Source organism: Pseudophryne corroboree, chromosome 6 (assembly GCF_028390025.1).
Source record: "Pseudophryne corroboree isolate aPseCor3 chromosome 6, aPseCor3.hap2, whole genome shotgun sequence".
NCBI lineage: Eukaryota > Metazoa > Chordata > Amphibia > Anura > Myobatrachidae > Pseudophryne > Pseudophryne corroboree.
Genome location: NC_086449.1, coordinates 13,579,466 through 13,651,554, shown reverse-complemented (window position 1 = coordinate 13,651,554; position 72,089 = coordinate 13,579,466). Strand labels below are relative to the sequence as shown.

The window sequence follows — 72,089 nt, the reverse complement described above, 5'->3', positions numbered from 1 at the left end:
TTCTAGTCTTTGTGCTGATCAAAGGACTTCAGTAAGTGAAGAAACCTGCTGGAAAACTTTTCAAGGAGACATTCATATAAGACAACTGAAGAGATTGATTCACATACAAAGAACTTTGACAAAAACTCAACGGGCTGCTTTGGAGCCAGAGCTCATCAAATTGTATAGTCAAAGGGATCGGGTACAAATCCAAGATGGGGTACTGATCCGGAACTCTATCTATCCAAAGACCCATCTATTGTGCAATCAAATAATAGTCAATTCAACTAGTGTACTGCAGGTCATGGAAGTCTATCATGACCACTCTGGCTGCATTGGCTGTCATAAAACTAAAAAGACCATACGTCAAAGGTTTTTCTGGATAAGCCTGCGAATCAATGTTGAAGAGTGGTGTAAGAGACATGCGGTCTGCTGTGTCAGGAGAGACTCTGGGCCACAACAAAAGGCACTGCTCCATGCCTCCTCAGTTCTTGACCATTAGAACTTGTGGCGTTAGATCATGTTAAACTCCCACTTAGTATAACAGGTTATCATTTAACTATGATAGACCACTTCTCCAAGTTTACCGTCACGGTTCCACTAAAAGATTTGTCAGCACGGACAACAGCATTTTCTGGGAATCTTTTGTGCAGCCACATGGCTATCCAGAATACATACTGACAGACCAGGGAACGACGTTTGAGTCCCAACTTTTCTCTGAACTGCGCCAAATATATGGCTTCAAAAGCTACGAACGACAGCATATCACCCGCAAGGAATTGTATTCTGCAAAAGGAAAAACAAAACCCTAATTGAAATACTGATAGCCGTACCATCTGCCCAGAGAGCTGAGTGGCCTTTCCTTTTAGCAGAACTTGCCTTCTTGTATAATAACATTATATAACATATAATATTCCTGTGGCCAAGCTGGGCTCTGATTATTGGCCCCATCTCCTCAGACTCTACTACAGAACTTCTTATTAGAAGATGGGACTGTAGCACTAAGGGTCTACTACCGATCCGGTATAGACAATATTTGACTACATAATAAGTTGTACCACAAGTCATGCCCTCATTGTAACAGGTGCTCGGCAGTTTCCATGTTGGTTATTCGCAATGGCGCCATTTGTCCAGTCACGATGCACCTTCACTACAGCAGCACACGAACAGTTCACGAACTGCACTGTGTCAGAAATACTGCCACCCTTGGCCTAAAAGCCAAAAATCATATCTTTTTGCAACTCAGATAAATCGCCTCTTTTACTCATGACAGCAATGAGTGATTTGTGTGCAGACACCTTATCACACACCTTATATACACAACATACAAGCACATGACACGTGATGCTATTCATGGGCTATGCTCTGCCAACATCACTTGTAGGAGATGGTCATAATAATGTGACTCTACCGTAAATGTGCCCCCTACCAAATTCCAGCACGTACCTACTGTTGCTCTCCTTGCATTGTGCTTCAGGGTGGGTCCATCTTAACAGCATTGTGGGTCATGGACAAAGCAATGCACTTGGGCCCTAAACCACCCATTCATGGAAACTAATTTAAAAATATCATTACATACCCCTCCTGCAGTCCTGTACCATCTTTCCAAATGCTTTCATACAGTGAATGGCTGTCAGCACTCTGATTTGTGGATAGCTCCAGTCATCCACTAATCAGCATGCTGACAGCCAATCACTCTCTGGCTGCAGATTGGTAGACAGGAAATGCTGATTTGCTGCCCTGATTGTGTGACCACCACCCATCCTTGCATGGAGGCCCCTAGAATTGTGGGGCCCTGAGCAGCTGCCCAATGTGCCTATGCATAAAGATGGCCCTTGTTCAGGGTGCTCCCTGCATTGTGCTTCATGGCTCGTTGCTTTATCACCAGAATGCTGCTCATTTTAATTAGGTCTTGTGCTGTCTTACTGGTAGCCCCTTAATATTTCTTATAAATGTCATACTTTTATTAAATTATTGTTTGTTTTATAATTTATTTTTAAATTGTATTGAAAGTAATTGTAATTCCATAGCATAAATTAAATTATTATTTTAGCATGTATGAAATAATAGCATCATAAAGACATCAGTTCCAAAATACTTAATTTTTACTCATGTTACACGAGCATAGGGGCACCACTTCTAATAAGAAACTGTCAGTCTCTTTGCCATTGGCGTATCAATAATAGGTGCAGTTGGGCCCCTGGGTCCAGGGGCCCATACCGCACACCATGAACCCATGATTATGCTTACCTCTCCCAAGTTCTGTGTTGGCTGGTGCTGTAGAGCATCAGAAATCACTGGGAAAATAGTGCTGTGTCTATTTCCCCAGGGATTTGTGGGTGCACCATAGAGAAGTCACTGAGAAGGAGGCATGGGCACCATGTTCCTGTAGACCTGTGTCCATCTGTCCCTATGAAGTCTACTGTGCTGCCACAGAGGACGTGGCCTGCACAAATCCTGCACAGGGGGCTTCTCCTCTCTTAAATGGCCACTGCTGTTTGCACAGTACAAATCACCATTAATACATATTAGACAGTGCTATATATAGATATTTAATCATTTACATAATTCAATGCATACAGTTTCCTCAGCAGATCTTACAATTTATATCCCCTCCCATACAAACAGACACACTAGGGTAATATGTTTGTGAGTGTAGGCAGAGACCTGTTTGATTTATTGCATTAATAAAAGCAATGGTGCACTAATAGTGCTGACAGATACACAAGTGTGATGATACTGTAAGTGTGCTGTGCAAGCAACTCTGAAATAAGGCAAATGGTTCTAAGTATACAAAATGGTTCCACATTATCGAGAGTATGTGTAGTAATTCCAGAATTAACTCATTGAGAAATTACAAAAAAATAATAATAGCTGCCTCAAAGTTACATGTAGTGGCTAATAATTCTTCTTTCTTCTTTCTGTCTTCTTCTATTTCTTTCTTCTTCTTTCTTCTTTTTTTTTTCTTTCTTCTTCTTCTTCTTCTTCTTCTTCTTCTTCTTCTTCTTCACTTTTTAGCACTTCATTTGCTTTTAACTTATGTAACACTTTTTAACACCTTAATTACTACCTCTCACCTGTGAAAAAAGTATATCTTTTAGCTCAGCTGCTTTTTAATAATGTAACACTTTCTAATGCAAAAACTGCAACTTCTTACTAGTGTGATGCCTTGTGATGGTTGAGTTGTGCTGGCCCAGTGTATCCCTTGCTCTTGGCTTGAACCTTAGTAATGTTAGGTACCAACCTGATAGGGTCATCTGGTTGTAGTAGGTGGGACTATAGTTTTTAACAAAATTATGCTAAGATCCTCAATTTTACTCTGTGTTAAATTGCAGAGTTTATCAAAAATGTTCTGATTGCCAGTGTTCTTAGTACATACCTTGTTGATTTATTTTCTGTAAGATTTATCCATGGCTGCTGCAGTTACCTGTTTACCTCTGCATTGCATTGGGGAGTTTTGGTATTGACTCTTCAATTGCTTTTGACATTAAAGTCATGCATTTTGGGTAGTTCATGATGTTCTCAGCACCCCCTAGTCCTGGCTAGGTGTGTCTTTCTTATTTTATCATCACAATTGAAAACTATATTGCACAATCAAGTGTTTAATCATTTTATTGGGTTTCCCTTGCAATGTGGATGTCCTGCCCGTATGATGGTTCATTTGATTGGAGACTGATCTATTGACAGAATGGGAAGAACCTTAAGATTTGTGATATGCCCATTTAAGCATAAGTTTCATTAAGTTAAGGACTCCTCACCTTTATTCCAAGATATTTTACCACATATAGACTGTATTTATTATGATTGCTGAACTTACACTGCTAGGATTTTTTTCTTTCTGTACAGTATGTATATTTCCCCCTATTTATAAGGTACTGTTGTACATAGTTTGGGAAATATAGGAGGAAATTAACTATAAAGATAATGAATGTATGAAAAAGGCCATTCCTATATCTTCTTACTGGCTAGGAAACCCTCAACTGGGAATTATTTTTTGTATTAGGGGTGTAATAATGTTAATAGCTTGTGGTCCTGGTATTATGCTAAAATGGTTTAAATTATTGGTTGCTTAGAGATGAGTCACATTTTGGTAGTCCCTGTGAGTTGCTTCTACATCTTGAGGGGAAAGATCTTTGTAAGGACACGTCAGTTAACCAGATTTTGCCATCTAAAAGGGTAAATTTGTTGGTTAGTTGGCTAAAGACTTGGCTCATGTGCTCTGAGACTCTTCCTTACAGAATGTACTGTCATGCACCTGGTTCTGCCAGGAAGAAGTTGACTGGAGGTGTTTAGGTATTTTTATTTTTTTGGGAGGGCGGTGGTGTTTAATGACTGACAAATGCCTTGGTTTGTTTGTTTGTTTGTGGAACAGCTTTTGTGCAGTTTAAGCTCTTTTTGCTGGAGTGTTATTTAAGTTTATTATTTTTTTTAACAAGTTTAATTTTAGGTGTTCTGGGGGTATGTGGCAGTGTTGGATGGCATGGCAAAAAGGGCTAATGTTGCTTGAATTGGAAGTATGTGGTGTGGGAGTGGAGATGTTTCAGAAAACACCAATGTGGATGTTTTGTGGATACTACCTGCATGACCTTTCATTTTTTTTAGTAAGTGGTCAGTGGCCTGAATTTGTATAGCACATGAGGGGTGAGTGCTGTGACTCACCTATTTGACCATGATTGTTATCAAATCGTATGATCCTTGTACACTGTTTGCTTATCCTTGACTGCCACCAAAATGATTGGCTATTTCAAACTTCATTTAAATAAAAAACAATCAACAATTACTGTCTCAGTGTCTTTATTTTATTGTTAAGTTAAGCCTTTAGGGAATTTATCATTTGCCATTTCCTGTACACATCCTGTCAAACATTGCTGGTAAGAAAGGATAAGATGACAGAGACTTCATCAGTCACAAAATCTTTATGACATTTTATTTTTCTCCAGTTAAAAATTTCCCCCAAAAATTATGTTTCCACATTTGTATCACAGTAATTATTTTATGCAAAGATGCGCATTATTGATATACTCTGACATTAATCATCTGCTTAAAAGCGTTTCTGATTTCCTGGCTTCTCAGGCTGTAAATAATAGGGTTAGACAATGGAGTTAGCATTGTGTACAATAACGATAGAAATTTATTTTGGTTACCCGTAGATGGGACTTCATAAACTGCAATTAAAGAGCCATAGAACATGCTTAATACAATCAGGTGTGATGAGCAGGTGGAAAATGCTTTTTCCCGCCCAGTAATTGTAGTGCTTCTGAAGATGCTCACAAGAATGTTTACATAAGTGACACTGATTAGAGTAATAGAGGATAAGGTTATGATAGCAGACAGAATATAATCTTCCAATTTTATCATATAGATGGTTGAACAAGACAACTCCAAGAGGGGGGAAAGATCGCAAAAGATATGATCAATAATCTTTGAGCCACAGAATGGCAACATATATATCTGGAGAACCAAATTTAGGGTGATTAAGAACCCCATAAACCAAGAACAAAGAACTAAAATGTTTAGTAGTTTAGCATTCATGATGGACATGTAATGTAAAGGCTTGCAGATGGCCAAATATCGATCATAAGACATTATTGTGAGAATGAAACACTGAACTGTTTCTGACATGGAAAATGCTAAAAGTTGTACAATGCAGCCTTCCAGGGTAATGATGGATCCCTCTTCTAATAAGACATGCAGCATGTTGGGGACAATAGTTAATGTAATTAATAAATCAGTTGTCGACAGGTGGCTTAGGAAGAAGTACATGGGGGAGTGAAGCTGGTCACTAGCAGCTACCAATATGATGATGAACAAATTTCCAGACAGTGTCAGTATATCAATCACTACAAACATTATGAAGATTGGAAATTTAAATTGAGCAATATTTTGAAATCCTAGGAGAAAGAAATCTGTATTTTTGGTCTGGTTATCGTCGGGCATCTATGAAAAAAGATAACCTGGGTCATAAAAACACTAAATATTGTTATGTTACATACATTTAAATGCACTATTTATATAATTAAATATGAGGATTATATTTAATGTTATTTATTGATTATAGAATATTGATTAAGTGAAACAAAAATGTGTAGATAAACATGATAAACTGATAATACAATTTCACTATTTTGCTGCCCTAAAATAACTCAATAATTGACTTCATGAATTGCATTATTTATTATTACTATTATTGTTATTATTATTAGTAGTAGTAGTAGTAATATTAAACTTTATTTATAGGTTTCCACATGGCGTCCGCAGCTACAAGATATGGTAACACAGTACAATACTTTAAGCAGTACAGTATACAATTAACATATATCAATAAGATACTCAAAACAGCTATTCATGCAAGTGGTGCACGGGGAATATACATTGCAAGCTGAAACCTGTACCCATAGTCTGGTTCCAAACTCTGGTGAAAGAGTGTACCTGGTGTGCAAGAGTAATAGATGACGAGACAGAAGGGAAGAGATCTAGAATGTTTTAGAGACATTCCTGCAAGTCTTATAAGTGTTGCACACTTTTGGATAAGCCCAATTCTCTCTCTTATTACAGTAGATGCCTTCTAGCATTCCCTATTAGCATCATTTATAAGTTTAAATAGACGTGAGTCAATAACATTCAGACAGCAATTCTAGTCACTATAGATTATGGGGCAAATTCAGATTGGATCGCAAATCGTGATCCAACCAGAATTTTTGCGGAGGGGCTGTGGGCGCATGCGCAGCGGGCCATACTGTGCATGTGTCCGCACTTTCAGCGGGGGGCGGCAATGCTCTGATTGACAGGCAGAGGCGGTCGCAGGGCAGGATGGGGAAGGCAATGCTCCATGTCCAGGGAGGAGATGGAGCATTGCAGGGGAGGGGCGTTCCGAACAATGGGCGGTGCGGGACAAATGGGGGGGGTGTCGGAGCATGGTCATGGCGGCTGTGTGGCATCACACACAGCTGCCGCAACAGGTAAGATGGCACTGGAACTCCTGCGCTAGCAGGAGTCATCCTTAGATTCCGCTGACAAGCAGAAATTGCGAGGCGATCTCAATTTCTGCTTGTTGCAGGGGGGTCAGCATGCCGGGCAGCCTTGCCCAGCACTGGGCGGCCCCCAGCATGCGACCAAAAGGATAGCACATTCTGCTGATTAGCAGAATTTGCTATCCTTACTGAATTGGCTGGGTGGTTGAATGTAGTCCTTTATCATAGAGAAGTCAATAGCACTTTACTCTAGGGGGAACTAAGAGCAGTGCTTTAAGTGGTCCTAGAGAGGTGGTGGAACTCACCTCCCATGTAATAAAGGTATTGTGCATGCCATAGGTGCACCCCACAAAAGGGGGCATGGTCTCAAAAAGAAAGGGGTGTGGCCACACAATAGTAACCTCAATTAAAATGATGCCACACAGTAGCACAATCTTATTCACATTACACCACATAGTAATGTCCCTTATTCATGTTATGACACACATTAGTGCCCCTTATACACATACATAATGCCCACAGTAGTAGCACCCCTAATACACATAATGCCCACAGCAGTAGCTCCCCTTATACAATGCCCACAGTAGTAGTGCCCCTTATGCAATGCCCACTGTAGTGATAGTGCCCCTTATGTAGAGCCCATAGTAGTGGAGCCCCTTATACAATGCCACCTTGTACTTTATCCCCTATAGTTTTCCCCAGTAGTTAGCCCCATGTAGTTTTCCCCATTTAGTTTTCCCCATGTAGTTTCCCCCAGTAGAAGCACCACTTACACTCACACATATAAAAAAAATTCACCAAGCCCCACTCCCGCATCCAACTGCTGTGGTCCTTCCGGCGTCCACTCCTCGGCACTATGGGAGAGACATCATGATGTCACAGCTGCACACTAACAGAACCAGAAACCGGAGCTCATGACCCGCCCACATGAATGTGGGCCAGTCATGGCCCCTCTGTCTTGGTTACCTGTGCTATCACTAGAAGGGAATGTAGCTGATGGATACGTTTGATGACTGCCGGATAGTGTAGCAGACAGTAGCTTAGTGAGCTTGTGCCAATGGCTGAAGATATTGGACTTGCACTTATGGCTTATATTGGACTTAAAAGATTGAAAGTGTCTATATAGACAGTCAATAGGATGACAGTGACACTATATAGTCAACATGGTCAAAAGCGCAACAGGATCAAAAGGACAGCACATAAATAGTCTAGATATACTTAGATCAACAGAGTCAAAAGGTTGTTAGTGTAAAAAGGTCAAAAAGCAATGTGTCAACTTTTTAGTTTTGATCATTTGCATGTTGACTTTTTGACGCTGTAGACCTATTGGGGCGGGATGTAATGGAATCTGAGTTCACCTGACTTGCAGGATGCTGACCAAACTCAGGCTTTTTTTAAAGAGGCAGTCATATACAAGGCATAACAATGGCTTGCAAATGATTAACTTTTTATAAAAAATGTGGATTCAGCCAGCATCCCACACATCAGGTGAACTCCGACTCCATTATATACTACTATCTAATAACCCACTATCTATTTACTATTTATCTTCCATCTGGATACCATTCCTCCATAAAACTCAATAATTGGTCAAGAAGCAAGGATACATTTGAGATAACTGCACATGTGAATTCTGCAACCTACACTAAAAAATAAAGGGATTGCCATTGTCCTTAATATGGTGCCCTTCTATCATATTACCATAAAATGATTCGTGAGAGAGCTATTACTCATGATTATGATCTATCCATGGATAAATCTGAGGTCATTGATTCCAATCCAAACATACATTGTATGGTATCTGTCATGGATTCCTGGGTCTACATTTGACTATGGTTCTGGAGAATAAATGAAATAGGCTAATAAAGAAAAACTTTAAATAAAAACATAAGTGCAATGTTCACATACAGATATGGTATCAATATAAGAGGGTTACAGATTGCATAGATAAATATGTTGCAATATAGAAAAGGGAGAAACATGCAGTACACCAAAATAGAGATGAGCGGGTTCGGGTTTTACGCAGTTTTACTCAGATTTACTCAGTTCTCAAAATGACATCTTATTGGTTATCCAAAACATAAAACATCCGTGAGCCAATAAGATGCCGTTTTGAGAACTGAGTAAATCCAAGTAAAAATGCTCATCTCTACATCAAAATTACATGCAGCTTATTCTGGAAATACATGTCCCAACTGTAATTTAGAATTGATTACTCAAGTTTGGCACTGAACAAAAAGGCACCCAAACCTTTAAATAACTGTTGCCCCTTTCCATGAATGATTTTGCCAAGTCTCTCATGACTGACTGGATTGTTAATTAACTCAGAATCCATTCCAGTACTTCCAGTACTTCCTATATAAAAATGAATCTAAGTTCAAATTAATTGTACATTTATTTCCTTTGTGTAATAGCTACATTAGATAGGTATGCTCACATTAATCTCCATTATTTAAGCTTTGATTTAACTGTGAGCAAGAATGCTTTGTGATGTGTGATTGGTTAAATATCTAATTTCTCTCAAGCCATAGCTCCTAGTGACCCAAAATCACATCATACCTGGCAACAGACTTCTTCTATTTTCTTTTAATTTTCTAAGTTTCCAGCTATTGTAGAAATAGCAATTTAATGTCAAAACAGATAAAATATTGTGAAGCTTCGATCTATGTTCATGTGCAGTTACACCTGGCAGCCAAAATGCTGATTGCTTGAACCTGCTGTGTTTGGTCAGCTACACATCTCCAAGTAATCTATATGCAAGCATAGACAAGACTATTTACCATTTCCACAAGAAGAAGAAACACAATTGGTCTATTCTCATAGGGTAAGTTCCCAAAATGTGCTGAGTCTAATGGGGATCTTTTGCATTGTTTCTGGAACAGCTCACATCTGTAAAGCTTTTATAGTGCGGTGGACATTAAAGCAGCATCACTTTGAACAGCACTTTCACCAGAAAACCACAATGCACAATCTTTGGCTACTGTATATTGAGGACCAACTTTGCATCCCCAAAGTGTATAAAAACAATTGTCAATCTTTGTAACAGTAAGAAATAAGGATATCCTGCAACAGTTTATATATAGTAGCCTAACAATACTGGATGTAGCAAGTAGGTACAATTTTATTTTACTTAGTGTTGCTAGAAACAACATGCACTAAAGATCATTTGGCACAAGATTTATTACATTAATGGGGGAAGTTTATTCAAACTTTGTCTCAAACAACCAAACAGGAAATCTACAATAGTTCACAATGCACTTCCTGGTACTCTGAATCCTTGCTGACCAACCACCAATTTATATTTAAACCAAAATCTTAATTTTAAGTTAAATATCATTGGGGGTAATTCCAAGTTGATCGCAGCAGGAAATTTTTTAGCAGTTGGGCACTGCAGGGGGGGCAGATATAACATTTGCAGAGAGAGTTAGATTTGGGTGTGGTGTGTTCAATCTGCAATCTAAATTGCAGTGTAAAAATAAAGCAGCCAGTATTTACCCTGCACAGAAACAAAATAACCCACCCAAATCTAACTTTCTGCACATGTTATATCTGCCTCCCCTGCAGTGCACATGGTTTTGCCCAACTGCTAACAAAATTCCTGCTGCTATCAACTTGGAATTATCCCCATTTTGAGGTTCTATGCTAGTTTCACATCTTTTTGATGTTCTAAAGTCATGATTGTTATATGATTGGTAAAGCACCCACACAAATTGTTGATGACTACCAAGTAAAGAACTGTGCTAATGTATCTATGATAATTATGTATTATATTACTGTTTTATTTTAAAGAATTGAGAAATTATGTGGCTTCTAAATCAGCAGAGGATTAACATCAGATATACAATTATAAGTGTAAAACATCTTAATTTAAACTACAACTGTCATTTAGAACTTAATATAACATGAAATGTATTTTGCAATATTTAAATTATTTTAAGAAAAAATTCTAAGCACACAAATATACAGTATATTGATGGGAGTGTTACACAGATTTTTTTTCAAAAACAGAAAGTAGTCACCCAGCTCTTTTGGGTAGCAATGGTGGGAATATACAAATATCTCTCTAGAATGCTCCTGCCTGTGTGTGTTTCCTTCAAATACTTCAAAGAAATATAAACTCTTTAATGTCCACGGTACAATACAGTTATTAAACATATTGGGCCAAATGTAATAGAGTGAGAGTTTCAGAAAGTGAGAGATTTGGTAAGGTTTTTCAGGTTTTTTTAAAGTGACAATCATTTACACTGCAAAACCAGGTTGATCTTGCTGTGAAAGTGTTTGCCACTTTAAAAAAAACTGAAAAACCTTACTTACTTTTTGAAAGTCTCACTCTGTTACATTTGGCCCATTGTATCTTAATTAATGCTCATGAAATAGTCATTGAAAAGTGCTATCAGTTCAACTGGTCTAAAATGAGTATATAATTCACTTAAAGTAAATTCACACAGGGATTTTTATAAAATAGGCATAATAAAATAATAATAACCAGATTTATTTTGAAATATTTTACAGAAATGTTTAAAAACTATTTTAATCCACAAACATTGACAAAAAATGCCATAATTTGGGAATTTTCAGCCAAACTTTCTTCGAATTGTCTTGAACATTTGTGGAGATTTATGTAACTTTAATGATAATTATCATAATGTGTTTTGTGCCAGTCAGTGCCAATAAGCTGGGTAATATTGTAATGGATAGTTATATGACTATGTAGGTTGCATTGTACAATATTAACAAAACTATTTTTTCAAGTAGCTTACACTAAAACAATAATAATGTAAAATTCTAATACTAGTTTGATCCCTGTGATTATTGATACATACATATTTTATTTTCACCTCTGTTTAGTTACAGATGCACTGTTAGAACACAGGATTAATACTCAATTTACAACTCTCAAGCCTGTCTGATTTTGCTTTGTTCTTTATCAATATTGCTACTAATGTAATGTACAATTATAAACATATATACTGTATGTATTTCCCGTTTACCAAGTAAAAACTAAATAGTATAGTATAATATTGTAGTATATTTAGTGTTTGCAAAACTGTCAATTGTAACTGAAAACAGTCTGAACTCTTTATTGCCAATTGGTTTGATTATAAATTCCTCTACAGTTCTGACACAGTCTTCTTGTTTTAATATATTTGCTGGATGTATTTCTCACCTTCCGGAAGTACATCTGTTCTTTGTGAACTTTGACCACTGTAGAAAAACCTTGAAATACACAAAAGCAACATATAAAATAAACTAAGTACCAATGATTAGTAACTGTCATAATTATTCTACAGTAAGTCATACTGTGCATGTAATACATGAAACTCATGAAAGTAACTTGGTCTTTGATATCTAGAATGTTTATCAAAATTTACTATTTGCTCCCAAACACTGGAAAACAGACAAAAATGTCTGAATGACCTTTTTGTCAGTTTTTACGGCATTTAGAAGCAAATGGTAATTGTCATTTGTTCTCATCCATTACCAGATTTTTTTTCTGATCAGCCAGGTCTGACAGATAAATCTTTAGGTGTATGGCCATCTTAACTCTCTCTGCATAGCTTACATCTGCCCCACCCGCAGTGAAGCATGGTTTTGCCCAATTGCTAACTTTTTTGTTTGCTAGCAACTCTGAATAGCCCCCTCAGAGTGTAGATTAGATAAATAAATAGTAATAAACTAGGGACCTAATTCAGATCTGATTGAAGCAGCAAATTTGTTAGCTAATGGGCAAAACCATGTGCACTGCAGGGGGGGGGCATATATAACATGTGCAGAGAGAGTTAGATTTGGATGTGGTGTGTTCAAACTAAAATCTAAATTGCAGTGTAAAAATAAAACAGCCAGTATTTACCATGCACAGAAACAATTTAACCCACCCAAATCTAACTCTCTCAGCACATGTTATATCTGCTACACCTGCAGTGCAAATGGTTTTGCACATTAGCTAACAAATTTGCAGCTGCAATCAGATCTGAATTATGCTAGATACACACTATACAATTATTGGGCCGATTTGCCAATAATTGGGACGTCGGTCTGATTTATTGTATAGTGTGTACCAACCATCGTTTCGGCGTTTTGGCAATATTTCTGTCAAATCGTGCGCACACAACCGAACGATCGATTTTCCTCTCAATCGGCTTAAACCAAAAATATCTACCACAATCTCCAGATATTGAGCAGTGTGTGTGCATTCTCAATAATCTGCCCATATTTCCTATGTTTTCCTGTCACTATGTCATCCACCTTGTTGCTGGAAATATACAAATGCAGTGGGATGTGGCAGAAAATTGGTAACTGGAAAAAAAAATCTTTAAGTGTGTAGCTCAGATATTGGTACCTACAATTTCTTGAAAAATTGGCTGATTGTCGGGCCGACTAAAAAAAATATGCCAGTGTGTGCCTAGTTTAAGGCCCTAGGACTCACAGTCTGGAACTGACTTTGTAATGTTGCTGATTAAAACTTACCCCAGATTCCGTAAAGGTTTATTTCTTCGAGAATGATGGAAATTGCAGATAATAGGAGTCTCCACAACATATCCTGCTGTCCTTAGAAGACAGTTACTGAGTGGAATCTGAGAGGGATGTTTTATATGTTTTATGCAGAGCAGGCTGTATTATTACAGACAGTTTATGAAGACACCGGGGATATTAAGCCACATAGAGATTTCCACAAGGCTCCAAAGTGCTCATAAAGGATTTAATTAATTATTAAATAACTGCAAGAACTTAAAAAAAAATCAGCCTATGATTTTTTTATAAGACTTGCACAAAGAAGACTTGGCTATTTTTATAATGGGTGTGGCACCAAACCAATTATAAATTCTACATGATAACTGACTTTGGCTCAGTTTGCTGATGTGTGATTGTGTTGTCTACAACAATGTCCACTAAAGACCCAGTAGCCACTGAAAGATTTGTCTGAACTTAAAGAGAAAGGGGCCTGTCTAATTCTCAAAGAGGAGATGGACCAGAAGACCTCTGACCACAAGTGACCTTATGGCTTTGGGGATTGGTGATATCAGAGAGTCAAAAACAGAATTATCATTCTTGGCAAGACAACGCCATGGCAAATTAGCAATAAAGTGGTAATCTAAAAGGACATTGGGGGTCATTCCGAGTTGTTTGCTCATTATTTTTTTGTCGCAACGGAGCGATTAGTCGCTAATGCGCATGCGCAATGTCCGCAGTGCGACTGCGCCAAGAAAATTTGCTATGCAGTTAGGTATTTTACTCACGGTATTACGAGGTTTATTCTTCGTTCTGGTGATCGTAACGTGATTGACAGGAAGTGGGTGTTTCTGGGCGGAAACTGGCCGTTTTATGGGTGTGTGCGAAAAAACACTACCGTTTCTGGGAAAAACGCGGGAGTGGCTGGAGAAACGGAGGAGTGTCTGGCTGAACGCTGGGTGTGTTTGTGACGTCAAACCAGGAACGAAACTGACTGAACTGATCGCAGTTGCCGAGTAAGTGTGGAGCTACTCAGAAACTGCTAAGAAGTGTCTATTCGCAATTTTGCTAATCTTTCGTTCGCAATTTTGATAAGCTAAGATTCACTCCCAGTAGGCGGCGGCTTAGCGTGTGCAAAGCTGCTAAAAGCAGCTTGCGAGCGAACAACTCGGAATGAGGGCCATTAAACCATATTTGGTTTTCATACAGTATAGTCATGTCTATGTTCCTCTAATAAAATGATCCTCACCTTGAAACTGATGAGATCACATTAATCTTATATACAAACTTCATAATATTATGAGTTTTGTTCCTGTGAAAAATATTTAAATTTCAATCATTTGCTTAAATTGTTTCTTAGTACAAACCAAAATAATCCAAGAACAAAGTCACAGAGATGGATCTGGATGTAACATTTGCCTTGTTGCTAACCTAGTTTTTTTCCTGGCAGAAACTGTTGAGTATAATGGGCAGCATGGGTTTCACCAAGGACCCCTGCATAGGGTTTAGGCTTTGTAGAAGTAAGTAAGCTGATCACAGCCCTTAGAGCTATACTATTGTGTTGCAAGCCGGTAGATGAGAAGGAATGGAACCAATTTAGTGGGCAGGAAAATTGGCTTACAATTGCCCAGCATCCAGTCTATTTATGAAAAGAGACTCCTTATGAAAGCTCGAAGTATACTGAGTGATGCAACTCATCCTAATTATGGGATGTTTATTTTGCTTCCCTCAAACTCACGTTATGGGGGGGTCATTCTGAGTTGATCGTAGCTGTGCTAAGTTTAGCACAGCTACAATCCTTAACTCAGACATGCGGGGGGATGCCCAGCACAGGACTAGTCTGCCCCGCATGTCAGTGCCGCCCCCCTCCGCACAAATACAAAAGCATCGCACAGAGGTGCATGCATGCGATCGGGTCAGAATGATCCCCATAGATCGTTACTGTGTAAGACCAGCATGCTGAAAGATAGCTTCTTTCCTAAGGCAATTACTATGCTTAATGGTTTCAAATGTAGATAGGACTGTCATACCTGTCCACATGTTCTCTTGTGTTTTTATGGCTCTTTTATGGTATTCCATGGTATTGTTCTTTTATGGTATTTATATATTTGTGGTTTTTGTACTTGCTTGTATCTATATATATTAGTAGTTTCTTATATAGCGCTACATATTTTGTTGCACTTTACAATTAGAACAACAGTTATAGAACAAAACTGGGCCAAGACAGACAGACATAGAGGTAGGAAGGGCCTGCTCGAAAGCTTACTATCTGATTGTTCATATGTTGAATATTTAATGACAATAAACTAAATTCAAATTCAGAAAAAAGTTCAAGTAGTCAAGAGTGTGTTACACTGGGAAATATTGTGAGACATTAAATTAGAAGCTATTAAAGTTCTCACAGCAAACTGGTATTAGCAAATCTGGAAGCCAAGTGATTGTGGGTACAGGCAAGGAGAAATAAGTGCTAAACCTACAAAACTTAAAACTCTGGGACCATAAAGTGGAGAGAATGTGCATTAAATATGCATGAGTTATTTTAATCAGGCATCCCAATAATGTCAATAGTAATGATATGGAAATATGCTCATCAAATAAAATAGATGAAGGAAAAATGGGCGAGATCCAAAATGAAATGCTTGATTATTGCAGAATGTCCAAAAATTCATGCCCGTTGAGGGCAAATTCAGAACTGATCCTTAAAATATGCTTACATACTGTACTCTTTTTATACTGTAACAGTTACAGAGTAGATTGACTGAACAAACAAATCACCTCACATGATATAATCGTACACATTAGGATACATATGGAGGAAAAGGGGGCAGTGAAAGCAGATAGTCCTTGGCTCTGTGACCCTGTGTCTGCAGATGGAAAATTCTACCTTTATGCTAAAGTTCCCAAGCAGAACATCTTTGTATAGTTGCTTAAGTTTAAAAGCATATCTGGGTGGTATGCAGACTTTAACTATTGATCAATAAAAAGTAGTAAGCAATGCATGTAATTAGGTTATATCAAATCCCCTATTGATTACTATCATTACTAGAGCAGTAACTAAACATTATGGTGCCCTCTGCCAGAGTAAGTGTTGTTTCCCACCCCCCAGTTATCTGATATGGGACATCATGTGCATGCTGACAAAGAGTGTGGCTTCATGAGGAAAGAGAGTGGCCATTTAACTCATACAGTCTTATTGACAGTAGTGCTAACACCCAGAGCTCTAACTTGACATTTTGATGCCCTGTGCCAGAAAGAGAAATTGTGCCCCCATGCTTAAAATAGGGATAGTGTACTCCAAAGTGTAGTGCCACTTTACACATTACACAACACGGTAGTGCTCCTTACACAGATGTGTCCTCTTACATCCTTGCTGCAGTCATGCTAAACAGCCCTTGAAGTCGCAAAATGCTGTGGCGGGACTCGGTAGGGGCCAAGAGTATTTTTTTTGCATTTTCCCGCAAAAGTATGTATTAGTCGCAAAGTAATGCTATTGGACGCACGAGCAGATCTTGGTGATTAACGTGATATGCAGCATGCCTATATACTGCATAATTGCAGCTGTATCTGCTTCCGAAATTCCAAGTAACATGCATATTATTGTGTATGCAAATACAGTCGCACTCACAAACAGAATATAGGCATGATGCATATTGTTTTAATCAGCAGAAGATGATTGTGCATCCTGTTGCATTACAATGTGACTATGACACATTTTTGTGGGGGAAAAATGCAAAAAGACGCTTGGCAGCATGTTACGCCACAGAAAAGCCCATTATACACAATGTGCCAGGTAGAGCCTCTACACCTTATTCCTCCTACTCATCCCTCCATCTCATTAGTCCCCCCAGCAGATGTGTGTGAGAAGAGTGTAGTGTCAGTGATCAGTGTGTGTGTGTGAGCGATCTGGGTGTAGTGCCAGTGATCAGTGTGTGTGTGTGTGTGTGTGTGTGTGTGTGTGTGTGTGTGAGCAGGTTGTAGGGTTGGTAAGCAGTCTGTGTGTGTTTGAGAGTGAGCAAGGTGTAGTGTCAGTGATCAGTGTGTGTGTGTGTGTGTGTGTGTGTGTGTGTGTGAGAGCCGGGAGTAGTGTCAGTGATCAGTGTGTGTGTGTGTGTGAGAGAGCAGGGTGTAGGGTCAGTAAGCAGTGTGTGTGTGTGTGTGTGTGTGTGTGTGTGTTTGAGCATGGTGTAGTGTCAGTGATCAGTGTGTGTGTGTGTATGAGCAGAGTGTAGGGTTGGTAAGCAGTGTGTGTGTGTGTGTGTGTGTGTGTGTGTGTGTGTGAGCAGGGTGTAGGGTCGGTAAGCAGTATGTGTGTGTATGTGTGAGCAGAGTGTAGTGTCAGTAAGCAGTGTGTGACTGAGCAGGGTCTAGAGTCGGTAAGCAGTGTGCGTGTGTTTGTGTGGATGTGTGTGTGTGAGCTGAGTGTAGTGTCAGTGAGCAGTGTGTGTTTGAACAGGGTCTAGGGTCGGTAAGCAGTGTGTGTGTGTGTGTGTGTGTGTGTGTGTGTGTGAGCAGAGTGTAGTGTCAGTGAGCAGTGTGTGTTTGAGCAGGGTTTAGGGTCGGTAACCAGTGTGTGTGTGTGTGTGTGTGTGTGTGTGTGTGTGTTTGTGTGAGCAGAAGGCAGTGTCAGTGAGCAGTGTAGGGTCACTAAGCAGTGTGTGTGTGTGTGTGTGTGTGTGAGTGTGTGTGTGAGCAGAGTGTAGTGTGTGTGTGTGTGTGTGTGTGTGTGAGCAGGGTGTAGTGTCAGTGATCAGTGTGTGTATGTGTGTGTGTGTGTGTGTGTGTGTGTGAGCAGAGTGTTGTGCCAGTGAGCAGTGTGTGTTTGAGCAGGGTCTAGGGTCAGTAATCAGTGTGTGTGTGTGTGTGTGTGTGTGTGTGTGTGTGTGTGTGTGTGTGAGTGTGTGTGTGAGCAGAGTGTAGTGTCAGTGAGCAGTGTGTGTTTGAGCAGGGTTTAGGGTCGGTAAGCAGTGTGTGTGTGTGTGTGCGTGTGTGTGTGTGTTTGTGTGAGCAGAGTGTAGTGTCAGTGAGCAGTGTATATGTGTGTGAGCAGAGTGTAGTGCCAGTGAGCAGTGTGTGTTTGAGCAGGGTCTAGGGTCAGTAATCAGTGTGTGAGTGTGTGTGTGAGCAGAGTGTAGTGTCAGTAAGCAGTGTGTGTTTGAACAAGGTCTAGGGTCGGTAAGCAGTGTGTGTGTGTGTGTGTGTGTGTGTGTGTGTGAGCAGAGTGTAGTGTCAGTGAGCAGTGTGTGCTTGAGCATGGTTTAGGGTCGGTAAGCAGTGTGTGTGTGTGTGTGTGTGTGTGTGAGCAGAGTGTAGTGTCAGTGAGCAGTGTGTATGTGTGTGAGCACAGTGTAGTGCCAGTAAGCAGTTGTGTTTGAGCAGGGTCTAGGGTCAGTAAGCAGTGTGTGTGTGAGTGTGTTTGTGAGCAGAGTGTAGTGTCAGTGAGCAGTGTATATGTGTGTGAGCAGAGTGTTGTGCCAGTGAGCAGTGTGTGTTTGAGCAGGGTCTAGGGTCAGTAATCAGTGTGTGTGTGTGAGTGTGTGTGTGAGCAGAGTGTAGTGTCAGTGAGCAGTGTGTGTTTGAGCAGGGTCTAGGGCCGGTAAGCAGTCTGTGTGTGTGTGTGTGTGTGTGAGCAGAGTGTAGTGTCAGTGAGCAGTGTGTGTTTGAACAGGGTCTAGGGTCAGTAAGCAGTGTGTGTGTGTTTGTGTGAGCAGAGTGTAGTGTCAGTGAGCAGTGTATATGTGTGAGCAGAGTGTTGTGCCAGTGAGCAGTGTGTGTTTGAGCAGGGTCTAGGGTCACTAAGCAGTGTGTGTGTGTGTGTGAGTGTGTGTGTGAGCAGAGTGTAGTGTCAGTGAGAAGTGTGTGTTTGAACAGGGTCTAGGGTCGGTAAGCAGTGTGTGTGTGTGTGTGTGTGTGTGTGTGTGAGCAGGGTGTAGTGTCAGTGATCAGTGTGTGTGTGTGTGTGAGCAGAGTGTTGTGCCAGTGAGCAGTGTGTGTTTGAGAAGGGTCTAGGGTCAGTAATCAGTGTGTGTGTGTGTGAGTGTGTGTGTGTGAGCAGAGTGTAGTGTCAGTGAGCAGTGTGTGTTTGAGCAGGGTTTAGGGTCGGTAAGCAGTCTGTGTGTGTGTGTGTGTGTGTGTGTGTGAGCAGAGTGTAGTGTCAGTGAGCAGTGTGTGTTTGAACAGGGTCTAGGGTCAGTAAGCAGTGTGTGTGTGTGTGTGTGTGTGTGTGTGTGTGTGTGTGTGTGTGAGCAGAGTGTAGTGTCAGTGAGCAGTGTGTGTTTGAGCAGGGTCTAGGGCCGGTAAGCAGTCTGTGTGTGTGTGTGTGTGTGTGTTTGTGTGAGCAGAGTGTAGTGTCAGTGAGCAGTGTATATGTGTGTGAGCAGTGTTGTGCCAGTGAGCAGTGTGTGTTTGAGCAGGGTCTAGCAGTGTGTGTGTGTGTGTGTGTGTGTGTGTGTGAGCAGAGTGTAGTGTCAGTAAGCAGTGTGTGTTTGAATAAGGTCTAGGGTCGGTAAGCAGTGTGTGTGTGTGTGTGTGTGTGTGTGTGTGTGTGTGTGTGAGCAGGGTGTAGTGTCAGTGATCAGTGTGTGTGTGTGTGTGTGTGTGTGTGTGAGCAGAGTGTTGTGTCAGTGAACAGTGTGTGTTTGAGCAGGGTCTAGGGTCAGTAATCAGTGTGTGTGAGTGTGTTTGTGAGCAGAGTGTAGTTTCAGTGAGCAGTGTGTGTTTGAGCAGGGTTTAGGGTCGGTAAGCAGTGTGTGTGTGTTTGTGTGAGCAGAGTGTAGTGTCAGTGAGCAGTGTATATGTGTGTGAGCAGAGTGTAGTGTCAGTGAGCAGTGTGTTTTTGAGCAGGGTCTAGGGCCGGTAAGCAGTCTGTGTGTGTGTGTGTGTGTGTGTGAGCAGAGTGTAGTGTCAGTGAGCAGTGTGTGTTTGAACAGGGTCTAGGGTCAGTAAGCAGTGTGTGTGTGTGTGTGTGTGTGTGTGTGTGTGAGCAGAGTGTAGTGTCAGTGAGCAGTGTGTGTTTGAGCAGGGTTTAGGGTCGGTAAGCAGTGTGTGTATGTGTGTGTGTGTGTTTGTGTGAGCAGAGTGTTGTGCCAGTGAGCAGTGTGTGTTTGAGCAGGGTCTAGGGTCACTAAGCAGTGTGTGTGTGTGAGCAGAGTGTAGTGTCAGTAAGCAGTGTGTGTTTGAACAAGGTCTAGGGTCGGTAAGCAGTCTCTGTGTGTGTGTGTGTGTGTGTGTGTGTGTGTGTGAGCAGAGTGTAGTGTCAGTGAGCAGTGTGTGTTTTAACAGGGTCTAGGGTCAGTAAGCAGTGTGTGTGTGTGTGTGTGTGTGTGTGTGTGTGTGTGAGCAGAGTGTAGTGTCAGTGAGCAGTGTGTGTTTGAGCAGGGTTTAGGGTCGGTAAGCAGTGTGTGTATGTGTGTGTGTGTGTGTGTGTGTTTGTGTGAGCAGAGTGTTGTGCCAGTGAGCAGTGTGTGTTTGAGCGGGGTCTAGGGTCACTAAGCAGTGTGTGTGTGTGTGTGTGTGTGAGTGTGTGTGAGCAGAGTGTAGTGTCAGTAAGCAGTGTGTGTTTGAACAAGGTCTAGGGTCGGTAAGCAATGTGTGTGTGTGTGTGTGTGTGTGTGTGTGTGAGCAGGGTCTAGTGTCAGTAATCAGTCTGTGTGTGTGTGAGCAGAGTGTTGTGCCAGTGAGCAGTGTGTGTTTGAGCAGGGTCTAGGGTCAGTAATCAGTGTGTGTGAGTGTGTTTGTGAGCAGAGTGTAGTTTCAGTGAGCAGTGTGTGTTTGAGCAGGGTTTAGGGTCAGTAAGCAGTGTGTGTGTGTGTTTGTGTGAGCAGAGTGTAGTGTCAGTGAGCAGTGTATATGTGTGTGAGCAGAGTGTAGTGTCAGTGAGCAGTGTGTTTTTGAGCAGGGTCTAGGGCCGGTAAGCAGTCTGTGTGTGTGTGTGTGTGTGTGTGTGTGTGTGTGTGAGAGCAGAGTGTAGTGTCAGTGAGCAGTGTGTGTTTGAACAGGGTCTAGGGTCAGTAAGCTGTGTGTGTGTGTGTGTGTGTGTGTGTGTGTGTGTGTGTGTGAGCAGAGTGTAGTGTCAGTGAGCAGTGTGTGTTTGAGCAGGGTTTAGGGTCGGTAAGCAGTGTGTGTATGTGTGTGTGTGTGTGTTTGTGTGAGCAGAGTGTTGTGCCAGTGAGCAGTGTGTGTTTGAGCGGGGTCTAGGGTCACTAAGCAGTGTGTGTGTGTGTGAGTGTGTGTGAGCAGAGTGTAGTGTCAGTAAGCAGTGTGTGTTTGAACAAGGTCTAGGGTCGGTAAGCAGTCTCTCTGTGTGTGTGTGTGTGTGTGTGTGTGTGTGTGTGTGAGCAGAGTGTGGTGTCAGTGAGCAGTGTGTGCTTGAGCAGGGTTTAGGGTCGGTAAGCAGTGTGTGTGTGTGTGTGTGTGTGTGTGTGTATGTGTGTGAGCACAGTGTAGTGTCAGTGAGCAGTGTGTGCTTGAGCAGGGTTTAGGGTCGGTAAGCAGTGTGTGTATGTGTGTGTGTGTGTTTGTGTGAGCAGAGTGTTGTGCCAGTGAGCAGTGTGTGTTTGAGCGGGGTCTAGGGTCACTAAGCAGTGTGTGTGTGTGTGTGTGTGTGTGTGTGTGTGAGTGTGTGTTAGCAGAGTGTAGTGTCAGTAAGCAGTGTGTGTTTGAACAAGGTCTAGGGTCGGTAAGCAGTCTCTGTGTGTGTGTGTGTGTGTGTGTGTGTGTGTGTGTGAGCAGAGTGTAGTGTCAGTGAGCAGTGTGTGCTTGAGCAGGGTTTAGGGTCGGTAAGCAGTGTGTGTGTGTGTGTGTATGTGTGTGAGCACAGTGTAGTGTCAGTGAGCAGTATGTGCTTGAGCAGGGTTTAGGGTCGGTAAGCAGTGTGTGTGTGTGTGTGTGTGTGTGTGTGTGTGTTGTGTAAGCACAGTGTTGTGCCAGTGAGCAGTGTGTGTTTGAGCAGGGTCTAGGGTCACTAAGCAGTGTGTGTGTGTGAGCAGAGTGTAGTGTCAGTAAGCAGTGTGTGTTTGAACAAGGTCTAGGGTCGGTAAGCAGTCTCTGTGTGTGTGTGTGTGTGTGTGTGTGTGTGTGTGTGTGAGCAGAGTGTAGTGTCAGTGAGCAGTGTGTGCTTGAGCAGGGTTTAGGGTCGGTAAGCAGTGTGTGTGTGTGTGTGTGTGTGTGTGTGTGTGTGTGTGTGTGTATGAGCACAGTGTAGTGCCAGTAAGCAGTGTGTGTTTGAGCAGGGTCTAGGGTCAGTAAGCAGTGTGTGTGTGTGTGTGTGTGTGTGTGTGTGTGTGTGTGTGTGTGTGTGTGTGTGTGTGTGAGAGAGCGGAGTGTAGTGTCAGTGAGCAGTGTCTGTTTGAGCAGGGTCTAGGGCCAGTAAGCAGTCTGTGTGTGTGTGTGTGTGTGTGTGTGTGTGTGTGTGTGTGTGTGTGTGTGTGTGTGTGAGTGTGTGTGTGAGCAGAGTGTAGTGTCAGTGAGCAGTGTGTATGTGTGAGCTTGGAGCATACCAGCTGTTGGGATCCCAGTAGTTGAAGTGCAGAAGCCAGAATCCCAACACTGTTTGGAATGCCGGCACCAGCATCCCGGCTATGATCACAATCCTGTGCTGTCATAAAGAATAAACTTTAGATACTGTATATTGGTATATTGATCTACACATTGAGATTTATTTATTTCACACATTCACAACTCCCCCACATTGGAGCCAAATACCAGGTGTTCCACGAATTGAAATTACAACGAGAACATCCAGATTGTCCATTGGGACATTCCATATCAAAGATATATTTATATGGTTGACATCAACTACATTATCGTGAGTTGGGTACGCTTCTCTTCTTCACTTCGGGGGGGGTTAAAGAAACATTTATACACTTCATCTACTCTATAGCTACAGTGAGAGGGGTATGCTTATCCAACATCGCGTAAATTGGGTTTCACATAGAAGTGCATGAATATATTAACAATACCGGGGTCATAGAGTCAAAGAAACCTTTGACTCATTATTTGTTAAAGACTACATCAAGCCTTATGCTTCTCATCTGTTTGTTTGAATGTATGTGATATAATGTGTTTCTTGTCATTACCTATGTATACGATGAAATTTATTGTGGTTTAGTATAGAGTAGGCTTTTGCCTGTTTACCCACAAAGTGCAATCTGTGGTCTTTGATCAATTAGCATGTCAATCAGGTGACCGTATGTTCAGAGGTACTGTAGGCCTGTATTTTAATCAGACACAGTATTTCTTTAGATTCAGACAAGGGGTCAGCTTGCTGGGGGTTCAGCTTGCTTGGAATTAACTAAGTGTGAACTAACAAAGTGTGCTATCTGAACAGTTAAAAAAAAAAAACAGTTGAACAAACATTGAGCAATATCAAAGAAAGGTAACTTTAATTTAAACAACTTATTCCTATACCACTTAACCCAAAATGAACTTACAAACTATCACAGCATGTTCACCAAACTACTGTTTCTTATTTCAATTCATGGAATTCTCACAAAATTTAATACATTCTACACTCACACTACAACTCACCCCTCTGTGCACATTACAGCTTCTAATATCCACTCCTCTCTTCTAAACACTTGTGAGCTTTATACTTACTTCTCTACAAGTACTTTGACAACCACAATTGGCCACCATAATAAACACTCTCAAACATCCACCAATATTTATCTCATTCTTCTGCTTTTATTAGCTGGTGACATATCACCAAATCCAGGCCCCAACCACCTGTCCCACTCACACTCAGCTATTTCAAAACAACATAGAAATCCATCTAACTTCATAAATATCACGTCTCCCATCCCCCTCCAAGTCACTAAAATGTGCCTTATTGAATGAACGCTCTGTTTGTAACAAATTAACATCCATCCATGACCTCTTTATCTCTCAAAGCTTTGATCTGCTGGCTATAACAGAAACATGGCTCACACAATTAGACACAGCTTCCCCTACAGCACTGTCACACGGTGGTTTCCACTTCACACACAAATCCAGGCATGGTAATTGTAAAGGTGGTGGGGTTGGAATATTACTGTTCCAATTTTTCACATAAACAGTTCTACATCAGGTTCCATCACTTGTATTCACATCATTTGAAGTTCACTCTATCAGGATTTTCACCCCCTTCTCTCTGCATGTTGCAGCTATCTATCGCCGTCCTGGGCAACCCAAACAACAATTTCTAGAAGATTTTTCTGCCTGGCTTCCACACTTCTTATCTTCTGACATCTCCACCATCATTATGGGCGATTTCAATATAGCTCTTGACAGTCCACAATCCGTTCATGCCTCCAAACTCTTCTCTATAGCCTCCTCTCTTGGCCTCACACAATGGTCTGACTCCTCTACTCACTAGGAGGGCCACTGCCTTGATCTTGTGTCCATAAGACTGCTCAGATTCTTAATTCATTAACACTCCTTTCCCTCTCTATGATCATAACCTGATCACCTTCTCAATCTCTTCCATTACTTTAAACTCTGACACTAAAAACAAGCAATCCTCCTCTAACCCGCAGAAATACTAACAATATAAATTTCCCACAACTTTCCACTTCTCAGCCACAACTGCTCTCACCAATTTCAACATTTACCACACCTGAGATTGCTGTATCCCACCAGTACCACACTCTAGAGTGTGCCCTTGATGATGTAGCTCCAGCTACCCATCACACTCCACGTAGGCTTAGATGCTAACCGTGGCACTTTAAATCAACAAGACACTTACAAAAACTGTCAGGTAAAGTTGAACATCAGTGTGTAAATCTCAGAATCCAAGTGACTTTCTCACATATAAGACCACCTACCACTCCTATCGTCAGGCCCTGGACACTGCCAAACAAACATATTTCCAATCTCTCATCTCTTCTCATGCCACCAACCCCAAGCGACTTTTTAATACTTTTAAATCACTTCTTTACCCTCCCTCACCTCCCCCACTAGCTACTATCCATACACAAGAACTTGCTTCCTACTTCAAGCATAAGATTTATAAAATCCGAGATGAAATGATATGCTCTGACTCAGCCAGTGACCCGCTTAATTCCCTACCTGAACCCTCTGGCACTTTTTCTTCATTTGAGCCCACAAGTGAAGATGAAGTATCAAGACTCATTTCATCCTCCTACTCCACTACCTCTACTCTTGATCCTATACCCTCACAAGTCAGTAAAACGTTGTCTCATGTGCTTATCCCAACCAAAATCTGTAATCTCTCTCCCTACTGGTATCTTTCCTTCTCTGTTTAAGCCTGCAGTGTTTACTCCATTCTGAAAAAAACACAATTCTTACCCAAACACTCTCTCTAACTACCGTGACATTTCTCTGCTCCCATGTCTCTACAAGCTACTTGAGAGACATGCATACACTCGCCTTTCACACTCTATCAACTCCCACAACTGATTGGACCCACTTCAGACAGGCTTTCCTGCCCAACACTCCACAGATACGGCACTGACCTAAGTAGTGAATGAGCTGGTCATTGCTTGATCGAAAGGCCATTACACACTTCTTATTCTTCTACATTTCTCTGCTGCTTTTGACAATGTTGACCACTCCTGATACAAACACTACAATCCCTAGGTCTTCAGGACACAGCCCTTACTTGGTTCTCATCCTACATATCTAATCGCTCTTTCAGTGTTCACTTCTCTGATTCTACCTCTTCTTCTCTACCTCTATCAGTTGGAGTACTGCAAGGCTCAGTCTAAGGTCCTCTACATTTCTTAATCTATACCTCATCTCTTGGTAAAATAATCAGCTTATTCAAATTTCAGTATCATTTGTACGCTGATGATACTCAAATCTACCTATCCTCCCAAGATTTATCACCATCTGTATTGGTTCATGTCACTGAATGCCTGTCTGCCATTTCATCTTGGATGTCATCTCACCACCATTTCCAATACAGAATTAATTTCCAAAATTAAACTTAAATTAACATTTCCAAAACAGAATTAATTATTTTCCCACCAGCCAAGAATAGTTACCAACCTGATATCTCCATAACTGTTGAAAATGCAACTATCCACCCTAATCCACAAGCTCACTGCCTTGGTGTCATCCCTGACTCTGTCCTATCCTTTGTTCCACACATTCAATCTGTCTCTAAATCATGTTACATGCACCTAAAAAACATAAGACACAAGACACTGCAAAAACTCTAATCCATGCACTCATCATGTCCCACATTGATTATTGTAGTAGTCTCCTTACTGGTCTTCCCAAACATAGGCTCTCACCACTACAATCCATTTTGAATGCAACTGTGAGGCTAATCTTCCTTGCTAGATGTTCTTCATCTGCTGATCCGATCTGTCAGTCCCTCCATTGGTTGCCGGTATTCTACCGTATTAAATATAAAATACTTTTGCTTACATACAAGGCTATTAAGCAAACTGCTCCAACATTCATCTCTTCACTCATCTCAAAATATCTCCCTACCAGACCTCTTTGCTCTGTACAAGATCTGTGTCTCTCATCCACATGTATTACCTGTTCCCACTCAAAATTACAAGACTTTATCCGGGCTTCCCACACTCTGTGGGATGCCCTCCCATGCACAATAAGACTCACCTCCAGTCTCAAAACCTTTAAATATTCCCTGAAAACTCACCTCTTCAGACAAGCCTACCAAATTCCAGACCCACCCACATAACCTTCAATGCTTCCCTATCTAATTACATTCTCTCTGTACAGTCCACATATCCTCATATTTTGTCATCCAACATTGCTGTGTGATCATATCATACAACCCATTAAGAACCTACCAATCTGGTGGACCATTATGCAATAGGTAGCATCTATCCTTTTGTATCAATGCCTATTTCCCTATAGAGTGTAAGCTTGTAAGCAGGGCCTTCCTACCTCTATGTCTGTCTGTTTTTGCCCAGTTTTGTTCTATAACTGTTGTCCTAATTGTAAAGTGCAATAGAATATGCTGCGCTATATAAGATACTGCTAATAATAAAGAATGAGTTTGGTATGCACTCATCACATCAGTAAACATATTAATCTTCCTTCTAGATATTCAAATTATGAAGAAGCTATGAACACATGTTTTGATTTTTAAGATTTTTCTACACATTGGTATATAATAATAATAATAATATCACCACTGGAGGAATAAGCCCTACTTTATTGGGCTTATTCCTTATACCTGAAAGCATAAGCCCTACTTTATTGGGCTTATTCCTTATACCTGAAAGCATTAAGGACCCATAACCTCAGGACATCACTAATACACTTTTCAATGCCCTGAACCTCACTGACAGTCCTACTCTCTGCCATGTTGAGTGGGCGTATCCCCTGGGACCTGATAGACCACAATCTAATGTGAGAGAAAGACCACTTAAAGTGACATTTTAGATTTCTGTATGAAATAATACATTTTCAATACATATCACAGACACCCACAAATAATTATGGGTTCCAAAACTTCACTCTTCTTTCTCTGCTTTGGTCTAACAAAAATGTAGAGACTTTTCTGAGGTCTGTAATATACTGCACAACAACAATAAGAGATTCACTCTACTATACCCAACAAAACTCTGGGTTCATGACAATTGTCAGACCATTTATTTTACAGATCCTGTTCAAGCCAAAACTAATTTTGCCCAGGCTTTCTACACTATTACAGTAGGTCTACCAACCACTATATATTTTTTTTTTATAACATATCTGTTATCCTTGTATTACTGTACTGTTTTTTGTGCCCACTTTGAGCTACTCTTGCTTGTTGCTATGTATTTTTTATGGGTGTGGATCATTAGATCGACAGTGTTTAGGTCAACAATGTTTAGGTCGACCTATATAGGTTGACAGTCACTAGGTCGACAGGGTTTCTAGGTTGACATGTGCTAGGTCGACAGGTCAAAGGTCAACATGATTTATTTATTTTTTTGGTGTCATTTTCTACGTACAGTGACCGGGAAGCCAAATTAGTGCACCGTGTCCCCTCGCATGGCTCGCTTTGCTCGCCATGCTTTGGGCAAGGTGCCTCGCTCTGCTACCGCTTCGCTCGGCACAGATTACCATTCCAATTGTAGTCCACGTGGATCGTTAAGTATGAAAAAGATCCAAAAAAAGAAAAAATGTGAAAAACTCATGTCGACCTTTTGACCTGTCAAACTAGCACATGTCGATCTAGAAACCCTGTCAAGCTTCCAGCCGTGTCAACCTAGTGACTGTCGACCTATAGTGGTTGACCTTAACATTGTCGACCTTGACAGTGTCGATCTTCAGACCGGATCCCATTTTTTTTTATTTACTGTATTGTAAACTGTGGATGAGATTATCCTTTTGTTTTAGGGAGCATCTTTCTTGGTTAAGAGTAAATTAGAAAATCGGTATCTGATACACTATGCATTTCTTTATTTGTTTTTTTTTTTAGTTTTAGCCTTTGCCGTGTTGTTGTTTTTTTCCTCTTTTTGGCCCTGTCATCTACAATGCAATTATTGTATTATCTTCATTGGCTGAAACAGGGGGATGTAATTAATTTTGTGCATTCTCATTGGTTTCTGCATACCTAAGATAGGTGCTGGTTAACTGTGGATAGTGATTCCCTCAATCCTTCATTGTTCTGTGTCTTGGAATGTGGGAAACCACAATTAAACCATTAAGAGAAAAAGTGTCTCCACATATTTAAAAGGTTTTCACCTGCATATTACTTTTCTGTAGGAAAACCATTGGGAAGCTGGTGGGGGATCATCTCTCAGGGCTCTCAGGAGATCGCCTTCAAATTTTATCAAAAGGCCTAGTGTAGAGATGTAAGGATTTTACATACTCTATCTCCAATTATATTGTGGACCATAATGGTCAGTATGTACTACTGGATGTCACTATTGGTGGGGCTAACTACACTGTGGTTACAGTAACCTTTACATGCACAAATCCTCTACATCAAACTTTACATGAATACCGGTTCAGTACCCTAATGATATGTTACTTTTGAGGGGTGACTTTAATGGACTTCTGCCTCAACACCCCACCCTACACTGTTTTCCTGTAAGCATCTGCATTCCTTTAGGACTACCCTCCATCTCACTCACATTTGGCAGCTCCTTAATCCTACAGACAAATGATTTATGTTTTTTTGGGGGGGTCCACAACTCCTGGCCTTGTATTGATTGCTTTTTGGTGGGGACTACAGAAGCTCAGGCTACAACAGTGGACATACATAATATACTAGTAGTGGACCATGCTCTGGTGACTTTGATCCTGGAGTGGGCTGTGTCTTTTGGTGGGGACTCTGGGAGCTCAGCCTACAATGGCAGACATACATAATATACTAGTAGTGGACCATGCTCTGGTAGCTTTAATTCTGGAGTTGACTGTGCCTTTTGGTGAGCAATGCCTTTGGCATTTCCCATGATAACATTTCCCAGGATACTTATAACAGTCGGGTGGTATGAATTTTCAGGATGATCTCCTGTAATATCGGGATCATCCTAATGTGTTCTGGGGTGCACAAAAGACAATTTTGTTCAGCTACTGTATATTATAGACTATGATTCAAGATATAAGAAAAATTGACTGTGCAATATAAATCACTGCATGACACCCTGACCTAATCTTTGAGAGATACAGTAATAACGCCACACCTACTCCTGAGCTACTGGGGAAATAAGGCTGGTTGCCTTTTGGGTAGTCCTTATCATGGAAAAAAATCATTATAGCAGTTAGAGATACTCATTCACAAACCACTGAATCTACCCTCTTTTCAAAATTTGTCCATTTTGAGTACTATTATTTTTAGCTGCATAGGGTTCTTTCTTTTAACCCTTTTAAAAATGAGACATTGCTTTGAGAGTTGCTCTGATTACCTCCCACCCAGTGGTGGAGAAAAAAGTTGCTCTGGATCAGGACATATCTCCAGAAGAATTGCACGCAGCTCTCTCCAGAATAAAATGACCTGATGGTCTGTCTAATGAATAACACGGTATAAATTCCTTGGCTTTCATATTTTCCCAGCACTTTGATATAATTTAATGACATCTTATACAATACTTCCCCTTTCCTATATTTAAGTGAAGCTCATATCATCCTTTCCATATGCCCTATAGGGACCCATAACTGGCGTGCTCCTACCATCCTATAGATTTCGTTAACACTGATATTAAACTGCTCACCAAAGTGATGTCACATACTATAGATTGCTATCTATTCTCCCTTATTTACTTGCCAGTCACAAATTGGATTTCGTACATGACCCACCTTTTGTTCATGGTATAAGGTCTGCTATTGGTGGTGTGATGACTATGTCTAGAAAAAACAAATCCAGAATATTTATTTAAATAAGATACCACTAGGACATTTGATATAGTGCTTTGGCCCGACTTTATATCCACCCTGCAAAGTAGAAACTTTGGCCTTGCATTTGTTGATTTCCTTTTATATTTATACACATCCAAGTCTATGTTATTGCTTACTAATGACTGTAGTAAAGTATGACTTCAATGATATTCAAGTCCTGTCATCTGAACTGAAGTGGTGGAAGCATCTCCCTCTATGTTGGATGTTAAAATGATTTCTTATACCAGGCTACTATATCTCATTCAATCCTTTTCCTTCCATATTCTTCATAAAGACATTAAGCATGTTAATTATATATTTTGAAAATTCATATGGAGTAATAATATACCTATAATTGGTTTGTAAAAGATGCACTTTACTTTGAATAATAGAGGTATAAACTTTCACAATCTTATGCCATGTTTCTGTTGTACGTTATTTCACTAATTGGTTACATGGCTGATAAAATAAAGCCAAAAGCACCCTGGAGACGGAGTTCCTTGGGGGAAGGGGGAGACCTCATCAGCTTCATATATATCCATGACCAAGAGATTCCTGCACAGTTGAGAAATAATCCACTACTCTTGTTTACCAGGAAAGTGTGGCATATTCCTCATCACAAATGGCTGAAATGCACCTAAATCCTTATACAGTATCTTCCATTTATCGTTAATCTTGAATTCCAAGGTGTTCTCGCCACCTACCCATTTAACATTTGGAGATTAATGGTATCCAAAATATAGGTGATTTAGTCAATAGCACTAACCAAAGGCCTCTCACATGCCTGGAGGCTGTGAAGAAGTTTGAGGTCATAGCAGAATACCCAATGGCATTTATCCAGGCCCAACATCATGGTAGCACTGCTGTTAGGGCCTTCATGGATGTTGAAAGCAGCATTCTGTTGACTGCTAGCTTTGGCACACTCCCTTGACCAAGGAGACTATCTCCATTAATTATATACATATTCATGATTTGCTAGATCATGCTAAATCCACTCAGAGTGTAACCCAATGGCTTTCTCATTTCCCTAATCTGCATCTTGACAATTTGTTCCAGGCCTATATTTGTTCTTGTAGACTCCTTCCAGTCACAATTGCCAAGACACATTGCCAAACATAACTGTTATAGATGTGGTGATCCCATTGTTGACCTATATTATTGTTTTTGTTTTTGTTTGGTTTGGTTAGGAGCTTTTGGCTGCAGGTCAGGAGTTAAGCGGAGTCATGCCTAGTCAATTTTCTGCCTTTCATACTTGAGTGGGCCATATTTGGTATTTTTACAAAACACACCCATATTGGGGTGGTAGTAGATTGTTAAGGGCTGTTGGTGCAGCAGGCTGGAAGGACATTCTTCAAACCTGGAGTTGCCTCTAATCTGCTACACTATCATTGTTTAAAACAGAAATTTTCTATGTTTTTTTTAATGTACTGGGTAGAGATTTCCTTAGATAAAGACACCAAAACGGACTGTTTTTTCAAAATATGGGAAAGTTGCATAGATAATTTGTCTCTGGAAATAAAAAAAAAACAGATTCAGGGATGTCTCCAGCATACCTGTTGGTATTTGTTGTGAATGGCAGTTGGAGATCCTCTTATAGTTTCATGATGAGCTACCTGTGAAGTCCTTGCTTATTCTTATTACCTGCTAGGGCCTTCCTGGAGTGGCAGGGGAGGAAGACAATAGATTCATGTTTCTACTCTTTGGGTTATCCAATGATTCATTTTAATCTAAACTATATTTACCTGCTATGAGACTGTTTTGTTAACATTGTCTATTCATTTCTGTACCTGTATATTATACAGATGTGTCCATGCTCATCTTTGCTGTGATTGCAAATATTTGCAGCAAAGCTGGTGTGATTTGTGTGCAGATGAACATGGTTTTGTGCTGCATTTGTACCCACAAACTGTAGATTTTATGGTGCATATGCTCCCGTGAATGAATCGCACCCTCTGTGCAATAGCGATTTGTATGCATGTTTGCTGCAAATGCTGTAAAGGTGAACATGGACACAGCCATATGCTGTGACTACTGCACTTCTGCAGATAATGTACACTTCATTTATTGTTCATATGCTTGATGTCTCTTTCTTGAAATCTTTGTTGAACTTCTAACATGCATTTACATTTCACTTATTGTTTTTATACATGAGATACTTTAATAAAAACAGATTTTAAAAAATGGGGAACTCTTTGTGAGAACTATGCCATTCTTATGGCCTCTATGGGATCTGCACAGTAATAATATTTATAAGGTTTTGAAAAAGGTTTTTTGGGGGGAAGTTGAAGTCCATTCCTAATGCTATCTTTATGTAGCATAAGAAACATTTCTGTTTAGACTGCAACTTACTATAGAGGTGAATCTTTTCTGATCCCTTCCCTGCATGTGCAAAACTCCTTTTCAGTTACAGATAAGGCTAATCCTGACTATGCCCAAGGTCTGCAGCTTCCAACTGCACAATAAATTTCACAATGAAAATAATGTTATAATGCATTACGATAGACCACAACTGATTAATATAAGACTCTTAGGGGGGAATTCAAATGTTATCACCACCGATCACACATCTAAAGTGGCGCCCCCTATCATGTCCATTAGTTTCGGGTTTAGCCATGTAAAGTGCGACTGGGAAAACTGAAGTTTGTGCACCAAAACGAATAGCTTTTCACAGATTTCAGCTCTTTACCCCAGGCAGGTGTGAGCTGAAATGTATACGCTGGCAGCCGTTGGGTGCCATCTAGTGGATGCTGGCATCAATAAGATTTGAATCACGCCCTTAAATAAGATCTTGTAGAGCTGAAGCACCACACATCCACATCTCCACCCATTAATCATCCACAGCCAGCAGGCGTCTCCATCGCCTAGCAACTGGCAGAATGCTGCCGGCCGGATGTATACAGGTGTCCCGGTTACCTAGCAATGACCAGGACCTGCAATGTAGATGAGCCATGGCAGCTCATGACAGTACGTCCCCTTTAACGAGGGGTCAGTAAACCCTTACAACCCAGCTTCAACAGAAATTCTTGAAAAAAACCTTCATTCATTTTGGAGCATGTACACACCTCTAAGATACCCAAGATCTCTCTTGTACATGCTGAATTACTTACAGGACTAAAAGCAATACTTTAAAATACACTCAATACACTTTAAAATCGAGCCGCTGCGGATGCTGTATTCAATCCTTAACCTACGTACTTTTTACTCAGTTAGCGTACAAAGCCCCGTACCGTGTATGCACTTTGCGTACACACGCCGCGACGGACGTACAAAGTACACGCAGTGCATACACACACACCGACATACTGAGAGCACAATGCAGCTTCACGTGTGGCTGAAATACAGTTATAGCTTTAGCAGGGAAAGACACAAGACACCAATTGTATTTAAGAAGTTGGGATCCGACCCGCCAACATATAATTGATAAAAGGGGGTTACAAAAAATATAAGAGAAAAGAGGATACAATACAATGGTACATACGTTTGTTTTCGCCAGCACCACTCGGTCCAGTGTTCAGATCAATCAAGCAAGATGACCTTCAGAGAGAGAGAGTGACCGGCTAGGCAGCTTTGTCTTTTATACAGTTGGTAAAAACACAATACAATAGAAACTGTAACCTCTTCATCTATAGGTCAAAGGGCTGGTCATTTACAGTACAGGAGGGGTCATAGGTTGGTTTGAATAGGTGGGCGATGTCTGTTCCAGATGTACTTGCAGTTGGTCTCCACTGGGTTCCTGGCGAATATCAAAGTACAGTAAACACAGTATAATAGTAATATTCTGTTCCTGCGCATAATTATATAGAGGAGCGTGCTATCTTCTGCAAACTGCTTCCAGAATGTTGCCCTTAAAATACCCTACAGTTGGATACCAAACACCACCTCATAACCTAATGCTGTCCCCTCATATCCTGTAAAGGTGAATCCCTTTGTTGTTGTACAATTTAAACAAGTATAAATTGCTGGTGTGGTGCATGTGGGCTGTGTGTTCATTGTGCACTATGTGGATTAAATATGTAATATGTCTTTGTGGCTTTTCCATGCGAGTACCAATGATATCATAATTACCCATACCACACGCTAATACGCAGGATTGTGTGAGCGGTCATACGCAACTTGCAAATATGTGCACGCACGGCAGAACAAGTACGCACATGGAGGCTATGTGTGTGGAGTTTGTATGTGATGTGTGTACTGTTATATTTTTTGACTTCGACAGTCCACCCTTTGGCAGTCATCAATAACTGCCACTCTTAACTAATAAACTAAAAATATTACCTATACAATTTATATACAAACTTGGATGATCGGGGGAGAGTTGTAGGTGGGAAATGTATAGTCTAGTGGGATAGTAAAAGCATGTATGTATGAATAAATGTCTGAGGGGCATATATCATCGTGCCATATATGTTCTAAGTAGGCTTCGAGGTATTGCGAAGTATACATTAAATCATTCTCATTCCGTATTAAGGGTCTGTAAATGGGCAAACAAACACTACCGAGCTCCTTTCGGGCAAGGGCTTTTGACCCTCGCCTCTTCGGCTTCTAATACCAACAAATGGGGAGCACATTTATTTGATGATACATGGAGGGGGAACAGATGTGAATGCTATTATATGTGGATAACACCTGTCGACTATGTGTGCCATTAACTGAGGGTTGCAGAGATGAAGATAAGACACATATATAAAATACATTGACAAAAACATTGGGTAGGGTTGAATTCTTTTCCAGTTGGATGTTTCTGGGTAAAGGGGAGACAGAGAAAAATGGTGAAAGAAAACAGGCCATGAAATTAATTTCCAATCCTTATCATAACACTGTCTCTATAGATGGGTTATAAATCAAATCTGCTGCTGTAACAGCACTCTCGCTCCTTAGACTCATAAAATTTGTGCCGTGCTTGCGCCGCATTAGAATTCGAACACACCTGAATATCAGAACAATAATTATGATGACTCCCAGGATACAAAGGAGAAACTTTCCCATTCCCATAACATTCTGTGCCCATTTTCCTAACCCTGCCTGTGCTGGATCAATTCTTTCTTGTAGGTTTGTAACTCCCTTCCTGTATACCTGAAGTTGTCATCATACATCTCGGTGATATTGTCTATCAAGTTCACTAGCGCATGGATGTACCTATAATTTATAGTTCCTCTGGCAGTACGGGTGATATCTAATGTGAGAAGAACTTGAATCCCAGTGGATTTGTGAATCAAATCAGAGGCTGCGTGCTCTGCCTTATCTATGAAGTGTCTCTTGATGATGTGTTCATAATGGGTATGAATATAAGGAGTCTGAGCATTGCAGTGAATGTCTTTCATTTTGTCATGGGTTATGGTCATGACCGCTGGTAGTACTCTCCCAATATAACACAATCCCTCAGAGCTCGAAATAAGCCACTTGTATGCTTTCCTCCCACATATGAAATAGACATCATCTGGGAAAACATAGGGGACAAAATGTAACATCACCATATTGCAAATCTTCCATGTAAATAATTCAGTCCCTAGTTCTTCCATTTGCTCAGTACAAGTATCAGGCTGGATGATGTGGGCACAATACCCCTGCAATACCTTTCCAACCCACATGGTTTTGCTTCCACATATATACTAGTACCGAAAATACTTTCCACTGTTGGCTATCTTGCGTACAAGTTCAGAGTTGATAGGAATCCTATCAGCTCTGTGTGAAAAAGTCATTGTCTGGTTATTCCAAGTCACTTCCCAATTTCCTTGTTTTCGGAAATTGGAAATATTAAAACACAACAGGGATCTATCTACATTGTACTGGTAGAGCTTCAAACTAGGGGGCCTAGATATATTGAATTTCTTGTCCACCAGTCTCCCACCCCTTAATTCGAGTACCTCATCTATTGACAAAGGGTATGGTACTAATCCTGACTTACTCTGTCCTTGAGGTACCTGTGAGCACACCCAACATTCTGTCTGGTTTAAGACCTTACCCACTAATGAGTGGAAATCACTCAATGGATGTCGGTCCATGTCGATATTATTATTAGACTGACATCTATGGAAGCACCCGTCTTGTACTATGTTCTCACAATTCCTACAAATACAATATTCATCAGACAATAACCCCTCACATTGCCTCCGAGCCCCGTGACTACCAGAGTGCTTACTGATACCAGCCTTTACTCGAGTGATGTGCTGCTCCTGAGATCCTACAATTCCGTACTTGCCATCAGAGCCCATTCCAGAGCCTTGCTCGACTTCTCAGAATTACTAGCAGAACCCGAAACGCAGTCTCTTGAGGTAGATCCATTTCGTTAAAGGAAAAGAAGGAAGATAAGAAGGGGGAGAAAGAGAAGAGGGCAGTGGGAGGTGAAAAAAAGAAAACTGGTACGACAACCATCTTTGTTCTTGTTGCTCTCTGCGCTCAGGTGCTGTTTCAACAGTCCTGCCTCTCAGATTTCCTGGAACAAACACTCTAGTGATACAAGGTTCTCTTCACCTTTCTCTTTGAACACACAGTTCTCCGGGTCAGCGACCTTCTTGCAGTGGGACGAGTGGACCCAAGTTCTCTTTCGTGACCTTTACTACTGTTGTGCTGGTTAACAAGACTTGATAAGGTCCTTCCCACCTGTCTATGAGGCAACCTGAGCGTAGAAAAATTTGAATCATCACATAATCCCCAGGCTCAATGTCATGACAATTACTGTTTGGTAGGTCAGGAATCACCAGCTTTAGATCTCTTTGTTGATTTCTCAGCTGCTGGCTCATTCTAACTAAGCATTTCACAGTAATTTCATTATTGCATTTCAAATCATCCTGGGGGTCTATCATTACATGGGGTTGTCGACCAAATAGAATTTCAAAGGGTGATAAGTTATGTGGTGACCTGGGAGTGGTTCTGATGCTGTACAACACTAGTGGCAAAGCTTCTGGCCACAACAATCCAGTTTCAGCCATCACTTTGCTCAGCTTGTTCTTAATAGTGCTGTTCATTCTCTCCACCTTCGCACTCGCCTGTGGTCAGTATGGAGTCTGCAGCTTGCCATTGATTCCAATCAGTTTGCACATGACCTGAAAGACTTCACCTGTAAAGTGGGTATCCCTGTCACTTTCAATCATTCTAGTGATACCATATCTGCACAAAAATTCCTGCATGATTTTCTTTGCAGTGAACACAGCAGTATTTGTGGCAGTGGGGAATGCTTCTACCCAGTTTGAAAACACATCAGTACATACTAACACATATTTCAAATTCCTACAGGGTGGTAACTGTATGAAGTCGATTTGTATTACCTGAAAAGGTCCGTCTGTAGGAGGGATATGGGATGGCTCCGTTGGTATTGCCTTACCAATATTTTTACTCAAGCAAGTAAGACATGTCATTGCTTTCTTACCTGCATGAGAAGAGAATCCAGGCGCACTCCAGTAGGCTCTTACCAGATTGCACATACCCTCCTTGCCCAGATGAGTCAGATCGTGTGCCACCTCATCTAGACTTGGAAGATATGCTCTGGGGGCCACTGGCTTACCATGTCCATCTGTCCAAAGTCCTGAGGACTCCTGACCATATACCTTCGCCTTTCAGACCACTTTTTCCTGTAGGGAACACAAATTTAGAATTTTCATTTATTTATTTCATGTTATCAGTTGTGTGAAGTAAAAACATCTCTGGGTGATATAAGAGAGGAAAAATTAAAAAGAAAATGTCAGGTTTGCCATCCACCAACAGGCCGTCACACCATCATGCATATCAGTATCTGTCTTCACCAGTATTCCCATTCTTCACCCTTTGCACATGACAAGGCACACTGCAGTAATACTGGTGTCATCCTGCTGGTGAGATATACTGGATTTGGGCAGAACTCTGAAGGACCGAGTAAGCATGTGGTGTTTGAACTGTAATCGGGTCCATGTATTGCACCCTCCTGTAGGTGAACGTGAGAGATGAAGAGGAAACTTTGAAGAAAAATCACATAGAGGTTGGTAACAGATAAGTTTGTAAAGGTAAAGAAGATTTTATAAAATTTGACAACTGGATTGGGCACTACAGGGAAGTGATTCTCTACTTGGTCTACTCCCCTTAAAAAAATTCTATGTGTGTTGTATCTCTACTAGGACTATCCCAGCCATCAATCCAGTGTCCTGTCCATCCTAAGTTCATAGGTAACCCAGTATTTTAGCGAGACATTTTTCTCTACCTGTGATGGACATGAATATAGAACAGTGAAATATATATATATATTATATGTATATCATTTCTTAACAAAGCTCCTGTTAAGTTAATCAGGGACCATTTCTGCTAGAAAAGAAGCAAAAGTTTAGAGGCCCCATCTTAACCCTAGCAAGTTTTGTCAAAGGATAATGTTGCATTTATTTCGTTCTTCCCATTAGCCAAATTTGTGTTTTCTATATGGCTTGTGTTTCCTTACTATATGTCCCTTGGTCCCATCTATGTGTTTAATAATGTGGCTTGTGTTTTCTGTCTAGGGGATCTATATTGACTATGTGTCCTACTACTCTTACAATCTCTGGCAAAATGCCCTTCCTTCCTACAAGTGTAACATATTATTGACTTTGACTTACCATTAGGGATCTGGGGTTTGAGCTGATTGGTCTTTCCTGTATGTGCCTGTATACTTACCATCCTCAACCTCTCCTCCTGTTGTTCTCTGCGCCTAGCAATATTCTTGTGATGTTCAATAGCGCACTCTCTAAGATTAGCTACTGTGACCCCTTTCCAATTTGGTAAAGAAGTCTGCACCCTGGCCCTCAATGCCTTATTGAGACCGTCCATTAGCACAGAGACAGCCACCTCCCTGTAATTCTCATCGTTACCTACATACGATACCCCAGTGTATCTAGCCATTATTTGCAAAGCCCTATCGAAATATTCAGATGTCATTTTACTGTCCTTCTGTCTTATGTAGAAAATTTTGCTCCACTTAACAGCAGTGTGGAAATACAATCCTAGTTGTATGTTAATTTGTTCCACATTCTCCTGACTGTGTTCGTCAGTCATAGGACTATCTGACTCTAATTTACAATCCGTAATAAATGTTTGGGTGTCAATATTAGGGGGTATGCACCCTTTCAAAAGTGTCCGCCAATCTTTGTTTGCCGGTTCATGGGTATTACCCAGATCCCTGATAAACTTCTGACATCTGGCTAAATGCTTCTGGGGATCTGGTAATTCTGAAATGATTGACCGCAGCTCTGATCTGGACCACCGGCAATACATTGCATTGTTCCTGGTGAGGATTATTCCCTGACTATCGGGCCTCCTATTGGGAGTTACTATTTCCAAGATAGGATGTAATCCTACCATTCCATTCCTAATCTGATCACTGTGAGGTGTTAATGTCTCTGTGTAATGAACAGTCTCACACTTACCGTTAGCTGTGATCTCACCAATCCTTTCAGTGGGGGACACTGTTACTGCTCTTACTGGTTGGACAGGCCCCACCTGAGTTTCCTGTAAGATGACTGCCTGAATGAGGGCTGAGATTAGGCTGGATCCTTCATCTTCCTGTGACCTATAACCTTGGAGATATTTCAAAACAGGATACAACTTTCACGGGTTAGGTTTAACACATTTCTTCTGCATTCTACTATCATTTACAGATGTACCATTGATTGTAGCCATTTCCTCCCCTTCGACTTGTGTCGGTAATGGTGTGCTCAAACTCACATCCCTGCCAGGTTTGGAACTTGCTGTGTGAGTTAGTTCCCTTTGCACCTACCCCTCTTGCTGCCACAGATTTAAACAATTGTTATGTCTGATCCTTTGTTTTCTAGATTTAATCACATATTTTAATCCTTATGTACTGCAGTACCTCTGATTCAAAGCTACCCACCCCAGGGATAGATGCCCTATCTTTAGCAGTCATACGTACCCATTCATTGCAATAAGCCTCTGAGTGTGGACCATGTTTCCCACACATAATAAACCTTGCTGACCCCCTGGGATGCAATTCTCCAGCCTGAACCCTGCATACTGAACGTCTCTCACTTGAGCAACTGGCTCCCATAATTGTGGGTCTTTACCCACAAACACCAAAATACTCAATGCAAGCAGACGGTGAAAGTTACTCGAGCGCCTTTCACTCACTCTCGCCCACGCTGGCCAGTACAATGAAACACTGTCGATAGTGTATCACAATGTATCCAATTTAGGGCTCCTATAAGAACTTACAGCACCGCAATTTCTTTCTGTGGAGGTTCTGTTGGAATATTTTCCTGAGAGAGGCAGCGAAAAATTCATTTTCAGTATCTTTCCACTGGAATTCATTGTAGGGTGAAAAACAGAGAAATTAGATAACTATTGTTCACCCTTTCCAATGGAAGTCCACCAGGGAGATTTCCCGCCATTATCAAAGAAAAACCCCTTTGTTTACACAATCACATCTGCGTATGCTTTTCCACAGCGCATATGACACAACGGTATCACGTTGTGCTGTGTATAACACACGGACGTGCGGTTCAATCACACAGCCTATAGATACTAGTTATCTATATGCCCTACGATCGTGGGAGTCGAATTCACAAGCTGCGATCCTTAGCCGGAGCGTAACAAAAACTACATGGGGTCACAATTCTCAATTAACAATTCCCTACCATGCTCCTGTGCAAGTCTCCTCACGACTTGCGTATTTCCACAATATGTTCATGTAAGGTAGCGAACCTTACGCCAACAGGCCTCTACTAACCCACTGTTCCCACGGGACCCAAATTTCCGGAGTTCAGCTCCACTCACTCTGCTTTCACTCACTCAAATACACCTTGTTTTTCTTTTCTGACAGAAAATTTCCATTCCCTAATGTTGGTTACTTTACCCCAGGGTACTAACAGTTTTAAACTAAATATTTAAGGTAACCTGTTTTTTTAATTGGATAGTTATGTGCTATTGTATTAAATGTATACTATCCCGCCTTTTAATTGAACAACTATCATGTGATTTGTAATTAGCATCTGTACTCCTACGCAACCTTGTGTACACACGCTACCGTGCGTGCCTTTTACGCCGCGTGTGTAACCCTGTACTTTGTCCGGAACACGTGTACAAACAGACGTCCGCAATAAAACAAACCACACAATCTCTATAAATGTGAGCAATACAAACTATAATCGCTTACAAACACAACCCACACTGTGTAAACCTTTACAACAAGGCCAGAACTGCATTTTGTGTCTTTATAATTTCTCCTATAATACATTTATTTCAAATTTATCTATATAGCAAACAAATGTATCCGATTTCACACAGGTCTAAAATGACATAACCTATGGCAACACTATGGGGGGGGAGTATGCATAATATTGGTACACTTTGTTACATTTTGTGTAGGCTTTCGGTGGCAAAAAAAAATGAAACAGATTTTTAAATAGCTTTTTTCCTGCTTACCTCCGGGTTCTTTCAGCACCTCTGCAGACCAGACAGAGCAGACACAATCTAACAGCACACAAATAGAGTTTTAAAACATCCGAGCAACCAGAAAAAGGTTTAACTTAAAGATGTATTTCCACCCTTTGCTGATAGATTAAAGTCTGCTATGATCTGCTAGCATATGAGCGTGTGAAAAACTGGATCGAGCCCCCAATTGTAAATGCTGATTTACTTACAGGACTAAAAGCAATACTTTAAAATACACTCAATACGCTTTAAAATCTAGCCGCTGCGGCCGCTGTATTCAATCCTTAACCTACGTACTTTTTACTCAGTTAGCGTACAAAGCCCTGTACCATGTACGCACTATGCGTACACACGCCGTGACGGACATACAAAGTACATGCAGTGCATACACACACCGACATACTGAGAGCACAATGCAGCTTCACGTGTGGCTGAAATACACTTATAACCTTAGCAGGGAAAGAGACAAGACACCAATTCTATTTAAGACGTTGGGATCCGACCCGCCAACATATAATTGATAAAAGGGGGTTACAACAAATTTACAATTACAATAAGAGAAAAGAGGCTACAATACAATGGTACATACGTTTGGTTTCGCCAGCACCACTCGGTCCGGTGCCCAGATCAATCAAGCAAGATGACCTTCAGAGAGAGAAAGAGTGACTGGCTAGGCAGCTTTGTCTTTTATACAGTTGGTAAAAACACAATACAATAGAAACTGTAACCTCTTCATCTATAGGTCAAAGGGCTGGTCATTTACAGTACAGGAGGGGGTCATAGGTTGGTTTGAATAGGTGGGCGATGTCTGTTCCAGGTGTACTTGCAGTTGGTCTCCACTGGGTTCCCGACGAATATCAAAGTACTGTAAACACAGTATGATAGTAATATTCTGTTTTTGTGCATAATTATGCACAGGAGCGTGCTATCTTCTGCAAACTGCTACCGGAATGTTGCCCTTAAAATACCCTACAGTTGGATACCAAACACCACCTCATAACCTAATGCTGCCCCCTCATATCCTGTAAAGGTGAATCCCTTTGTTGTTGTACTATTTAAACAAGTATAAATTGCTGGTGTGGTGCATGTGGGCTAAGTGTTCATTGTGCACTATGTGGATTAAATATGTGATATGTCTTTGTAGCTTTTCCATGCGAGTACCAATGCTACCGTAATTATCCATACCACACGCTAATACGCAGGATCGCGTGAGCAGTCATACGCAACTTGCGAATATGTGCATGCACGGCAGAACAAGAACGCACACGGAGGCCATGTGTGTGGAGTTTGTATGTGATGTGTGTACTGTAATATTTTCCGACTTTGACACTCTTCAGGCCCATAATCCTTCCAGTTGACCTGCCCATGAACCAACCTGGAGTCCAGGATCTTCTCCACCACAAACTCTAACTTATCCTGAATCAAAACTGAAGATGGTCTCCAGGCCTACCCATCCCTGAATTTGGAGGAAGAAAGGGAAAGTTAAAAGAGAGAACACTTATATACATTATTAATCTTTAGAGAAGCAGGCAGTTGAATTTGAAAGACCAGAGGATTAACTTACCTACTAATGACCGGGACCTGCAATGCTGTTGAGCTGTGGTGGCACGTGATATAATGTTGGCAGTTCAGTTAAAGAAACCCTGCCACAGAAAGTACACAGGAAGTAACAATGTATAGTCAGGCATCTACAAATTTAACTGGTGGATGAGCAACAATGGATCATTAGGATTTCAGAGGATTATGGAGATTCTTATTACACTTGTTACATCTCCTCCTCAGGCTGGACACTTGGGAGCCATATCCAGAGTCCAGTTTTCTAGCTACTATAGGTACCACAATTACATGTGTGATGGGTTCAAGCCCTCCTTTTAGGGCTGTAAGGGCTAATATTAAAGTTTAAAAATGTACTGTCATTTAAATGTTTGCATTAAATTGGATTCATTTAACCATACATTTGCTATATGTGCAAGCTACAGTATATCATTTTTATATTCTGCAATCTTAAAATAAAATTCACCAAGAATCATTATTATTCTTAATAATTTTAATATACCATAAATGCTGTAATTTCGAATGCTTTAAAAAAATTAAAAAAAGGTTTTACATTAATGACAAGACAATTCCATAACAAATTAGCGATTAAATTGTAATCTCAATAACATTAAACCATTTTTTTTACAGTACAGTTATGTCTATGGTCCTCTACCTACTGTATATTAGCATTAATGTGAAACTTATACTATCACATGCATTTTATGTATTTACTTCTGACTGTCAAATTAAAAAAGGAAACAATGGGATAATAAGGATGTATCTGACTACGGAGTCAAATAATTAACTTTCATTTATTTGTTAAAATGAATTCTAACATCAAAGCATCACAGTCCAAGTAAAATATCACAAAGTTGGATCTAGGTGTAGCAGATGCCCTGTTGACAACTTAAGTTTGTGCTAGGAGTACCAAGGTGTGGAATCTAATGGACCCCCTTGTATTCACCAGAGATCCTTGCACGTGGGTGCATGTAAAGAATATAATATTTTATTCATTTTATAGCAAATCAGTTATATTTCAAATGGTCATATTACAAAATTAAAAAATAAAGTATATAAATATATTACATAACATCATGCATTTGGAACGATACCATTAAGTAAAATACAAACATCATTATATTAGCATTTTCCAAAATAATGTATCTTTTTATTCGGAAAATGTAATATAATGTATTGCATAACTAGGAATGGAGCATACAGTAGCAAGTGCTAAGAGATATAACTAATCTGCATAGTCTTACCAGTAAGTTTGGCAGAAATAGTGTATTTTTTTATAAATAATAATAATAATAATAATAATAATAATAACAACAATGATATAATAATAATAATAATAATAATAATAATTATTATTATTATTATTATTATTTATTTATTTACATTTTCTTATATAGCACAGCATATTCCATTGCGCTTTACAATTATCATCTTCATTAATTTATTTATTTATAAAGCAGAAACATATTACATAGCATGCACTAGGAAACAAACAATATGAAATAGAAGGTAAAGGCAAACTGACACTTAACCACTTGCCTGGCATGGTGGCATCTGATGCGACCATGCCTGCAAGTGCTCTATCTGACCTGGTCGCACAGGATGTGACTAGTCAGATGGAGAGTGTTAGCAGCATCAGGGAAGAGAAACTTCCCTCCGCTGCTGCTGTCAGAGGGACCGGAGGGTCACTCTGCCTGCCCACACTCTCCCCTACTGATTGCTGTGCTGCCGATCACTGCTGATCAGTCAGCATGGCAGGAACCCCTCCAGTGGCTGCAGACAATGGCAGCCACTGGGGAGTGTAAATTAACCCTCCCAAGCCACCCCCAGACCCCCCTGTATACCTGGAGGCTGTCCCAGCTTACAAAATGAAAGCTGCTATGGTCGCGATGTTCCCGATGTTCTAATGGTCGCAATGTTCCCGATCGATGTTTCAATGTTTGAAAAAAATATTATTATTTTTGAAATAGAAAATATTTTTTTTCTTTTTTTTAACTAAAATCATTTGGTATAGGGTTAAATTCATGTTCTTCACCTAATTCAGTCATAAAACCCCCCAACAATTTTGGAGCGGTTTTTGGCTAAATAAATAATCAGTTAAGTGGTTAAAGAGGTGTGGACAACACCTGATCATAGTGTAGTTAGTAGATAAACAATTGTAGTTGGTGGCAGTGAATAGGCCTAATGATGTCACCGGCAGCACGGAGCAGTGTTCCCGCAGCACGGACGCCGGGGGAGCCAAAAGGAGCACCAGCACAGATGAAACAACTTAGTTAATCACGGGGATTGCACTGGGGGGTATTTATATGTCTACTGTTACATGTACACTTGTTTTCCTGATGATGGGAGCATTCCCGAAACATTGAAATAAACAGCATATTTTTGCAATTGAGTGACCGTCTTGGAGTGCCGCCATTACGCTGTACATATTGGAGGTCAACCCCTCATGGAGGGCACCTAGGCAAGTAAAGAAAAGAGCATCAAAAAGGAGTGCCAGGTGACTTGTATACCACATATATATATATATATATATATATATATATATACATACACACAGTATATTACAGCTTATTTATCTTTTTAAATGATTTAGAACACAGGTTCTCAGACTCCGTCCTCATGACCCCACACAGTGCATGTTTTGCAGGTCTCCTCACAGAATCACAACTGAAATAAATAGCTCCACCTGTGGGCCTTTTAAAATGTGTTAGTGAGTAATGAATACACCTGTGCACCTGCTGGGTTACCTGCAAAACATGCACTGTGTGGGGTCCTGAGGACCGAGTTTGAGAACCTGTGATTTAGAATATTTGAAATGTAGATGCTTGAATTCTCTTTATCTGTTGCCTTAAGACTTGTCTGATCTCCTGGCTTCTTAAACTGTATATTATAGGGTTGAACAAAGGGGTTATGAAGGTGTAAAGTAAGGAGAGACTTTTATTGAGATTTGCTGAGTAGCCATGCGACGGTGTTGAATATACAGAAAGTAAGGAGCTGTAGAATATGGTTACAACAAGAAGGTGGGATGTGCAGGTGGAAAAGGCTTTCTGTCTCCCAGAACTGGTGGGTCGTCTGATGATGGTGACAAATATACTGATGTAAGTTCCAAATATGAAAATTAATGGAAAAATTGTAACAATCACAGATAGCAAAACATCTTCTAATTTTACAGAGTAAGTGCTAGAACAGGACATTTCCAAGAGTGCGACTGTGTCACAGAAGAAGTGATCTATGGTGTTGGAGCCACAGAATTGCATCATATAGATCTGTGCAGCTAAACTAATGGATGTCATGGTTCCTGTAAACCAAGACCAGAAAATAAGATGGTACTGAAGTCTGGTGTTCATAATAGATCTGTAACGTAATGGGTTGCAGATGGCCAGGTAACGGTCAAAAGACATCACTGTGAGGATAAAACACTCCACTGTCTCAGAAACACAAAAGAGGAAAAGTTGAATAATGCAAGGACCTAAAGAAACAGTGGTTCCTTCCTCCAGTGTAACATGGAACATTGAGGGTGCTATGCATATCGCAACCAATAAATCTGTAGCTGCGAGGTGGCTGAGAAAGAGGAACATTGGAGAGTGGAGCTGTGGACTGGTTGATACTAGTACAATGATCAAAAGGTTCCCTGTCAATATCATCATAAAAATCATAAGAAATACACTAAATATGGGGAATTTAAAAGTACCAAGGTACTGGAATCCAAGGAGAAAGAATTCTGTATGCAGTGTTTCATTACTGATGTTAGTGAGCTAAATGATTGAATCATGAAAAGAGATGAACATTATAATATACAGTATTCTAGACATATCACCATCCTCTACAAATCTACCTTACTGTACATAGAGAACATCATCTTGTTTCAATGTCTTTATTCAAGTTTTTTAGCTTGTATGAATATGGTATTTTTACTGCAAATTGTATTTTATGTGCCACATTTTCCATTTCTTAAAGCTAAAAATCATTATTTTCCCCACATACATTATAGACATTTCTTTCTTCTGGAACCTCCATTGCACATACATATTGATCTCCTGTAAAAATTTTCATGTATTATTGTATATGCCAGGTAAGAATAGATAAGCCGTATGCACTGTATAAAAAAATAGAGATGTGCGCTGGGCCATTTTGCCAGATTTTGTTCTAATTTGTTGGCCGATTATGGATTTGGATTTTTCAAATCGCCGTGACTGGTTTTGGATTTGTATTTTTTCCAAAAATGTACCCAAAAAAAGCTAAAATCACTTTATTTGGGCCTTTTTTTGTCCCTAGAGTATTAGTAACCTCACTAACATTAATTCCCAGTCATTTGCAAGCAATATTGACCACCTTACAGCTCACAATGTTGTTTTCACCCACTTTAGGCCAAAGTCTGCGGTGAGAGACTATTAAGCGACAGAGCAGTGGCACAAACACACAGCAGTTTATAGCATATCTATGAAACACAGACACACAGCAGTTTATAGCTTATCTATGAAACACTGACACACAGCAGTTTATAGCATATCTGTGAAACACTGATACACAGCAGTTGGATAAATGAACAGTGGTGCAAGATGGGATTGTCCTTGGGCCCTCCCACCCACCCTTATGTTGGATATTAAAAATGACATGCACAGTTTAAAACACAAAGCCCTCCAGCGACAGGGAATCTGTGTGAATTACAGGGTTAGATTGTGAAGAAAGTGCACTAGGGTACAGCGCACCAAATAGTACAAACAATAGAAATTAACAATATATTTTTAACATTTTTTAACTAACTTGCAGCTCCTTTAAAACTGCATGAATCACAAGGTTAAATGCATGAGAGGAAAGCGCAGTAGGGTACAGCGCACTCCCTTGTGAGACTCTGAGTCTCTCGAGTGAACACAGCACAGTTAAAGAACTTATTAACAGCAGAGTCAACACTGTGTACCCCTACAGCACAGCCCCTTATAAGACTCTGTCTGGACAAAGCAGTTGCAGGCTGGCAGCAGCAGTGCATCTCCTATATATCATAAATACTGTAAATGCTAATTTATATATTTTTTTAATGGAGAGCAAATTCAGGTTTTTTTTTTATGCAGAGCTAGTGCAGCATAGTGAAGTGTGCTACTATCTCCGGGAAATGGCACTGAGTCCTGGCCACAGCACCTTTTATAGAATCCAAGTCCTGCGAGAAATTTGACGCTGGGAATATGATGTCAGATTCCCTCGTTTGGAGCAGTTTGGATTTCTGAGACTCAGAACCACTCATCTCTAATAAAAAATGATTAGGGTGGTGGCAGCAAATCTTGTACTGCAACAGACTTAGATGTGGTACGATATCTGATGTTTTCAGTACATTTAATGTACTTTCCCCTGAACAATGTTTTTGTTTTGATACATAGACATATACAGTAGCTGTGCACATAACTGGTTGGTGTCACATCAAGGCGATGATTATGGTCTGTTTTCATGTGTAAAATACAATGCCACATTCTATGGTGGTCATAACTACAGAAACTACTTAAACTCACCCAAATATTGTGATACTGTATGTCATATTCTTTCCACCTTTATGTTTTCATTGGTAATCTTGCTACAAAGATTAGGCAGGTTTTTGCCTGAGGCAATATATTATGTTTCTTCATTTCTTGCATGACGTTTTTTAAACTTTTATTAGTGTTACTGGTACTTCTGTGTTAGGTATCTTTTGCATGGGTGGTCTTTTAATTATGTTTTTTCTTTTTTTTCTTTCGCTCTTATAATATGTTTACACATATGCATGATGATAAGGAGTGTAGAGGATTAATGTCTTGAATTATTGGTCTTAGTGTAACGGAGATCTTTTTTGTAGTGTTATTATTTTAGGGATGAGAGAATTATCAACCTGCAGTATGAAAAGTATTTGTATGTAAATAAATTGTTGAATCTCATTCCCTGTATTTTGCAAAAAAATTGTCAAATTTTGAAATAAATTGGGTTATAAATGTGCACTAATAATAATAATAAGAATAATAAGAATAATAATAAAGCTACTTAGATATGTGTGATATGTGCAAGTCCTATCAAAGAATGACCAGTCCTAAGTCTAGATTTTGAAGCTGTAATTTCTCTGAATGGCTCTACTAAAAAGACATGAGATGTGTTTTGTAATTTAGCTTTGCAGCTAAATTAAACAGTAGAAGAGTTACACAACTATGAACAGTTTTTATGCTGTTTCATACACTGCGTGTGAATAATGCACAGCTCAAGCCATAATGAAGACCAGGTAGAAGTACCTGCATTTGTTGTGGTTTAGAGTTCATCTCTGATACCAATCAATACGATAGACAGCAGAAAGAAAATATCTCCAAAAATGAATAAATGGCATCCTCACACCAGCCTTTGCTCACAAGAAGAGCGCAGTGAACTGTTATGGCTTCAATTTATTGAAATAACAATGAACAAGATTCAAACAAGGAGTAATCTTTATACATGGGGAAGGTATCTTGAGAAAAGTCCTAGACGAACTTTAGGGACCTCATAAAAATCCCAACGGAGAAAAAAAACTAAGAACAGAAATAATTTTTCATTTCAAATAATTAAAATTGTATTTGACTAAAAATTATTTGAACTACTCCAAGCACTTTTTTTCCCAAGAACATTTGCACATCATTTGAAGAATTGTATTCATTTTTGATACTTATTTTGTAGAATTAGGAGATAAACATGCCTTACTATTGCTCACATTAAGTAAACTGTGATAAGAACACTTTCAACCCCTTTGAGCTACCTAGTTATTTACATCTTGAAGGATATTGTTTTTGTTCTGGACATGTTTAAATTATGTAAAGTTTACGCACACAAAGGCCCTCTATTCTACATAGCAAACTCATGCTGTCTTGGAGGCTTAATCATGTGTGGTTGATCTTGCTGCTGCTGCTATATTTTGCCCTGCACAATTGTGATTATTTGCTAACAGAAGCCAACCTAAGTATATTAAAAACCAACTACAGTTGTATCATTTCTGTCCAACAATACAGTATATAATTGCTGATACATCTTTACCATCATTGCAAATCAGAAATTGTCGCAGAGTCTAAATGCCTCTGTAGATGCACAGGCTGAGCTGCTCTCCCAGGATGCAGAGGGCTCTCCAGTAGCAAGTAAGATCACAAATGCTAACTTATGTACACCCAAAAAACACCATAGGAACAGCTGAAAAACATCAGCGTTTGGCCTTCCAATGACCATTCTCATCCTAATCACTGTCTTCCTGTCACTTACTTTGCAACTAATTCCCTGATTAACCCTTTCATGTATGAATTATGATCACCTAATGAAATTTTTTTAATGTTCTAAATTATTCTTCAGGCTTATAAAGCACAACAAAAAGTTGTATTTATTTTTTAAACTATACATCTAAATAAGTTATACATGTGTCCACTTGAGTGGACATCCTGCATCTGCCACATAAAACATTGTCCTATTATCATGGAACAGATTTTAACCATGAAAAAAAAAATTCTGCAAAAAAAAAAAACTAAGGGAAAAAAACGACTGGTATAGTCACAATTTGTTCTTATCATTTTTGTTTACTGTATTTTTTTATGGAAAAAAAATCATCTAAGTTAAAAACAATATTTTTAAGACTATTTGGGGAAATATCCATCCAGAAACAAAAATTCCCTCAGTATTTATAATACAAATATATTTTCAGTTACTTCTGAGTGTGTTTCTTACCTAAAAAGTTTACCTTTTTCACAAACTGAATTTGACTGATTTCATACTTGGCATGAAAGCTGGAAAAGCACCCTGGACACAAAGACTCAAGACATTGCATGTAGATGTACTGTACTTAGTTTTATATGAGAAAGCTGCATTGCGGCACCTGTTAGAATGTTTTGCATCTGTAAGCTTTGGGCACTAATTTCCCACACTGAAGCATATTTCAGGGGTGCCTTTGACACTGCCCTTTGCTACCAAGGAGGTGGTGTCACTTGGTCTTCCTCTTTGAAGTTGCTCCACAGAGCCAGTGTTAATCAATGGATGCTTTCAAATCCAATGTCATTGAATCCAGACAGTTGATACAGCAGCCATGTCACATCCATACCGCAGCCATGCATTTACACAAGTCACATCAAGAAAGTGAAAGAATAAAACAGCCATCTGACTGCCAAACAGAGAAGCATGAGTCATCACTCCCCAGAACACATTTTCGCTGCTCCACAGTCCAGTGTCAATGTCCTTTACATCACTCCATCTGACGCTTGACATTGGACTTGGTGATGTGAGGCTTGCATGCAGCTGCCCGGCCATGAAAACCCATTCTTTTAAGCTCCTGCCACACAGTTTTTGTGCTTACATTAATGCCAATGGAAGTTCAGAACTCTTCAGCTATAGAATCAGCAGAGCGACTTTTATGCACCAGTCGTTTACCCTGCTCTGTGATTTTATGTGGTCTTCCACTTCATGGCTACTCACTTTCTAATAATATCACTTACAGTTGACCATGGAATTTCAAGCAGGGATGAAATTTCACAACAGTCTTATTGCAAAGGTGGCATCCTATCACAGTACCATGCTTGTAGTCAATGAGCTCTTCAGAATGAACCATTTTGTATCACAAATGTTTGCAAATGGAGAATGCATGGCTAGGTGCTTGATTTTATTCCCCTGTGGCAAAGAGTCTGATTGAAACACCTGCATTCAATAATTAGCAGGTGTGGCCAAATAATTTTGTCCAGCTGTCCACTGTAGTGACTTCTACTCATTAAAAGGTTAATAAGGCATGACTTGCTATTTGTGGAAATGTGACACGAATGACAAGATGTGATTCTTTGGACAAATAATAATCAAGTACAGCTTTATTCTGATTGAATATAACACTTTTATATTCATATATTTCCTTTTTTATACATTAACACTTTTAAAAAGTTGATGATAATGACTATATCTAGCATGCCCTTTATCTTGGTGTATCTTAATGTGATTTAAATATCTACATTATCACAGACTGAATATTAGGATGGTGTAATGCAATGCACAGTAACCATGTACCAGCACATTTTACTGAATGTCTTTTATATCAGCCTTATTGTTTTTAAGTATACAACATATTGCTTAACAATACTGGGCTAACAGAATAAATATGTGTATTTTAATATATTTATTTATTTAAAATATATGTATACACTGTTAAAATATATCTACAATATACAACATGCAGGGTTCTTCTTGATCTGACAGTTGAACAGAAGATAAAGGCAGATATAGCCTATAATTTTTTCGTAGACTGATTTAATGACATCAGAAGAAACACACTGAAAGAGCAATCCAAATGGTCAGTTTAATTAAAGATAATGATAATACAGGTAAATCAAAATAAATGAGTCCTGGAAACAGGTTCTACCATTAGAGTTATTGATCTGCTGTTGAGATACGATATCAAACTCTTTGCTCATAGACCAGAAAATAAAATTGTGGATGAGAAATGTGATGCTATAAATCAAAAGATGAATGAAAATTGCATGCAGATAAATAAATCCTCATTTCAATAATACATGTACTATGTTATGTATAGAAAGGCAAAACCTTAGTATTAACACCCCAAATTTAGAGATACATGACTGGGACTATTAGGAGCAATTAAAGGCAGTTAAAGTGGATCCGCCAATAGACCGTCAATGTTCTCCAAATGACTTGAAAAAAGAGAACATAGGGCATAAATGTGCACATTTAGAAAGGATATAATCATTGAAATGTACCTCTAAGTTGTGGGAAATACAATAATGCCATTTGTGTAAAATTTCCATATTCTATATATTAAACTTTCTATTACACATCCAGATGCAATTTATCTTTTAAATTGATATCAGCGCAGTTCTCATCCACAATATTAATAAATTATAATGATAGGTAAAGGCCAGAATTTATTAGTACAAGAGTGTGAGCTTTTTGGGTTTTTCCACCCTTAGGCCTGCCATACAGCACATACAAGAACAATACACTTCAACAACAGATATTTTCACTTTTTTGGCCTAAGAGCTTGAGATTGTCCACAATGACTATAAAAACTAGTGATGAGCGGGTTCGGTTCCTCGGAAACCGAACCCCCCCGAACTTCACCCATTTTACACGGGTCCGAGGCATACTCGGATTCTCCCGTATGGCTCGGTTAACCCGAGCGCGCCCGAACGTCATCATCCCGCGGTCGGATTCTTGCGAGATTCGTATTCTATATAAGGAGCCGCGCGTCGCCGCCATTTTCACTCGTGCATTGGAAATGTTAGGGAGAGGACGTGGCTGGCATCCTCTCCGTTTATTAATGTTGCTGCAAATATTTGTGCTTATTGCTTAATTGTGGGGACTGGGGAGCAGCTGTATTATATAGGAGGAGTACAGTGCAGAGTTTTGCTGATCAGTGACCACCAGTTTTATCCGTTCTCTGCCTGAAAAACGCTCCATATCTGTGCTCAGTGTGCTGCATATATCTGTGCTCACACTGCTTTATTGTGGGGACTGGGGACCAGCAGTATTATATAGGAGGAGTACAGTGCAGAGTTTTGCTGACAGTGACCACCAGTATATATAGCAGTATGGTACGGAAGGCCACTGCTCTACCTACCTCTGTGTCATCAAGTATACTATCCATCTAGATTCTATACCTGTGGTGCATTTTAGTTTTGCAGTTTGCTGACAGTGACCACCAGTATATATAGCAGTACGGTACGGAAGGCCACTGCTCTACCTACCTCTGTGTCGTCAAGTATACTATCCATCTAGATTCTATACCTGTAGTGCATTTTAGTTTTGCAGTTTGCTGACAGTGACCACCAGTATATATAACAGTACGGTACGGAAGGCCACTGCTCTACCTACCTCTGTGTCGTCAAGTATACTATCCATCTAGATTCTATACCTGTAGTGCATTTTAGTTTTGCAGTTTGCTGACAGTGACCACCAGTATATATAGCAGTACGGTACGGAAGGCCACTGCTCTACCTACCTCTGTGTCGTCAAGTATACTATCCATCCATACCTGTGGTGCATTTCAGTTGTGCGCAGTATATATAGTAGTAGGCCATTGCTATTGATACTGGCATATAATTCCACACATTAAAAAATGGAGAACAAAAATGTGGAGGTTAAAATAGGGAAAGATCAAAATCCACTTCCACCTCGTGCTGAAGCTGCTGCCACTAGTCATGGCCGAGATGATGAAATGCCATCAACGTCATCTGCCAAGGCCGATGCCCAATGTCATAGTAGAGAGCATGTGAAATCTCAATATGCCATTTACGACACGGAGTGGCAAGGAACGGCTGAGGCCCTGTCCTATGTTCATGGCTAGTGGTTCAGATTCACATGAGGATGGAAGCACTCATCCTCTCGCTAGAAAAATGAAAAGACTTAAGCTGGCAAAAGCACAGCAAAGAACTGTGCGTTCTTCTAAATCACAAATCCCCAAGGAGAGTCCAATTGTGTCAGTTGCGATGCCTGACCTTCCCAACACTGGACGGGAAGAGGTGGCGCCTTCCACCATTTGCACGCCCCCTGCAAGTGCTGGAAGGAGCACCCGCATTCCAGTTCCTGATAGTCAAATTGAAGATGTCACTGTTGAAGTACACCAGGATGAGGATATGGGTGTTGCTGGCGCTGGGGATGAAATTGACAAGGAGGATTCTGATGGTGAGGTGGTTTGTTTAAGTCAGGCACCCGGGGAGACACCTGTTGTCCATGGGACGAATGTCGCCATTGACATGCCTGGTCAAAATCTAAAACAAAAAATCACCTCTTCGGTGTGGAATTATTTCAACACAAATGCGGACAACAGGTGTCAAGCCGTGTGTTGCCTTTGTCAAGCTGTAATAAGTAAGGGTAAGGACATTAACCACCTAGGAACATCCTCCCTTATAGGTCACCTGGACCGCATTCATCAGAAGTCAGTGACAAGTTCAAAAACTTTGGATGGCAGCGGAAGCAGTCCACTGACCACTAAATCCCTTCCTCTTGTAACCAAGCTCCTGCAAACCACACCACCAACTCCCTCTGTGTCAATTTCCACCTTACACAGGAAAGCCAATAGTCCTGCAGGCCATGTCACTGGCAAGTCTGACGAGTCCTCTCCTGCCTGGAATTCCTCTGATGCATCCTTGAGTGTAACGCCTACTGCTGCTGGCGCTGCTGTTGTTGCTGCTGGGAGTCGATCGTCATCCCAGAGGGGAAGTCGGAAGACCACTTGTACTACTTCCAGTAAGCAATTGACTGTCCAACAGTCCTTTGCGAGGAAGATGAAATATCACAGCAGTCATCCTGCTGCAAAGCGGATTACTCAGGTCTTGTCAGCCTGGGTGGTGAGAAACGTGTGTCCGGTATCCACCGTTAATTCACAGGCAACTAGAGACTTGATTGAGGTACTGTGTCCCCGGTACCAAATACCATCTTGGTTCCATTTCTCTAGGCAGGCGATACCGAAAAATGTACACAGACGTCAGAAAAAGAGTCACCAGTGTCCTAAAAAATGCAGTTGTACCCAATGTCCACTTAACCACGGACATGTGGACAAGTGGAGCAGGGCAGACTCAGGACTATATGACTGTGACAGCCCACTGGGTAGATGTAATGCCTCCCGCAGCAAGAACAGCAGCGGCGGCACCAGTAGCAGCATCTCGCAAACGCCAACTCGTTCCTAGGCAGGCTACGCTTTGTATCACCGCTTTACATAAGAGGCACACAGCTGACAACCTCTTACGGAAACTGAGTAACATCATCGCAGAATGGCTTACCCCAATTGGACTCTCCTGGGGATTTGTGACATCGGACAACGCCACCAATATTGTGCGTGCATTACATCTGGGCAAATTCAAGCACGTCCCATGTTTTGCACATACATTGAATTTGGTGGTGCAGAATTATTTAAAAAACTTCAGGGGCGTGCAAGAGATGCTGTCGGTGGCCCGAAGAATTGCGGGCCACTTTCGGCATTCAGCCACCACGTGCCGAAGACTGGGCACCAGCAAACAGTCCTGAACCTGCCCTGCCATCATTTGAAACAAGAGGTGGTAATGAGGTGGAATTCAACCCTCTATATGCTTGAGAGGATGGAGGAGCAGCAAAAGGCCATTCAAGCCTATACATCTGCCCACGATATAGGCAAAGGAGTGGGAATGCCCCTGACTCAAGCGCAGTGGAGAATGATTTCAACGTTGTGCAAGGTTCTGCAACCCTTTGAACTTGCCACACGTGAAGTCAGTTCAGACACTGCCAGCCTGAGTCAGGTCATTCCCCTCATCAGGCTTTTGCAGAAGAAGCTGGAGACATTGAAGGAGGAGCTAAAACAGAGCGATTCCGCTAGGCATGTGGGACTTGTGGATGGAGCCCTTAATTCGCTTAACCAGGATTCACGGGTGGTCAATCTGTTGAAATCAGAGCACTACATTTTGGCCACCGTGCTCGATCCTAGATTTAAAACCTACGTGGTATCTCTCTTTCCAGCAGACACAAGTCTGCAGAGGTTCAAAGACCTGCTGGTGAGAAAATTGTCAAGTCAAGATGAACGTGACCCGTCAACAGCTCCTCCTTCACATTCTCCCACAACTGGGGGTGTGAGGAAAAGGCTAAGAATTCCGAGCCCACCCGCAGGCGGTGATGCAGAGCAGTCTGGAACGAGTGCTGACATCTGGTCCGGACTGAAGGACCTGCCAACGATTACTGACATGTCGTCTACTGTCACTGCATATGATTCTGTCACCGTTGAAAGAATGGTGGAGGATTATATGAGTGACCACATCCAAGTAGGCACGTCAGACAGTCCGTACGTATACTGGCAGGAAAAAGAGGCAATTTGGAGGCCCTTGCACAAACTGGCTTTATTCTACCTAAGTTGCCCTCCCTCCAGTGTGTACTCCGAAAGAGTGTTTTTTGCAGCCGCTCACCTTGTCAGCAATCGGCGTATGAGGTTACTTCCAGAAAATGTGGAGAAGATGATGTTCATCAAAATGAATTATAATCAATTCCTCCGTGGAGACATTGACCAGCAATTGCCTCCAGAAAGTACACAGGGATCTGAGATGGTGGATTCCAGTGGGGACAAATTAATAATCTGTGAGGAGGGGGATGTACACAGTGAAAGGGGTGAGGAATCGGAGGATGATGATGAGGTGGACATCTTACCTCTGTATAGCCAGTTTGTGCAAGGAGAGATTGATTGCTTCTTTTTTGGTGGGGGCCCAAACCAACCAGTCATTTCAGTCACAGTCGTGTGGCAGACCCTGTCGCTGAAATGATGGGTTCATTAAAGTGTGCATGTCCTGTTTATACAACATAAGGGTGGGTGGGAGGGCCCAAGGACAATTCCATCTTGCACCTCTTTTTTCTTTCATTTTTCTTTGCATCATGTGCTGTTTGGGGACTATTTTTTAAGTGCCATCCTGTCTGACACTGCGGTGCCACTCCTAGATGGGCCAGGTGTTTGTGTCGGCCACTTGTGTCACTTAGCTTAGGCACACAGCGACCTTGGTGCGCCTCTTTCTTTCTTTGCATCATGTGCTGTTTGGGGACAATTTTTTTGAAGTGCCATCCTGTCTGACACTGCAGTGCCACTCCTAGATGGGCCAGGTGTTTGTGTCGGCCACTTGTGTCGCTTAGCTTAGCCATCCAGCGACCTCGGTGCAAATTTTAGGACTAAAAATAATATTGTGAGGTGTGAGGTGTTCAGAATAGACTGAAAATGAGTGTAAATTATGGTTATTGAGGTTAATAATACTATGGGATCAAAATGACCCCCAAATTCTATGATTTAAGCTGTTTTTGAGGGTTTTTTGTAAAAAAAACACCCGAATCCAAAACACACCCGAATCCGACAAATAATTTTCAGGGAGGTTTTGGCAAAACGCGTCCGAATCCAAAACACGGCCGCAGAACCGAATCCAAAACCAAAACACAAAACCCGAAAAATTTTCGGTGCACATCTCTAAAAAAAACATACATTCCTGACTGTGGAGTTCAGTCTCAAAATGTCCATCGTCTATGATTTGCTGGTCATATAATTATCTACATCAGGCTTTTTCAACCAGTGTGCCGCGACCAGTTGCAAGGTGTGCCACGTAGTCAGGGTCACTGCTAGGGGAAGTCAAGTAATAACTACAAATTATAAGCACAGGTCAAATCAAATATCCCATATCCAGAATGCTTGGGACCAGGAGCATTCCGGATATAGGATTTTTCTGGACAACAGAATACCTTTTGTCCGGAGGGCTCCTGAGGGTCCGTGGTTGTTTGGATGAGGGGTCCATCGTGTTGGCAGTAGTTTGGGGTGGGTTCTGGGAGTAAAGACGGTGAGGGAGTGGCTGCAAAGACACTCCCCCACCTTTCTGTGATTGGCCGTGGACTCCTTTGATGTCATGATGCCGGACACGTCATGACGTCGCTACAGGGATGAAATATTCCAGGTTTCGAGATATTTTTTTTGATACCCAACCTGTACTCAAGTCAGTTGTTTTATAGTGAGGACTTTTTTATGTGTCAGGGTCTGGGTGTGTGTCATTTCATCTGGGTCTGTAGGCATTGCTGTGTCTGTCTGAATGTTGAGGTGTGTGTGTTTTTGTACATGTCTGTGTTTTTTTCTATCACTGTGTTAGGGTTTGTATGGGTGTCAGTGTGTTGGGTTGTATGTGTGTCAGGGTGTGTGCGTCAGCGTATGTTCTAGGGCAGGCTTTTTCAACCAGTGTGCCGTGTCACACTAGTATGCTTTGGCACACTAGTGTGCCGTGACCAGTTGCAAGGTGTGCTGCGGAGTCAGAGTCACTGCCTGCACCTTCAGAGCACACTGTGGCCCAGGCTCTTCTCATAGGATCAGTCATGCCCTTTGTGACCTATGCCTTGAAGATTCGGCGGTGTGACATCATAGGTCACAGCCACCGCGTCTCACCACCCAGCCAGCCAACTCGCCTACATACACATCTTCCAGTTCCCGCCCGCATCCACAACTTTCCTGCCGACCCTCATCCACACTTGCCCGACCGCCCACTGCTCAGTATTTGCAGCACTCCACTATGAACATTCCCCACCACTGAGGGACAGGGAGGAGGACAGCTGACAGGTAGGGGCTAATATTTGTTATTTTATTTCTCCTGTAAGGAGCAATAGGATTTATGTGAGGAACAATGTGAATAATTTATGTGGGGAGAAATAGGATTTATGTGGAAAGCAATGTGATTTATTTATATGGGGATCGAAAGGATTTATGTAGGTAGCAATATGATTTATGTGAGGAGCAATGTGATTGTTTTATTCTGTGTAGGCCAATGTATGTGTGGATTTTTATTTTTACTGTGAGGGCCAATATGTGTGTGTTTTTTTCCCGTGGGGAACTGACGGTGTGCCTTGGCAATTTTAAAATATTGTTTAGCGCACCGCGAGTTAAAAAGGTTGAAAATCACTTATCTACATCAACTAAACTGGTTTTATGACATCACTGCCTAATAACAATTTTCAGAATCAAAACTCAGGAACACAATTTAACAATCTCCTTAGAGTTCATGAACAACCCTTTTTCTTCTTCTTCAGCCTTAGGGGTAAATTTACTAAAGCTTCTAAAAATTAAAAGTGGTGATGTTGCCCAAAGCAACAAATCAGATTTTAACTTTCATTTCTCTATTGCATCCTAGAAAATGATAGACATAATCTAATTGGCTGCTATGGGAAACATCACAACTTTTCAATTTTAGAAGCTTTAGTAAATATACCCCTTAGTTTTTGTTCTCCTTGTTTTTAGTGTGCATATTATGGAAAAACAGATCTAAACCTGTAGATAGTGTGATAATTAGATGTAGGACCTTTTCAAATTGTAACCCCCTTTTCTAGTAAAATGTGGGGAGCTACACAATACTTAGTTAAAGTGCCTTCATACAAGTATATGTGTCTTGCGATAGGAGATGGGTCCTACTTGGGAAAGCCTAAGTGGTCTTAAATGTAATATGCTATATGTAATTTCATTATAGGTATCTGTTAGGCGCCGGGGTCCGCTCGTCGGTGCGGCCCGGCGCCTAGCAACCAGGGACGCCGTGCGCGTACAGCCGCCGGCTCCCTGGCAACGCTAGACGCCGGGCGCACGGAGCCGCTCAGACCCTAGCAACGGGGACGCCACGTTCGGGCCGCGTTCCCCGTTGCTGGGTCTTTTCTAATTGTATAATGGTGTGCTGGCCGTGCAGCATGCAAGCTGCACGGCATTACTTGTGATTACCCAGTCTGGCTCCTGATTGGGGAGCTCACAGTTATAAGCACCCTTTGGACTTCTCACAGACGCCGGTGATAGCTTCCTGTTTGCCTGTGTCGGTTACAGAGAGTTCCAGTCCTGCTCAATCCGGTTGTTCCTGTCCTCAGTGATCCTGTACTCGGAAGTTGTCATCTGTTCCTGGAGTCTGACCGAGCACCTTTAACATCCTGTGGTGTTCGTGAGTCGCGGCGTAGCCGTGTGTTGCGGCTTGACCGCTTACTGTTTATTATTTTGTATCTTTGTGTTCTGGAGCTTTTGCGGAGGATTCCGCTCCCCCTGATCCACTCTGGTATCCAGCGGTGCTGGATAGGAGTTACGGATCAGTGGATCTTTGGTTGTCCTTTTCCCTGGCGGCTAGTCCGCACATACTTTTTGGTTTAGTTAGTTAGCTTGTAACCCCTGGCCTGGTTGCTTAGTCAGAGGGCCCCTTGTTATCACCCTGTCTCGGATTTCCCTTTGTCTCCCATTAAGACCTGAGGGGGCATCGGGGTTGGGCAGACACAATCCGCCCTTCGAACGCGGCTGCCATGGGCTCAAGCAACCATAGTCTCGCAGGGGATTTCTGATAACACGGGCGAGACAACGGAGTTAGGGCGCCAGGGGTTACTAGGCTCTCCTGCTCCCACAACCAGTATATCTTTCCAGTACTCAGACCTCTGCCATAAGATCTCCTCTGGTCTGGAGTACTGGAATCATAACATTATCACCGGCCAGACTAAAATTTAAAATTAAACAGGAGTTAATTTTTCCCTTGTTCAGTTGGGAGATTTGTCGGCCTCATGAATCCCACCGGTGTCGGGCCAAATCCTGGCCAGCTTCTAGTTAGCCAGATTCAAGAACTTACTCAGATGGTTCAGGATCTGTCCCTTCGGGTGAGGTCACAGGAAGATCTGTTACGGACTTCCCCGAGGGTCATTCCTGAACCAAAAATGCATCTGCCTGACCGTTTTTCTGGGGATAGAAAACAGTTTTTTAATTTTAAAGAGTCTTGTAAACTTTATTTTCGTTTGAGACCAGTCTCCTCAGGTACGGAGGCTCAGCGGGTTGGAATTATTATTTCTCTGCTTCAGGGGGATCCTCAGACCTGGGCTTTTGGTTTAAAGACAGACGATCCGGCTTTATTTTCTGTAGACGCCTTTCTAAAGTCTTTAGGGCTATTGTATGACGACCCTGATAGAGAGGCATCCGCCGAGAGTCAGTTGCGTGCTCTCAGACAGGGTAGAAATCCCGCAGAGATTTATTGTACGGAGTTTCGCCGTTGGTCGAACGACTGTGGATGGAATGACCCAGCCCTGCGCAGTCAGTTTCGCCTCGGCTTATCTGAGTCTATAAAAGACAGTCTCCTTCAGTATCCCGCTCCTGAGACTCTCGATAAACTCATGGAGCTCTCTATTAAGATTGATCGTCGGCTCAGAGAGCGGAGGGCTGAAAAAGGAGCATCTGTCGGGTCAACTCCTTGTGTTTTTTCCATCCCTGTGGACATAGAGGAGCCTATGCAGATAGGTCTCTCCAAACTGTCTCCTGAAGAAAGAACCAGAAGGCAAAATTCTGGCCTTTGTTTATACTGTGGAGGTAAGGGACATTTTGCCCGTAGTTGTCCGAACAAGTCGGGAAACGTCTCGACCAAGTGAATTGTGAGGGGGTTCACTTTGGTCTGCAGCTTATCTCCTCAACTAATTCACTGTTAGTCCCAGCTAAAGTTTCCTTTGGCAGCCTCTGTTCCTCGGTCTCTGTTTTTGTGGACAGTGGAGCTGCAGGGAACTTTATGGATTTAACATGGGCCAAGACCTTAGGTATTCCTCAGTTAGCCTTGGGTAGGTGTATCACCATGCATGGTTTAGATGGGAGTCCCTTGTCCAATGGGGTTATTTCTCTCTGTACACCTCCTGTTCTACTCTCGGTAGGAGCTCTGCATTCTGAAAAAATTGAGTTTTTCCTCACCCATTGCCCAGCAGTTCCAGTGGTTCTGGGTCACCCTTGGCTGGCCTTTCATAATCCCATCATTGATTGGCAGTCGGGGGAGATCTCACAATGGGGTACCATCTGTAATAAGGAATGTATTACGCTTCCCATCAGAATAGCTGCTGCCATTCCCGCACCCATTCCTGTGGAATACCAGGATTTTGTTGATGTTTTTTCCAAGGGCAATGCGGATATTCTGCCTCCCCATAGGCCTTATGATTGTGCTATTGAGCTAATTCCTGGTGCCACTTTGCCTAAGGGAAGGTTATATGCATTGTCCGGACCTGAAACTGTGGCCATGAATGAGTATGTTAAAGAAAGCCTAGGGAAAGGATTTATCAGGCCATCTAAATCCCCTTTAAGTGCAGGCTTCTTCTTCGTAGAGAAGAAGGATGGTTCACTCAGACCCTGCATTGACTTTAGAGCCTTGAATAAAATCTCAGTAAAAAATACTTACCCTCTGCCACTGATCTCTGTCCTCTTTGATCAGCTACGTTCGGCTGTGATTTTTTTCCAAGATTGACCTGAGAGGAGCATATAACCTCATCAGAATCAAGTCAGGGGATGAGTGGAAAACGGCATTCAGTACTCAGTCAGGCCACTATGAGTATCTGGTTATGCCATTCGGCCTGTCTAACGCTCCGGCAGTTTTCCAGGATCTCATTAACGATGTGCTCCGTGAATTTCTTGGAAAATTCGTTGTAGTCTACTTAGACGATATTTTGATTTATTCTGACTCTGTAGAACAACATGTTACCCAGGTGCGTCAGGTTCTAAAAAAATTACGTGAAAATCACCTATATGCCAAGCTGGAGAAGTGTGAATTTCATGTCACGGAGGTATCCTTTTTAGGATACATTATTTCCCCTCGGGGATTCCGTATGGAACCAAAGAAGCTCCAAGCCATTCTTAGTTGGGCGCAACCCACCAACTTAAAAGCAATTCAGCGCTTTTTAGGGTTTGCGAACTACTATAGAAGATTTATTCACTCTTTCTCTGACCTAGTTGCTCCCATTGTGGCACTGACTAAGAAGGGAGCGGATCCTACCAATTGGTCACGTGAAGCCGAGCTATCTTTTCAGGCCTTGAAACAAGCCTTTGTCTCAGCCCCTGTCCTCAGACACCCCAACCCAGAATTGCCTTTCATTGTTGAGGTTGATGCCTCAGAGGTTGGAGTAGGGGCTATCCTATCTCAGAAGGATCCGGATTCCCTTGAATTACACCCTTGTGCCTTTATGTCCAGGAAATTCTCTTCTGCTGAATCCAACTACGATGTTGGTAACCGGGAATTGCTGGCTATTAAATGGGCTTTCGAGGAGTGGAGGCATTGGCTTGAGGGAGCGACTCATATCATTTCAGTTTTGACTGATCACAAAAATCTTCAATACATTGAATCAGCTAAACGACTGAATGCCCGGCAGGCTCGTTGGGCTTTATTTTTTACTCGTTTCAAATTCATTATCACCTTCAGGCCAGGTTCCAAGAATACCAAGGCAGATGCCCTGTCACGCAGTTTTCTTCCAGTTCAAGACAACAGTCCTGTTACTCCCATACTTCCGTCTTCAGTCATTCGGGCAGGCCTCACACAGGATTTATTTACCCAGTTAAAGCTGCTTCAACATCAGGCTCCTGGAAATACTCCTGCTGGTCGTCTTTTTGTCCCTGAGTTTTTGAGAGCAACTGTTTTGACGGAGTTTCATGATAGCAAAGTTGCCGGGCATCCGGGAATCGCTAAGACTTTGGAATTAGTCTCCCGCTCAGTATGGTGGCCTGGTCTTTCCAAAGACATTAAGGAGTTTGTTTTTTCATGTCAGGTCTGTGCACAGCATAAAGTTCCCCGTTCTTTGCCTATCGGTCAGCTTATGCCCTTGAATGTTCCTCTTAGGCCATGGTCTCATATCTCCATGGATTTTGTGGTGGACCTCCCTCTGTCAGCCGGATGCCGAGTCATATGGGTGGTAGTGGACCGTTTTAGTAAAATGGCCCATTTCATTGCTCTTCCCCGATTGCCATCTGCCCAGGGATTGGCAGTCTTGTTCCTCCGCCATGTTTTCAGACTCCATGGGTTACCCACTGATATTGTTTCCGATCGGGGTCCACAATTCATTGCACAGTTTTGGAAATCTTTTTGTGTCTCATTGAAGATGAAATTATCTTTAACGTCAGGCTACCATCCCCAATCCAACGGGCAGACTGAGCGAGTTAACCAATCACTAAAACAATATTTGCGGTTGTACTCGGCCAAACTCCAAAATGACTGGTCTGAGTTTCTTCCATTGGCGGAGTTCGCTTACAATAATGCCTGTCATTCCTCCACCAATGTGTCTCCATTTTTTGCAGTTTTTGGTTTTCACCCCAGAGCTAATTCCTTTCTTCAACATTCCTCTGTCTCCTCACTGACCTTGACCTCTCATCTTAGGCTCATTTGGAGAAAAGTGCACCTGGCTCTCAGAAAAGCGGCATTTCAGGAAAAGAGATTTTCTGACAGGCTCCGGCGGCCGTGCACTTTTAAAGTAGGAGATAGGGTGTGGTTGTCGACTCGCAACATTAAACTTCGACAAACCTCAGCCAGATTGGGTCCTAAATTTATTGGACCATTTCACATTATCAAAAAAGTCAATCCAGTTGCCTTCCGGTTACGTTTACCAAAAACTTTACGGATCGGAAATACCTTCCATTGCTCATTGCTGAAACCATATGTTTCGTCCAGTAGATTTCCTCGTAAGATATCTCAGGAGAGATCACCAATAGTTGTACAGGGTCAGCAGGAGTTCTTGGTGGAGAAGGTTCTCGATTCCAAGTTGTCCCGGGGTCGGCTTTATTTTTTGGTGCATTGGAGAGGTTATGGTCCAGAAGAAAGGTCTTGGGTCCTGGATAAGGATCTCCATGCCCCGAGGCTCAAGAGGGCATTTTTTCGAGAATTTCCTCGGAAACCTGGCTTTAGGGGTTCCTTGACCCCTCCTCAAGGGGGGGGTACTGTTAGGCGCCGGGGTCCGCTCGTCGGTGCGGCCCGGCGCCTAGCAACCAGGGACGCCGTGCGCGTACAGCCGCCGGCTCCCTGGCAACGCTAGACGCCGGGCGCACGGAGCCGCTCAGACCCTAGCAACGGGGACGCCACGTTCGGGCCGCGTTCCCCGTTGCTGGGTCTTTTCTAATTGTATAATGGTGTGCTGGCCGTGCAGCATGCAAGCTGCACGGCATTACTTGTGATTACCCAGTCTGGCTCCTGATTGGGGAGCTCACAGTTATAAGCACCCTTTGGACTTCTCACAGACGCCGGTGATAGCTTCCTGTTTGCCTGTGTCGGTTACAGAGAGTTCCAGTCCTGCTCAATCCGGTTGTTCCTGTCCTCAGTGATCCTGTACTCGGAAGTTGTCATCTGTTCCTGGAGTCTGACCGAGCACCTTTAACATCCTGTGGTGTTCGTGAGTCGCGGCGTAGCCGTGTGTTGCGGCTTGACCGCTTACTGTTTATTATTTTGTATCTTTGTGTTCTGGAGCTTTTGCGGAGGATTCCGCTCCCCCTGATCCACTCTGGTATCCAGCGGTGCTGGATAGGAGTTACGGATCAGTGGATCTTTGGTTGTCCTTTTCCCTGGCGGCTAGTCCGCACATACTTTTTGGTTTAGTTAGTTAGCTTGTAACCCCTGGCCTGGTTGCTTAGTCAGAGGGCCCCTTGTTATCACCCTGTCTCGGATTTCCCTTTGTCTCCCATTAAGACCTGAGGGGGCATCGGGGTTGGGCAGACATAATCCGCCCTTCGAACGCGGCTGCCATGGGCTCAAGCAACCATAGTCTCGCAGGGGATTTCTGATAACACGGGCGAGACAACGGAGTTAGGGCGCCAGGGGTTACTAGGCTCTCCTGCTCCCACAACCAGTATATCTTTCCAGTACTCAGACCTCTGCCATAAGATCTCCTCTGGTCTGGAGTACGGGAATCATAACAGTATCTAGGTGATGATGGGTAACGCAATTGTACATCAATTAAAATATAGAAACAACTAATGATGACATGGTGGGATGATTCTCACAACTGGGCAGCAAACATCAAGGGGTACATCCTCTTCAGGAGAGATAGGACTAATAAAAAGGGAGGGGTTGTTTGTCTTTATGTTAAGCCATTCTTAAAACCGTATTTAAAAGAGATAATTTATGAAGGGACTGGAGATCACGTGGAGTCATTATGGGTTGAGATTTCGAGTGGGGGTAAAGATACAAAAAATATTTTAATAGGGACATGCTACAAACTGGCAGATATTAGTGTGACTGATGAATTACAACTCTTGCAGCAAAACAAAAAAGATGCAGGAATGGGGGAGGTCATTATCGTTGGAGATTTAATTACCAGGACATAAATTGGAACACCGGAACAGTAAATACATCTATGAGTAACAGGTTCTTAAACATGCTAAAAGATCATTACTTGTCCCAGGTAATTGAGGAACCAACTAGGCATAGGACTATACTGGACCTAGTACTAACTAGTAATGAGGAGATAATATCAAATACTAAAGTAGGGGAGATCCTGGGAAATAGTGATCATAATATGATCACATTCGATATCAGTTTTCTAAAACAACACTATAAGGGTCTTACTAAGACTCTAAACTTTGGAAAAGATAATTTCAACTTGCTGAAACAAGCAATGAAGGACATAAATTGGGAAATTGTATTTCATGGTAAGAATACGCCTGAAATGTGGGATGTTTTTACAACTACGCTCAATAAGTACACTCATTTGTTCATTCCCAAGGTTAACAAAAACAGGAGTAGTAAATTCAAACCAAAGTGGCTTAATAAGAAGGTTAGGGAACAAATGGATATAAAGAGGCGTGCTTTCAAAGCATTTAAGTCTGACGGGAAGGCGGAATCATTCCAGTTCTACAAGGAATGTAACAAAAAATGCAAAAAATAAATCAGAGCAGCTAAAATAAAAAACGAAAAACAAATTGCAAAGAAGAGTAAAACAAACCCCAAAAAGTTCTTAAAGTATATAAACGGTAAAAGGTTAAAAAAGGAGAATAAGGGGGCCATTGAAGGACGAGTTGGATGTTTTGATTAAAAAAAAAGCAGATTTATTGAATAAATTCTATTCATCAGTATTCACGAGAGTGGACAGGTTAACGAGATTAGAGTACAACATAAGCTATAATAATGACCCGTTGCTAAGTACTTGGTTAAACAAGGAAGTTGTCCGGTAGAGACTAAGTAAAATTAAGATAAATAAATCTCCTGGGATGGGTGGACTTCACCCCAGGGTTCTTATACAACTTAACTCAGAGCTATCAAGACCCCTTTATTTTATTTTCAGAAAGTCAATTACATCAGGAGTGATACCGAAGGACTGGCGTATAGCAGTGGTATTCCCAATATTTAAAAATTAAAACTCATCCCGGTAACTATAGACTGGTAAGTTTGACATCTTTATTGGGGAAAATACTGGAAGGAATATTAAGGTATAGCATACTAGAGTACTAGGATACCTCCAAGGTTATTACTAGGAATCAGCATGGTTTTGTGAAGGACAGGTCATGTCAAACTAACTTAATAAGCTTCTAAGAGAAGGTTAGCGAAAATATTGATCAGGGTAAAGCAATGGATGTGGTCTTTTTGGACTTTGCTAGGGCCTTTGACATAGTCCACATAAGAGACTAATTTTCAAATAAAGAGAGCTTGGAATAGGAAACACTATTTGTTGTACAAGAGGGAACAGCGAGTGGGGATTAATGGGATGTTCTCTGAATGGGCCTCAGTGCTCAGTGGAATAACGCAGGGTTCAGTACTCAGGCCATTGCTGTTTAACATATACATTAATGACCTATGAGTGGGCCTAGAAGGCACAGTGTCAATTTTCACAGATACTACAAAATGTAGAGAAATTAATTCAGACAAGGATGTTGAGTCTCTACAGAATGATTTATCTAGACTTGAGGTCTGGGCTGACATATGGAGAATGAGATTCAATATAGACAAATGAAATTTATGCACTTCGGGACTAAGAACAATCGGGCAGCCTATAAACTAAATGGGGAAAATGTAGAGATAATGGTAGTTGAAAAATATTTGGGGGTGCTCATCGATAATAGACTTAGTAGCAGTACACAATGTCAAAATGCAGCAACAAAAACAAATAAGGTGTTAGCATGCATAAAACGGGGAATGGAGACAAGGGATGAGAGTGTAATCCTGCCACTGTATAAATCATTGGTGCGGCCACACCTGGAATATTGTGTACAGTTCTGGGCACCTCACTATAAAAAAGATATCTTGGAACTCAAAAGGGTTCAGGGGTAATCCTCCAAACTGGTTAAGGGGTTAGAGGCACTGAATTATGAGGAAAGACTTAAAAGGTTAGATTTGTTTACATTGGAAAAGAGGTGATTGAGAGGGGACATTATTAATATTTATAAATACATAAAGGGACAATACAAGGATTTATCAAACGATCTGTTTATAAAATAAACCCTAAATAGGACACGAGGACACCCCCTGAGGTTAGAAGAAAAAAAATACTCATACACAACGGAGAAAAGGGTTCTTCACAGTAAGAGCAGTAAGGATTTGGAATTCTCTGACAGAGAAGGTAGTAATGGTGGACTCAATTAATAAGTTTAAAAATGGATTAGATAAATTCCTAACTGAAAGAAATATCCAAAGATGCAGCATTTAAATGATATAAAATTTTATAATACATGTTGACTCAATGGACATTTGCCTTTTTTCAACCTCAACAACTATGTAACTATATGTAACTATGTAAACTAAAACTTTCTTCTTTTCCCATTCCAGGATCTTCAATAACAGTCGTCAGGAATAATATTAAATAGCTGAGTACACAAAAATGATATGGAACAATATTCAAAGGATTACACTTTTACATTTTTTGTTTTATCATCACCTATATATTAGCCCAGATCTGTGACTCTGTGAACCCTTTCCTAATGCTGGGTGTGGCTAGAAATTCTCATTGGGTTATTGTCAGATCTATCACACCCAGCCCACAGCTGACTGGGGACGAGAAACGCCCTCCCACACAGGTTACATCCAGTGGGAGGTTCTGCCCTTTGGCTGCTGTGTGTTCCCTGGACTCCACTCAGCTCCAGAGGGACTCGCCATCGGGGAGAAGCTGTGGAGCCTGGCCCGGATACAGGAGCCTTCACCGCCTGCTGCAGGGAGCACCAACAAAGCTGCTTCCAGGAGGAGAAGCAGGAGAAGCATTACCTGCCCCTCCTCCACTTGCAGCACCTCTGAGCCCCCTACCCCATCTGCGGCAAACCCGCACCCACCCCCTCCCCCACCTGTGTTGGCTCCAGACCCCCTCCTCTACCTGCAGCAACCTCACACCCACCCCTCCCCCACATGTGGCATCCCTGCATTCACCCCTCCCCCACCCACAGTGGCTCTGAATCCCCTCTCCCATCTGCAGCACCCAAGCACCCACTGCTCCCCCACCTGTGACTCCACCGCACCCGCCCCTCCCCCACCAACGGTACCTCTGCAACTGACCCTACACCACCCATGGAAACCCCACACCCACCCCTCCCCCATCCACCGCACCCTTGCACCCGCACCTCGCCCACATGCGGTGGCTCAGGATTCCCTCCCACACCCACGACTCCCCCGCACTGCCCCTCCATCAACAGCAGAACCTCCTTACTGCCCTCCCCCACCCATGGCAACCCCACACCTGCTCCTCCCTCATCAGCAGCACCCTTGCACCTGCCCTCCCCCACCCATGGTGGCACAGGACTCCCTCCCCCACATGAGGCAACCCTGCAATCACCCATCCCCCACCCACAGTTGCTCCAGAGCCCCTCTGCCACCTGCAGCACCCAAGCACCCACTGCTACCCCACCTGTGGCACCCCCGCACCCACCCCTCCCCCATCTGCAGCAGCCTTGTACCCGCCTCACCCCCAACCATGGCACCACCCCAACCGTTCCTCCCCCACCCACTTTGGCTCCGGCCCCCATCCCCCACCCATGGCCCCCCCTCCCCCAACTGTGGCACCACCACACCCACCCCACCCAGGGCACCATTGCAACCACTCCTACCCCACTCATGGCACCCTCACACCCACCCCTCCCCCAACCACGGTGGCTCAGGTCTCCATCTACCACCCACTCTTTGCACCCCTGCAACCACCCCTCCCCCACCCGCGGCACCCACAGACCCCCTTCCCCAATCGTGTCTCCTCCGCACATGCCACTCCCCCAACCACAGCATCTGCTAGGTGATTCATCATGCCGTGCGTGCTCTGTTCATGACATCGCACGGGGCTACGCCCTTTGTCCATGCAATTTTTAACCATTTACAAAATTATGATTGGAGGTAATACTACATATAGTAAAAATATTGCGTGCCCCAAGGGTCTGCAAGGGTTAAGCGGGCGTAGCCCCTTGTGACGGTGTGAAGAGTGCCCATAGGGCGCGATGAATCACCTAGATACAGTATAACAGCTCTGCAGCTCTAAAGCCTTTAAATGTCCTATATAACTTTTCCACTGCATGCAATACAAAAACCACAGAGTAAAGAAATCATATGAGTATAACCGGGTATAATTAGTCATTAAAAAAATATTACTGCAGTATGATGGTGCACAAAGAGTTGGGGCCCTTTTAATTAAGATTATTAAATATAAGGATTGCTAATACTTCCATTCTTGAAATACAAATAACTCCAATATGGTAGACTAGTCTCCAGTAACTAAGTGAAAGGAGGCTGACAGAAACTATTAAATCCAAAATCTAATGCACTAATTTGACAGTGCTTCTGATAAAAGTTTCCCTTGTTTCCAGTCTTTAAACAGAGATGATATTAAAATTCAGTTATTACATTTATTTCCGAATCCTGAAGTGGATATGCTGTCTATGCATTTCTATCCTAGCAAAGTTTATTGTTAATCTCCAAAACTTTCCATTTGTTATAGCCTGCTTGAATCTACATAGTAACATAGTAACATAAGGGGTGATTCAGACCAGAATATAGATGTACTAAATTTAGCACATCTACGATCAGCTTCCCTGACATGCGAAGGGACGCCCAGCACAGGGATAGTCCGCCCCGCATGTCAGTCCCTGCCCCGTCATACAAGTACAAAAGCATTGCACAGCGGTGATGCTTTTGTATTGTAGGAGTAACTCCCTGGCAGTGCATCTCCTGCATGCTGGCAGGGAGCTTCTCGTCGCTGCCCGGGTCACAGCGGCTGCGTTTGACGTCACGCAGCCGCAACGGCCCGTCCCCCCCAACGGTCCGGGCACTCCTGCATTGCCCAGACTGTGAC

At 41.7% G+C, this 72,089-nt stretch overlaps 1 protein-coding gene across 1 annotated transcript; it reads right to left on the bottom strand.

The window, feature by feature from the left end:
- Positions 1–46,420: 46,420 nt before the first annotated feature.
- On the bottom strand, positions 46,421–47,131 carry LOC134933990 (olfactory receptor 11L1-like). The gene has a single exon (XM_063929517.1). It carries the CDS (start codon positions 47,129–47,131, stop codon positions 46,421–46,423), a length of 711 nt encoding a protein of 236 aa, XP_063785587.1.
- Positions 47,132–72,089: the final 24,958 nt, after the last annotated feature.

Coding starts and splice junctions, on each gene's coding strand:
- LOC134933990 (XM_063929517.1), bottom strand. CDS start 47,131: ATGTTCCATGTTACACTGGAGGAAGGAACCACTGTTTCTTTAGGTCCT.